The 63,308-nt window shown below is 40.1% G+C and overlaps 1 protein-coding gene and 1 pseudogene across 4 annotated transcripts; one reads left to right on the top strand and one right to left on the bottom strand.

The window, feature by feature from the left end:
* The first annotated feature begins 9,584 nt into the window (after positions 1-9,584).
* Positions 9,585-10,744, top strand: LOC125321855 (annotated as a pseudogene).
* Positions 10,745-24,526: 13,782 nt separating this feature from the next.
* Positions 24,527-59,563, bottom strand: GK (glycerol kinase). 4 transcript variants are annotated; one of them, XM_048288605.1, is made up of 22 exons: positions 59,416-59,437; positions 53,467-53,511; positions 51,766-51,839; positions 51,007-51,113; positions 50,375-50,452; positions 49,321-49,400; positions 48,190-48,327; positions 47,666-47,775; positions 46,890-46,956; positions 46,261-46,278; positions 44,356-44,391; positions 43,689-43,756; positions 42,299-42,341; positions 41,552-41,632; positions 39,577-39,655; positions 37,637-37,733; positions 36,046-36,130; positions 32,622-32,742; positions 32,287-32,430; positions 31,620-31,697; positions 30,049-30,135; positions 24,527-26,954 (listed from the first exon to the last, which is right to left on the bottom strand). In XM_048288605.1, the coding sequence occupies exons 4-22, from the start codon at positions 51,041-51,043 to the stop codon at positions 26,947-26,949; spliced, it is 1,455 nt and encodes a 484-aa protein (XP_048144562.1). In that variant the 5' UTR covers positions 51,044-51,113; positions 51,766-51,839; positions 53,467-53,511; positions 59,416-59,437; the 3' UTR covers positions 24,527-26,946. The 4 variants fall into 4 exon arrangements, with proteins under 4 accessions (XP_048144562.1, XP_048144537.1, XP_048144554.1 ...); XM_048288580.1 differs by lacking the exon at positions 53,467-53,511 and having other exon boundaries at positions 59,416-59,563; XM_048288597.1 differs by lacking the exons at positions 30,049-30,135; positions 53,467-53,511 and having other exon boundaries at positions 59,416-59,563.
* Positions 59,564-63,308: the final 3,745 nt, after the last annotated feature.

Below are 63,308 nucleotides of genomic sequence, written 5' to 3'. Positions count from 1 at the left end.
ATATCGTCAGTCCTTTGCTGGATGCAGTAGAATTACCAAGTACAAACATGGTCAGCATCCTTCTCTGGAGGTCAGTGCTGTGCTGCTGTGTCACTTGTTAAAGCTGAGATAAGCCATAAACCAAAGGAATGCCTGGAAGGCTTTTATTTCCCTCTCTCCCAACCAGACTCATCAAACAGTTCCATTAATCCCAGATGGGATAATGAAATAGTTGCTTTCCTAACAAAACAAGGGAAGGAAGCTATTTTTGAGCAGTTAAGCAGCTAACCTTCAGGCGGACAGCATTGACGCCAACGCATTCCCACAATATCCTCTGCCAGCAGCAGAGTGTTGCTGCTTCCCCACTGGAAGGGGTGAACCACAGGAACAAACATTGCACTGGCCCAGTGTCACACACCAGGGGCTGAACCCAAACCTGTCACACCCCGGTGTGACCTCAGCCATGGCATCGGGCCAGAAAACACCATCACTGCTTTCCGGATCAGTCCCATACAGCAAAATCAATACTATACAATCTTCATCTCAGAACAAGCTATTGGACAGCTGCTGAAGGAAATGGTTGTGAACAAGTCATGGTTCATGGTGTTAAAAACACCTGCATCAACTTCTAGGTGCTATTAGAAAAATCTACTTTCATGAAAGCCAATATAATGTGAATCAACTACTTCATAGAATTACAAAATCATAGAATATCCTGAGTTGGAAGGGGCCCACAAGGGTCATCACAGTCCAACTCCTTATGATTTACATGTGTTAACTAATTTTTAAAAAGATTCAATACAGGTAATAGGTAATACAAGCCTTGAAAATTAAGGAAAAGACTCTTTGCTACATCAAAATTAGAAACGAACAGAAATAGCCATTAATGTACTGAGGTAAAAGAAAACATAACCCCCTCTGTGGACAAATAAAATATGCCCAGCTGATCCTTACCAGTTTTCATGAAATTAAACTAGGTAAATGGAAAGTCTTAATACATAGAGAAGAGCAAAGTAAAAGATGTTTGCCTTCAGTCCATTCAAATTCAGTTATCCCCACATTGGAAATGCATCAGCTCAGCCACAAACAGCTGTGGGGCTGCTGGGACTGAGCCTGTGTAGAGCACCACCTGAACTATTACTTTATTAGTGCATGAGTTTATGCTCACAAGAAATCATGTCTTCAGTATCAAGCCTGCAAGGACATTTTTCACACTGAAAGAGAGCCTCCTGCACAAAATTGATTTCATTAAAGTTCTTAGTGTAAGGTACAAGGAGAAGGTTTCAAAACCAAGCTACAAAGGGAAATAAAAAATCTGCCTTCCTCCCAAACTTCAGCAAGAATCCAGTTGGTCACAGGTATGGCCTCTGTGTTACTGCCCCAAATTAGAGCCTCAGGGTAAATGAAACAGCTATCTCACAATCTCACAGGTTTTAATAGTATTTTGTTTCATATTATCTGAAGATATCTGACTTTAGGATATTCATATAATTCTGCCTGAAACAACTTAGATCCACATAACGCGAGCAAAACGTTTACTGAGAGTTGTCTAGTGCTGATTTGGATGTGTGACAACTCTTAACATGCTTTACAGCAATATTTATGAGAATGCAGTAAGCACAGTGTCCAGCAGTCAGTGTTCCATGTGCATTCCTGGAATATCTGAGCTGTAGCACTTACAGAGATTACACCACACAGTAAAAAGATATTACCCTGGAACACGCAGGTCTATTTATTTATAGAAGCTAATTTTATCTAACAGGAAAATATGGAATAAATCAGATCTAACATTAATGCAAGTTCTGATTTTCAGCACTAAAGCACCTTTGCAATCATGGAAATTCAGGGAAGAGTGTTAATGGAAAAAGTCTCATTGGTTCATGTGCTCAGTTCTCTTTTCAGTAAGAAAAAGAGGTTTTTGTCCAGGTCTTCTACAGATTTCAGTGCTTCCTTTTCAATCTATTTGTTACTTGTTTTGACAGCTTGGACTGTGCACATTAAGAAAGGCAGCAAAATTTGGTGCCAAAACACAGAGGTTACTTTATCTTGTAAACATAATGACAAGACATTTAGAGCAAGGCTGAATATTATCAAAGTAAACAGCAAATACCTACAAGTCCATTTATTCTCTCTTTCGTCCTGACAGGAATAATTACTGTTCAAAGCTCTCTACCTGAAGACCTATAATCTTCAGAAAAAAATCAACAGAAATAATCACATCTTTCAAAACTGAGAAGAAATAAAACTACAAATTAAATTTTCCCAGTTTGTCAGCAATACCTGTGCATAATACAAGATGCAGCAAACAGTTGTCTCATTAAAAGAGCAAAAGAAGCATTTTTTTCACAAATAGAAAAAAGTCTTGAGAGTAGATTCTATGTAAATTACAGACATTAGGCACTGGAAGAAAATAAAAGATGCTCGGGTTGAGCTTCAGGTTTACTGTAACTCTCTTTTACTACAGCTCACAGAATTATTAAAGTAGACACTCAGCACAAAGCCCTTGTCAAAAAATCCCTATCTGCAGGGAAAGTTTGAAATTATTTTTTTCAAAGAAACCCTGAACACCATGTCTATTAACTGGGGCACCAAAACCTAAAATAAAAACAACTGAATAAATTATAGACACCTTGCTATTTTTACCATCCTGATCATCTTTTACCTGCAAAAAAGAAGAACCAATGGGGGCAGGGGTTTTGGGACAGTCATGGGTTAGCAAGCATAGTCCCAGAAGTGATTTTCTTGCAAAGAGGTGCTTACAGCTTCCTCTGTGACTTGACAGAACCTATCAGCTGGCCAGTTTGAATATTGACAATTTTTTAAGCCACTTAGAATTTTGACCGCCTTACATGGTCCACATTTAAGAATGGACAAACCCTGGGAAGCTCTCCTTTGCTTCCGGCTTTGGGACAGGTAACTGGGCTGGGCCCGTACAGGGCCGGGCCACAGCCGTCCTGGAGCCGTGCAGCCCTGTTCCATCCGCGGCCCCCCACAGCCCCGTTACGTGCAGGCGGCGCAGCCCAGCTCCACACCCCCCATCCCTCCAGTGTGGCTGAAGATTCAGCCGAAGCTGCCCCGCTGCCCGGCAAAGCTCATGTGACCAACAGCGATAAGCGAACTCCAGCTGCGGGGCCCGGGTGAGATTAACCCTTTTAGTGCTGTAAGTTTCCTCCAGAGCAAATGAAGCCTGCAGACATTAAGTAAAGAAAGAAGAGCTGGGGTCCTGGGGGAGGAGAAAGAGGAGATGCTTGAAAGCTGGAATTCTGTTGTAAAGTTATGGTGGTGATAGACTATGATATATCAGAGTACCCGTTGTAATTTCATGAAAGCATGGGGGGGTGGAGCGTTCAGACTGCAGTAGTGAGCAAAAGCACCTGCTCTGAGATAAGCAGATGCTGACGCAGCTGTAATTTGGTAAGAAGTTTGAACAGGGAGAGATGGAAGCGATGAGGACTCTTGCACTGACTGGGAGGAGAAGACCTCTGTTCCTAGAGATGCTCCCAGAGATAGTCCTAGAGATGAAGATGATGAAGACCCTTTTTGCTCCCAGGGAAGGGGGAGGGCCTCTATTCCTAGAGATGAAGACACTCCCAGAGATGGGTGAGGAGAACCTTTGTTTTGAACAGCTCAACCTTAAAATGGTACCCCAGTAGCTCAAGATTGGACCCTTGAAAGCAGCTGTGGAGAAAGCTGTAAGTTGGGGGAAGGGACTCTCACACGTGAGCAGAGAACCAACCAACCTGGGCGGCTGTCTCGTGATACTGAAGCCATGAGTGAACTTCTTGTGGAGATGTCTCCATAGCATGAGCAAGAGAGACTCCTCTCCCTAAATGAACTGAACAGGTTATTGTGGAAGTGGTAAACTGACTGAACGTCTCAAAGGTTGTTTTTTTGCAGTGGGAAAAGGGGGAAAGGGAGGAGAGGTGTTCTGAAGGTGTGGTATGATTTTTTTTTTTTTCCCTTCCTTTTAGGTCTGTTAATAAACTTCTTTGTATTCTTTTAAGTTTTGTGCCTGCTTTGCTTTTTCCTAATTCTTATCTCACAGAAAGTAAATAACTAAGTGATAATTTGAACAGATCCACTACAGGGGCATTGGGTTTTTTTTTTTTCTTTTCTTTTTTCTGATCTTCACAACTCCCCAGTATAATACAGAATTAATTTAGCCAGTTTAGTCTTGCTTTATTCACAGGATCCAGGTGGAGCTATTTGCTGGTGCCTCACCAGGTACAGCTAAACACAGTTAGGGGTCTGGCCCACTGCAGTGCTGCCTAGCCCTTCATAGCACATTCCCCTTAATCTCATTCACCGAGTCATCTTTTCTAGGAAATTCCTTATGAACTATCAAGGTTTTAATTTTCATTCCCTAAACAATTCCTGGTTTTAACCCCAACACAGTAATTTAATCTCTGTTGACGGAAAGGGGTTATATGGAGCAGTTTATCATGATCTTGGTAGGCTATTAGGGGAAAAACTGAAATGGAGTTGTAAATCATAACAAGATAGAAAGCTTAATTTGGGGATTTCATTGTTCTTTATGTCCTACTGTATGTTAAATATTCAAAGATAATATTGTTTTCCTCATAAAGCAATAGAAGAAAAAAAGAAGGGCTAAGAAAATGTACTCATAAAGCAGAGAGGGCACTGAAATGAGATACTGAAAAAGGGATAGAGATTTTTTCTTTTTTTAAAGCATTTAAGTTTAAACTGTAATTAAACAGAAGGCTGGCTGGCAAGCTAATATAGAGAAGTTGTAAAATAAACATTGCACAATGGGAATTTTGGCTACTGCTACTACAATAGGGCTGCACATTGTCCTTTGGCTTGAGGGTCCGTGTGGGAAACCCAGGAATGAACAGTCCAAGCCCTGGAAACACTCACACAAATGCAGAGTTTGTCACGTTTCCTCAGGGGAGGGGGAAATTTTTAGCCATTCAGACGGTATTTGTTTTCTTTTACAGAGTCTCTGGTTAGTCCAGAGTTTATTTATAAAAAGTCCAACATGTAAATGCCAGGGGTTTTACATAAAATTGTAATAAAGAGGGTCACAAATCTGCTAATGGTGCAATGCTGGGTAATGATTAACTGAAAAGCCAAAGTAAATTAATAAACTATTTGTTAGGCTAGAATAATAATCTTCTTTTCAAACATAAAGGATGATGTATGAACCCTTCCAGACAGCAACAGAAACATCAGGCTTGTTGTCTGACAGCTGGGACTGTTCTCCCTTACATACTAGGTGGAACTAGTGGTTTTCCAAAAATAAACATTCCCTGTGATCTTGAGTGACAAATTTTGAGGGTGATAGAAGTCCTCAGCTTTTCAGGGCTCTTCTATCTAATTCAGTAATGACCTGCCAGTGCCTTTCAAAGGATAAATATAACATAAGAATCAATACTGAGGTACAGAAATTTTTGGTACCTTTCCCATTATTGATTAAACTCCTTTTAGAATTTAAGGCAATGAAACATTTATTACTCTTTCAAACTCTTTTTTTCCTGAAAAATTCTTACTCCAGTTTTGCCATCCTGTCTTTACATTTACTGTTCTCACTTTGCTTCAGGCACTCTGTATTTCAAAGAGCCAGTGATGTGAGATACACACTGAGATTTCCTCTACTTCTATTTGATCTGTCTGTTTCTACCAGGTCTCCTGAAAGGACTTAAGAGGCTGCTGTGCTGGATCTGCATATTCATTGTTCTCATTCAGCAAGGAATTCAGAGCTCCTGTCCCTCCTAGGGAGAAGGACTAAGCATGCAAATTGTTCAAAGCTGATTTTTTATTCTGGAAACACACACCTACGTCTTTCTCACTGAAGCTGATGATAATGTTAAAATACAGTTAAAATCCTTTTCTGAATGAAGATATTTCCCTGGATCAGAGTATTACATCCAGCTCTTCATCCTGGGTATTATTTTTTTTTTTCATTTGACTGTCCTTAAAGAAAAAATGCACTGTCAGGGGAAACTAAAATCCTTTGCTGTCCTTCACCTAAAAGATGGGAAAAGCACAAGAAGAAATACAACAAAAGTAATGACTAGACATCTTTTGATTTACAGATATTTATCTTAAATCATGATTAAATTATAAATAACAATAATCTATTCCTTTATAGTTTTTTAATGAGGTTCTTAAGCTATCAAATGGAATCAATAGTTTTGTTTAGCTGCAAAAATAGAGATGCAGTCGCAGATACCAACAAATAGATGCCCTTGATTTAAACTCCAGCTTCATTCCATAGAAAAGATGCAGCCATGTTTCAGTGCTGGGTGAAAGGAGCTGCCAGGAAAATTAATCCACAAACACCAGAGGTTTATGTTCAAGAAGGAGACAGAAGAATCCTGTTACTTTATTCGCATAAAGGGAGAGGCCATGGGGCATTTCCCCTGGGGTCTCTCAAATTTTTGAAGGGCACAGCCTCCTATTTATCCTAATTTCCGACCACATTTCCTTTTCTCTTTCCCCATTGGCTGAGGTACTTGAGAGGTACAGGCTTCCTGAAATGCCTCATACCTAAGACTCCCTTCTAATGTATAACTCCACCTTTATTTTAATTCTTATGGAATTTATGGTTCTTCCCATTGTTTCTTTCATCTCTCAATATCCAATTTCATTTATCAGCAGACCCATAGTTTATTTGTAAAGACAAATCTCTTTCTTTCCATTCATCAATCAGTGGAATCCTTCCCATTGTTTCTTTTATCTCCCAGTACTAGTTTTATCTTCCAGCAGTCCCACAGCTTGTTTGTAAAGACAAGTCCCTCATTCCTTTCAGAGCTTATAAATTGTCAGGAAAGTGTTGATGTGTCTTGTAGAATTTAAAGTAATGGAATCATAGAATGAATTAGGTTGGAAGGGACCTTAAAGGTCATCTGCTCCTAACGTCCCTGCCCTGGGCAGGGAGGTTACTCACTAGGATTAGGTTGCTCAGGGCCCCATCTAACCTGGCCTTGAACACATTCCAGGGATGGTGCACCCACAGCTTCCCTGGGCAACCTGTGCCAGGGCCTCACCACCCTCACAGTAAAGAATTTCTTGCTAAGATCTGATCTAAACCTGCCTTTTTTCACTTTAAAACCATTGCCCCTTGTCCTGTCACTCTGTCCCCATATAAGAAGTTCCTCCCTGTTGCAATCTGGTTTAGACCCAGGAAAGCAAAGCAAGCTAAGTCTCTGAGCATAAACCGGAAAGAACTTAGGAGGTTCAAAATATTCCCAGAAACAAGATTAAAACCAAACAACATTAGGTGTTGTTGCCAAAAAATGGATGTATTTTATTTAATAGTAGAGAGGCAAAGAGAAGGGAAGAGAAAAGAAAGAGAGAAAGAAATAGGAAAAAGAAGTGTGTGGGGAGGGTGGGGGAACAGGGAGAGGTGACAGGGGTTAGGTGGAAGCATAGCACCCATCCAAGGGTCCCAATGACATCTCGTTGCTCCCCTCCATCTGATCTGCTGGTGGTGAGGGTCCCCCATCGCTGCCGTGGCCACGCTGCCACACGCCAAAGAGAGCAGAATCCCATGGATTAATACACGCTGTGGGCCAGGTGGGAACGCCCACGTGTCTCCCTTGCAGGGGCTGGCTTGACACTGTCCCTTGCAACACTGAGGGTCTGTTGCACCATCTCTGGTGCTCTGGTGCAGGGTCTGGGGACCCCTTTGAGGGGGGCCCCTGTGATGGGCCATGTCACCCCTTTCTGCTGTGGATAAGCTTCCCCTCCCCGGTGAGGACCCCTCAGCTGGGCTCCTCTGCACAGGGGAGGATGGGCAGTCACTGCATCTCTGACCACAGGCTTTTCCCAGACACCCAGAGCCTCTCCTCCCTCCACCCTTTGGTTCAAGGGTCTGTGCAAGCCTGGCAGCTGATAGCCCTGGGGCTGTGGTCTCCACCTTGGAGGTGTTAAGCTTGTGCTTTGTGAATGTCCCCAGCCCTGAGTTTGTTACTTTATCTTATCTTCATCATCGAGCAGTGTCAGGCCTCAGGGCCCCATTCAGGGTGTGGGAGTCTTCTCTGCAGCTTTTGTAATACAGTTTTAAAAGTCCTTTAAGAAAATGTTTAAGTCATAAAATAAAATATTTCAGTCTCTGACACTCCCCCTCCTTTTCATAAACCACCTAAAGTTACTGGAATGCCACACTAACGTGTCCCGGCTCCTTCTCTTCTCCAGGCTGAAAAGCCAATAACTTTCCTCCTCTTAAAATCAAAATAAAACTCCTTCTGAGTTGCATTTACTAGGAACACAAGAAGCAAAAATTTTCCCTGTGCAAGTTAATATAAGAATAGAACTATTGTCCAATAAATGCAGAATTTGTAGCATTGTTTGAGGCTCGTGCCTGGGCAGGAGGAGGGTAAATCTTGTGTGCACTACTGTTGTGGGAGGTCCATGTCAGGCAGAAAGGGTGACTGGAGCGAGGGATTGACAGCTTCTTCATTTCAGTAACCAGACCATCATCATCCTCCCACCAGCAGCCCTCAGCTCTGCTTTGCCAACACACCTGAAGCAAATGGTGAAATGGGATATACACATATCCCCACAACCTGCTCTCCTCAGCCTGCTGAAGCCTGTAGGATGACTGGACACTGGTGCCAGGCAGGGGGAAGTGCCACCAGGGTCAGCCCTGCTCAGCAGCTCCCCAGGTCTCAGCAGCCAGGAGTGACCCCTGTGCTGTGCAAAAGCCACACAGCAAGTCTTGTGCCCGTGGCCACTGCACAGGATTTTCTGGCAACAGAGCTACTAAAACCTCTGGTGGGCAGTCTTGTCGCTTCTTTTTCCACTCTTTGCACTTAATCTATTGTTTAGTGTGCTGGGTTACAACGGTGGGATGTAACTAAACTCTGAATTCTAGCCCCACTGCATTATTCCTGATGAACACTTAATGGTGGGTGGCTTGCAATGGCTGCCCGGGGCACACCCGACCCCCCAGGCTGCAAGCCGGGTGTCAGATAAGGGAAAGATCAAACCCTGCGGCAGGGCAGTGTTTCTTTGTCTTCACAAATGTATTCAACTGTGACAGCTACACCCGGCCTAAGGGGCTTATCTCTGCCAATGGACCATAATGGCTCAAAGGCCCCAATGGGCAGCTGTAGCGACCTAGGCCATCAAGGAGTACCTAAAATATCCCATGACTCATAGGATTACATCATTACATTGTGAAATTCCTTGCCCCGGGGGAGATACTGAACCTTCCTGCCTGAATCTGACCATATATAATCTGGGCACTTTGGGCACTTGGAGCAACCACCACTGGACAGATCCAGAGGAGGGCCAGACCTTCCACAAGAGGACCACTGCTTTTGACAGGACTGCAATCATCGCTTCACTAGGACTGCAACCACCGCCCTGACCACCATTTCTCCCGCTGGTTTACCTTCAAACCAGCTGAGATATAGGGAAAAGAAAACGAAACAGGCACTGTGTCCACGCAAACCATCACTGAGCCAGGACAGCCTAAGCGGGTAGCAGTCACCCCTGTTCAGAAAAGGAAACCCAAGACCAAACTGGCCTGCACAGCAACTGACAAGGAGGAGGCAGAAGGTGGCACAGCTCTTCACGGAAGGGGAACTGAGGAGAGCTGAGTTTGGAGCTGCGAGCGGGGCTGTCCAGCACCTGTCATGGCCAACCACACGGTGAAGGACGCGCACAGCATCCACGGCACCAACCCGCAGTACCTGGTGGATCATCCGCACCCGCATCTACGAGTCCAAGTACTGGAAGGAAGAGTGTTTTGGCCTCACAGCTGAGCTGGTGGTGGACACGGCCATGGAGCTGAAATACGTGGGGGCCGTCTATGGAGGGAACATTAAACCCACGCCCTTGTGCCTGACACTGAAGCTGCTGCAGATCCAGCCTGAGAAGGACATCATCATGCAGTTCATAAAGAATGAGGACTTCAAGTACATTCGAATGCTTGGAGGGCTGTACATGAGATTGACAGGCACTGCCATCGACTGCTACAAGTACCTGGAACCACTGTACGATGACTATCGGAAAATGAAATGTCCGAACTGAAATGGGGAATTTGAGCTGATGCATGGGGACGAATTTATTGACGAGCTGCTCCATGAGGAACGTGTATGTGATATCATCCTGCCTCGACTGCAGAAATGGTACGTTCTGGAAGGAGCTGAGCAACTCGAGCCTCGTGTTAGTGCTCTGGAAGAAGACATGGATGATGTAGAATCTAGTGAGGAGGAGGAGGAAGAGGAAGATAAAAAGCTGAAACGAATCCCGTCTCCTGACCACCACAGAAGAGGGTACAGAGACCTGGACAAACTCTGCAGATCTCCAGTGGTGCAGTACAGGCAGAGCCGGAGCAGGTCTCCAAGAAGGCACAGCTGCTCTCGAAAGAGAAGAAGGCCCTCACTGTGCCAGGAGAGGCATCATAGCAAAAGCCCAAGATGGCACCAGAGCAGATCCCGGGACAGGTGCCAGAGATCAAGATCTAAATCTCCAGCGCATCACCGTAGTCACAGACACATTCCATTGTGACATTCCCTACCCTGGGGAAGGTACTGGACCTTCCTACCTGAATCTGACCATATATCATCTGGGTGCTTTGGAGACTTGGGACACCACCACCACTGGACAGACCCAAAGGAGGACCTGAACTTCCACAGGAGGATCACACCTTCCACAGGACCACTGCTTTCAACAAGACTGCAACCATCACTCCACCAGGACTGCAACCACTGTTTAATTGGACTGCCACCACCACCCTCACCCTGACCAGCAGGGTGCCAGGCTGTACTCTGACTCTGTGGGTTTAAACCAGTTTTTCTGTATCATTGCATTTATTGTAATTTGTGGTGTTGTATTTCCCACTGATTCACATTTTAAATCTATGCCTTTCACATTGTTCCCCACCCTTTCCCCTGCCTCTAGCCCTGGCCACTCCCTCTGGCTCTCCCTGTTGGTTCCTGTACCCCAACTCCGCCCACGTACCGCCCCTGGGCCCTGAGAAAACCCCCCTGCTCCCTGACCACCAGGTCTCTCTGCCTCTGGGAATCAGCTCGTCATCGTGCAATAAAGGTTCCTTTGAGGCCCACATGGAAGGACCCTTCTCACCTCCTTTCCTGTTACTGTGTTGTGGGGCCAACAGCTAGCGGGAGCAGGTATGTGGGGCCATCCGGAAGGACTACGGAAGAGCGGAACTGCCACTCTGTCCTAACCAGCCTCACAGCACTTCCCAAGAAGGCTGTGGCTTGCTAAACCAAACCAAGCACTGCAACAGTAATTCTATTATATTGTAACACCGACCTGAAATCTCTCACATCCACTGGTTTACTTTCAAACCAGCACGTTTAGTCATGGGAAGGAGAAAAAAGATGTCCTTGGGTGTAAGGATATGGAGCAGCAAGGAGTCCCCAGGCAAGGGCAAAGGAGGAACCTTATTTACAAAAACCTGGCCTTTTTATGCCATTCGTCAGTTGTTAGTTCACATAGTTTTAAGGCACAACAAACCCAATTTAACCAACCACCATACACCACAGTGCGGGCATGAGGCATTCACGCAGCATGCCTCACTTCCTCTATCCTAGCTGAGTCATTCTCCCACAGTCCATTTCTACTTAGGCTAAGTAACAGGCCGGAGTCATGATTTTACCAGGCCTTCCCTTTACAAAGCTCTACCTATCAGTCACACTTGGGCACTGCCATACTGCTCCAACAAGTGAGGAAAATAAGGAGAGAACATCCTGTCTTCTCCTGATCCCAGTTCATAGTCTTGGTAACTACTGGGGTAAACATTTCATCAGATTTAACCATGGCCCAGTCAACACCTAGGCATGTGCCCACATCCCCAAAACTTCCTCACTTATTCTCACTTTCTCCAATGAAGTTTCAGTGTTTGAAAATAAGCAAAGAAGTTGTTTAGAAGTAAATTTAGTTATTCATGAGCAAAGAAGACGTGAGCAAACCCCAAAGACATGTATAGACCCAATCAACTGCTCAGTACAAAATATTTATTGTGAAGCAGCTATGTGTGGCGGTGCAGGTGGCTCCAGCCACTCTTTCTCCTGAGCAGAACTCAGACAACCAGCTGTGGTGGTCAGCAACCCAAGTTTAGCATGTAACTACAGTCATGGTGAGAACCCATGAGTCCCTTGTTCTGTCTTTTGCATGTTTTCTCATGATTAGTTAATGTTTTCCCCTCCCTGTTTTATGTATGAAGTTATGTATATTCATTTCCCTTCTTTAATATGTATCAGTTCTAGAAAGTTCCTTGTTCCTCGACGCTCCATTGGATCCTTCCCTGAGTCCCTCCTATGTGTTGTTCCCATTGGTTCCCTTCCTGTCAATCCCACCTGCTTGTCTCTATCCATTGGCTGAGATCCCTCTCCCCAGCTATTCTGTACCCAGTATAAGGTCCCTGGACCCTCCTACCAATTGGGCTCTTCATCCCTGTCTTTTCACCAGAGTAAACTTGTGTGGAACACATACAGAGAGTCCCCTCTCTTTCTTCTTTGCCTGTGTGCCTGCTTAACAGCAACAGAAGGATGCAGCCCCTTTTGGGTGAGGAGCTCTACCCCGTTTTCATTGTGTGTTGGGCACTGAGTGCCGCCTTCCAGAGGGGTTTCAGCGTTGACCTCCGGGCTTTGTTGTGTCAGCATGCGAGGGATAAAACCCCCTTCTGCCAGCTCTCAGTGGCTGAAAACCCCTCCAGCTACATAAACATCATTTGGGTGATTTCAAATGACTGTTCAGGGCTTGGAATAGAAATGTTCTCAGAAAAAGTTTTTTCTAACCAGCAATTAAATTCGGGGGTTTTAACTGCCTTTGGGGTATTTTGTACAAGTGCCGCTCATTAGCCCCATCAGGAAAAGCAGGAAGAGAATGAAGGTTATTTTGAAACTAAAATGAACACTCAAAGAAAAGTACACTGGCTCAGAATTTAATCTAGAGCTGATCGCTCATCACAGTTAATAGGTAATAGATTTGTGACAGAATATAAATAATACAAGTCCCACCATGCAGTCTGGAAAGCACAATAATTGCAAGGATTTTACATATTCATCCACCTACTCACATTTTGATTTTAGAATAATTTTTTGACTTCTCGCATTCTAATAATGAACTGCTGTTTTCAATTTTCTGTGCCCCCAATAGAAAAAAAAAAAATCAAACTACAACTTTTCAATGATTCATTTTGTTACAGATCAAATCCTAAAAAGCAGAAAATACCATTTAATTTTAAAAGGGAATAAAAAATAAAAATCAGCTATTTGACATATTACAAGTGTATGAAACACTATAAGTGTAAGATTCTCTTTCAACACTTCACAAAGGGAGGCAATGGAAAAATAATTAACTTCAAGTAGAATAATCCTGACCTACTCACGCTACTCTACATCACAGAGAAAAAGAAAAGATACATAACGAGAAGATAATCCCTTGAAACCCAACAGACCTTCTATCTGAGAGCTGTCTTCCAAAGTCCAGTTAGAGGACATAAACATGCTGCCAAGTCCAACAACTCAAACACTACATGATTTGAAAAATAGAATTATTTTTATCTTCTTCTTGAAGCTTGAGAAGAGGTGAAAACTAGAAGCCTTAAATATATACATATATACATAAGCATACATGCAATTGATATTTTTAATCCACAAGAGATTTCCACTGAGAAACCTGTATTAAAATAATTAAAGTTAACAGTGGCAATCCCATTAGGTGGAAGAGCGATCCCTAAGGAGGGAGAAAGTGGAAAAGCAAAAAATCAATGGCTGAGAAACCAGCTGCAGTCCCCTGGAGGAAGGGAATAAACCCTTTATCCTGCCTGTGCTCCTTAGGATATGCACCTATCTCATTTGCTAAATGCACCATCCCTGGGGCAGTGCTGAGATTTCATGACTTTCCTCACCAATTAAAAGGTTGGCAGTGAAAAACACCCACCCCTATCCCTCTGGGATGATCAATATATTAATTAAGAGCTTTACCTTCCACCACAGAACCACAACTGTATCACTGAAACCTGTTTGGGGCACAGCTGTAAATAATTAAATGCCACAGGCTGTGACTCATTTATTGATCATCCAGGAGTGCCACCAGGGCTTTTCCTAATGCATAAAACAAAGAGCAGCAGGGTCTCCTGTTGCCAGAGGAATGAGCAGTAATCAGGAGAAAAGCATGTATCAGGTGAAGGAATATGGAAGAACAGGAAAGTTCATCTTTAATATAATGTGGGGTACAGTAATACCCAGATAACACTGGATCCTGACCATCAGAGGGAACAAATAGAGACAGGCTGGCAATTCCTCTGCTTTGTGACCTTTTCCAGATGTATGCTCAATGATGGCACTTTGTGTCTGACTGGAGCTAATCCTGCAAAATCTGGTCTTCAGCTACCGCCCCAAAGAAATTCCTCTTTGCTTGGCAACAGCTCCTTCCTGGGGAGAGCAACAAGCAGCAGCTGCTGCAAAAGGCTGAGCCTTTCCCCTTCTTATTTCTCAGAAACCATAAAAATTTCTCTATCTGCAAAGACAAGCACAAAAAAGCAGTAGAGAGAAAGACTAGGCCACATAAAAACCATTTCTATTTGTCCTTCCTCCTGCCAGTGGATCACAGAAAGGAAGAAAAAGAGATTGGGGTAAGAGGAGGAAAATTTCTCCTTGGATTTGCTGGGGTTTTTTTCTGATGATTCTTTAGTTTGCATGATTGCCTGCAAGGAAGAAGGGCTCTGGGCTGGAGGGCAGCTCTCAGAGTGCCCTGGTCCCTGCAGAAGCTGCATATGGTGACCACCCACCCTGTCACAGCTGCCCTCTCCTCCCACAGCTCCAGGGGAGAGACGGATGGGAGGTTACCTCAATGCAGAGCTACTTGCATTAAGTCAGGCTCTTTGCCTAGAAATAAATGATGCAGGTCTTGTATGAAGTATGCAGTAAATAGGAAGTATTAAAGATGGATTGTTAAACTCAGCGTGTTAAATGTGGAGCTGCTTCTTCCCTTTCCCTGCAGTGTCTGTAAATAAACCCAATGCAACACTCCAGCTGCTATCCCCCTGAGCATCAGAGGGAAACAGCCAGGGCACCACTATCCCCTCATCCCCAGCTCCTGCCTGCCTCATCAGGGACATACCACACACCAGGAGTGTTTAAGCCTAATAAATATGTATGTCAGACCCTTGCTCAGGTGGCAGCCTTTGTGCTTCCTGGGGCAGTGCCAGACCACTTCTGCCACCTTAGGCCAAGGGGTGACACCTGCACAGTGACCACTGGTATTTAGTCCAGGTCAAGGCCAGAGTGCACCTGCAGAAAAACAAGTATTTAGTGAAATTGTAATGTGTGTGGCCACCACCTTCTTGTAGGTACCTCAAAAATCAGGTTATTTTGCAAGTTGTGCAGCTTTGACAGCTTGGATGTGTCAGAGCCAGGCCAGCACACAGCCTGCCTTCTGCTCCAGCTGTGACTTTGGGGCAGGGCAAGGGGAGAACAAGGGCTCTCCAGAGCAGGATGCTGCAGCCACCATTGTGGAGACAAGAGTGGTGTTTGGAAAAAGAGGGAACATAATAAACGTTGTCTGTCCTTTTGATATCAAAGTTACAGCTCCACTTGTGGAGGAGTTAGGCGTGAGGGGATTTGAGCACACGTGATGTAGGAGAGCTCCTCTCACATTTTTTGTGAGGTGGTTCAGACAACAGAAAGAAACGTAACCCAGAGGAAAAGAAAATCTGTTGAACATTAAGCATCAGTGCATTGCTTGACAAGATATAGAAGGAAACCTCCAAAAATTCAGCTTCATTTTGCCAGAAAGCTGTAATTGGGAGTCAGTTAAGTGAGAACAGGGAAAATAAAGCTATGGCTCTGAAAAGGAGGCAGAAGGGAGGAGGAAGTGAAATGGAAGTGATGAAAGCACCACCTCCACTTTGAAGCCATTAATGATACCCAGCTGTTTTTCACCACTGAGAATATTACTTTCCTCCCTCTGAAAGTTAAGCTAATGCATTCTATTAAACAGGAAAGAATTTGAATTGACTAATATCCACTCTTGTGCAGAGAGGTTTTGGCATGGTGTGTTCATCCTTCTCCTTTCTACTCTATCAGCAAAGCAGCAGAGAAAGCCACGTTGAGTAGCTTTACACAATTAATGCAATTTACGCACTGGCATTTTCATTAAATTCCTTTTGCCAAGATTTAATTATAAAAGTTCATGGTTTCCTTTTACATACTGAAATAAATTTTAATTAAAACTTTTGTAGTGCTTTAAGTCCACTTCCTTTACACAATTTATTTGATAAATTTGATAAACCTGAGAAATTGCAGTACTCTGGATTTTTAAATTAGTTTTATTTTTGTTGAAGATCCTGGCAGGTCTCTAAATGTCACCTGGGCAAAGCTGACATGGTGTGAGTGGCTGAGTGGGAGCTGCCTGTGGCTGCCATCCTGGTTAAGGACTTGGTCTTTGATCAGACTATACGTATCTGTTTAGGTCCTGCTGTTTGAGAGTCACAGCCCTGAACAAAAGAATCCTAGTGTGACCCCAGGTGGATTATTCAGTCCTACTGCAAACACAGAGCTTTGCTGCCTTTGAAGGCCCAAAATAATTCCTCAAAGTCCCTGAAGTGCCCCCCAAAGTACCAGCTTGTGCTGCCCACTGGGCACAAGTTTAGGGCCAGCTGCCCTGCTGTTAGTCTTATTTTGAGTCACTTAAACAGGGTGTGCCCATATCAAAACAGTCAGTGAATGAAGAGAAGTGAATGAAGGAAGGTGACTGAATGGGATCCAGAATGATGCCAGGTTGTTGCCTGACTGATCCAGCCACAGGGTGCTGACAGAAAGCCAGTGGTGTTTGCCCACCTGCTGATGATGGTGTTAAACACTCCTCCGTATCCATCCAACAAGGACGTACGCAGGGACAAAGTGTAATCTCACTCCACATCCTCATGCCCAAAAAGATGGCCCAGATTTAATTGGCAGCAAGAATCTGCTTGGGTATGTGATGCACGAGGGTAAGAGAGCAAGACTTAGTGTGCTGCCTGCACATGGCTTCTTTTGTGAATAAACAAAGGGCTTCTGTTTGTCAAACTGCCAAGTGAGTGCCTTTAATTATAAATGAATTGAGCTTTTTTGAGAAATTAACACAGTCAACAAGTGTCTTTTCTTAAATTATAAACAGATGGTACTTTTCAGCAAAGGCAAAATGTGATTAAGAAAGCTCCTCTGTTCAGAAAATGCAATTTCTGCTTTAAACTTTCAATCAGTCAAAAGCTCCAGATTCAAAGCAGAACTTACCATAACCATGTGGATATTTTTTGTTCTGTTTTGTTTATATTATGATTGTTTATAAATTGCACAATAATTTACTATTTCAAGTCACTTGTGGCATTAACTTAATGTTAACCCAGGTGGCCCTAGCAAAGGATGAAAATGTCAAAGGAGCCAAACAAATATAGGCTTGTTGAAAATGAACATAGTAACATAGTAACTATCTATGCTAATGACTTCTGTGTATGAAATATGCATTGCTAAATGACAAGCCCCACACATGGGGCCAGGGATGTAGTTACTTGACTGATCAAACAGTATTTTCATATTTACCAGGACCACATTTCCTTAACATCTGCTCTGGTAAGAAAATGGCAGTGGTGACAAATCTATTTTTTGTTCTTTGGAAAATTTCCAAAGATGTGGGACGCTACTCAAGCTCAGTGTAAGGACAAGGGGGACTGAGGAGTCAATCAATCTTACCTGTGCATAGACCCAAAATGAAGGGATTCTGCCACTGGGGGCTTTTGTAAACTATCACCATTAATTCTTTTCCTGCATTATTTGGAAGTTTGTCTTCACAGAAGAAAGATTAGTTTTAATAGACTGTATTTGTTCTAATTTGTTTAAATTAGAAGCGTTATGTGACTTGCCCTGAAAAATGAGCTCTTGAAATTGCTCTGGTAACAGCCTGGTCTAGTTCAGGCCTAAGATGCCAAGGTGAGCTCTGCAAAAGCCTTTCTAAATGCAGAGAAACAGGTAACAGTAGAGCAGTTTTGTGGTGCTAGTACAGAGGTTTTAGACCAGTCCCCACCCCAGTGCCCATGAAGCCAGTGAGAGCAGAGCGGTGCCATTATGTGTAGTGTGTGCAGGCACCACATCATCAACCATGCCCAGAGCATCCTTCTGGCCATGGGCAGCACAGCTCTGCTGGCCAGGGGCTGCAGTGTGGGCCTGGCTTCAGCACTGAGCCTGGGAGTGAGCAGAAGTGTTTGAATTCATATAAATGCAGTGCATCAAACACTTATATTTTCTCTCCCAAATGCTGTTTTCCAGAAGCAGTACTCTGTTCTTGACATGATGTAAACCAGACCTGTCAAAACCCCTACAAGATGCTACCCTGAAACCCAACAACCACTCAATGTGTGGACTTTGGCAGAACTCTTGTTTAGCTCATCCCTCCATATAGTGTTTCTTTTGGGCTGGAGTTACATATCTGACCATCAAGAGAAGGGACACACTATAAAGGTGAATAAAGGAGTACATGGTCTGAAACCGTGCTTTGAAAGTAGGATGTTGCCTGGCATCTGTGTGTGATTCCATATGCCCTAAGACTGCCACACATCATCTCACTACAGTAACAAGGTGAGAGGACAGATGGAGAAACCCCAGCTCCTTGTTCCTGTTCTGAAACAGGAATGCTTTTACTGACACCAAGTCCAGACAGAGTGATGGAGTAGATAAGCAGACCCAAAATAATAATCCAGCAACTGTTAGCAGCCTTCTGAACATGTCTGTGTTGTTTACAGTGCCAGAAGAGAGCGAGAGAGAGGTACCTTGGAGGTGTGTATGCAAAGGTTGTAGCTCAGTGTAATTTCAGTCCCATGTCTTATGCTCTACAAAACCTCTATCTTCAAAATAAAAGAGAAACAAGAGATCCACGGATCTTATATACGCCCATTTTCTTCACTATGGAACATCAGTCATTTCAAAGTCTAGGCAGTGTCCAAAATGAAATACCCACTGAGAGAAAGAAATTATTAATTATACTTTAATGGGTATGGACTATTAAGTGTGTGTGTAACCTTAGCGCTGGTACTTCCTGACTTTTAGGTGAAAATTCATAATATTAACAATCTTAAGGGAATATCTGTAAATAGGAATTACCACACCACTTAGTTTTTAAAATTTTATTATGAAAGACCTCACCATCTTTCCTCATAAGTATTTAGTACCACACATTTAGTGCAAACTAGTTTGGCAGTGCTGATCTACAGTGTGTAAGTGAGCTGCCTGCATGCTGATGTTATCTTTGTTTCTATTGTAAGGTAGTACAGCTGTGACTCATGTTTCTGCATAAATATTTAAATTATGATTTCAACATTTTCATTTTGACAATACCGTGCCAAATGCTGCTGTGACGGTTTCAACAGATTTTGAAAAGCAAGTGGGAATAACTGATTGGCTTTCTTTAATGAAGCTATAATGAACTCTTCCAACAATTTTGGATATATCAAGGATATTCTGTAAACCAGTGTCATCCTACAGTTATGCCCTTTAATGATCCTGTTGCCTGTTATATGGATCTACTATTGTGTTACACTGTGTTCTGAACTGCTACAGTTCAGGTATGGTTTTTTCTACCTTTTCTAAGTGCTTACCACACACACAAAATAATAAAACCTGTCTTGGGGTGACTTTATGATGTGTATCCCATATCGCTGCCCCATGCCCAGAAATTAATTTTGTGCCTTTCTATGCCTTTAAACTGAGCCTGAGAGGGGAGAGAGAGACAAAACCGAGGGAACTTTCTAAGCAGTTTGCAGTTTGTTTTCATGTTTTCAAGGACACAGAGATAGAGACAGCTCTCTGTGTTCAGCTGCGGCAGCAGAGCGAGAGTGGGGAAGGCACCCTGCTTGCTTTCAGCCAGTTTTTCAGCTCCTTTTTTTCTCCGGAGAGACATGGAGAGTTGAACTTTTGTTTTCCTGGGACTTTGTTTTTTTCTCTTTTCCTCTGCTGGACGGTTTCAACATCAGAATACATCGGGAGGAATTTCCACCGAGGCCTTGGCCCTGGAGGTGGGCTCACCACCCCATCCCAAGTCCAAGGAGGGGAGAGAGAGATCTACGGAAGGACTCTGAAATTTTCCCAGGTTTTCTCTCTACAGTGAGAGGTTTCATTATTTAGCATTAGTATCCTTTTCCTGTGTATTTGTTAAATAAATAGTTTTATCTCTTTCCCTTTCCTTCGAGGAAAATTAATTTTTTCCTGAACCTGGTGGGGGAGGGGTGGTTGTAACCTGCCTTCTCTCAGAGGATGTATTTCCAAATTTGCCCAAACTGGCACAAAACCCTGTCTGCATATTCCAATATACAGCGTAGCTCATTTGCACATCAATTGTGACTCAGTATTTCACATCCTCATGAATAAGCAAATAACCTATTTCAAGATTAGCAAATAAAATCTTTCAGCACAATTACATTTCATTTAATTTAATCATTAATTATATTAATATGAACTGTGCTTAGCATTGCTTAACATTACTTAACATTTTGAAGTTTGAGAAACCCTGCCTTGTGTGCACTTGTTTGTTGGTATGGTATCTGCAGTCAAACGAAAAGCCTGGTAAGAGTCAAAGTAATGATGGCATGGTCCAAAATGTGTTGCTGGGTATTGCAGCCCCTAACTTGAGCTGGAAGTTCAACAGTGAGCTGAAATCCAAAGCAAGACAAGGTGCTGTTTGTTTTCTTTAAGGTTTATGTGTTAGAGTCACAGGGTAGAGGCATCAGATTCCACTTGAAGTGGTCTGCACCTCTTAGAAGACTAGAGTCCACATAAGAATAGCTTGTGTTGGGGATACAAACTTATTTCCGGGTGGAGAGACTTAAAAATATGTGTCTTGAACTTTAGCTGAGAACAATATTATAGTTATCATCTTGTATTTTGCTTCACAGTGACATGATTCTTGCACATTCCAGATTCCCCCCTTTTCCTCTTTTTCCTTAAAAAATACCCCATAAACTTGGAGAATATCTGATGCCTCTAGTATTTGTACTGTGAGATCTCTAAAAGCATTTTATTTTGTTGAAGCAGTTTCTTCTGCTGAAGAGTCAGTTCTTCACAATTGTACAACTGAAGAATCAATTGCCCTTGAGGGCAACAAGGTTGACAAGCTGCACTGGTACATTCATTTCCTAAAAATGCTGTCCACAGATGACTTGGAGTTAGATTCTAGTTATAAGCTGATAGAGATTGAAGCAGTTTACATAGTTTTTCAAGTAACCTTCCTTCTTATTAGGGCAGCACTCAGCTTCAGCATTTGTGGAAGAAAGTGATGTTAATACTGAAACATCATGCAGGAAAGGGCATTAATATTTGTGTTATGTATCCTCTCAACTGACTCCTGGTGTTGGAGTAGTAATAATGAGGGGATTTCTGTGCTCATAAAAGCTGAAGGCAAAGAGTTCATGAATCTGTATCTAACGATAAGCTCTGTGGCAATTTTTTAGCAATGGGTCCACCTGCAAGACAACTTATGCAAGAAGGAGGGATAGGACTGAAAGCTTAGAAAAAATGAGTGGCTGAAGTGATATATCCCAAATTCCTGAAGCTGTTTATGAAGCAGCAAAGGAAATGTGGGTGCTGTTGAGCATGCTGACTAACTCATCCTGTTGCCAAAACAAACAGAATACAACTGCAACTGGCTTTAGTGGTGGGAGGGAATATGCTTGTTCTAGACAGTGACAGCTGAGGGCCAGTGCCATCCTGTCTGTTTTCTAGTTGCACAAGACCTAGGACGTGTGTCAGGCGATCAGGAAGCCAGAGCTGCTGTATCCTCGGCTATCCGAGTGCCCCATCCCTGCAGAACTGAAAAGGAACAGTCCAGGAGATCCTTCCAGCTCAAGTGGATGTACTTTGAAGTCAGAGAAGGAACCCCCAGACCAGCAGCCCATAGATCTGAAGGAAAAAAACACTACAGAAAAACAAAATTAATTACTCCCAAACTGATGTCCTCAAAATTTTAAGGAACCCATACTTTCAGGTTTTTCTAACTGCAATTTAACTGTTACATCTTTGGAAATGTGTTATCCCATGCTTGCCTTTTAGGCTCCTTTGAACCACCTGGTGGTGTGATTCCCTATGAAAAATAGGGTGTTTATTAAAGTAATCATGAATCTGAAAAAGAGTCATTTTACTTAAACTCCCAGTGCAACTGCTTAAGAGAATGTCTCTCAGGATTAAACCAAGCAAGATAAGCAGCCCACACAGTTGGGCTGACTCTTCCGAAGCAAATACATACACAGGGTAGCACAGTAATACTGCCAGCTGAAGAATGTTGAAATACAACAGTGAGTGACAGCTGGTTCATACAAACTGAACTGGTTTTGTCCAAATAAACCAGCATGGACTTTCCCTCAGCCTTTGTTCTGAGCTTGCTCAAGCCTTCAGCCTGAGCTGGGGATGAGCGGTGACTGATCTAACCAGCCCCACAGATGGACCAAGGCAGAAGGGCACCTCTGTCTGGGCCAGCCCTCTGCTCAGAGCATGGTCAGTGAGATCAGGGCTGTGTCCCATCAGGTTTTGAGTATCTTGGAGGATGGAGATCCCATCTTTCTGAGCAACCTGCTCCCTTGTGTGACCACCCTCAGAGTAAAAGATTGTTTTCTTTTGTTTGAATTGAGATTTTTTGTGCTCATTTGTGCCCTTTGTCTCTTGTTCTGTCACTGGACACCACTGAGAAGGGTCTGGCCTTTAGTCCCTGTGTAAGGAATTTATATCTGAGCTATCTCCAAGTTGAATATGCCCAGGTATCTCAACTTCTGACACATGACAAATGCTCCAACACTTCATCCACCTTTGTGGCCTGTCTGGTGTGTCTGCATCTCTCTCATCCTGGCAATCCCAGAGCAGGATGTAGCACTCCAGGTATCACAGAATCATGGAATGCTTTGGGCTGGAAGGGACCTTATGATGATGTAGTTCTAACCGCTCTGCCATGGGCGGGGACACCTTCCACTAGACCAGGTTGCTCAAAGCTCCATCCAACCTGACACTGAACATTTGCAGGGGTGGGGCATCCACGGATTCTGTGGGCAACAGGTGTGTCTGAGGAGGGCTGAGTGAAGGATCACCTCTCCTGTCCTGCTGTGGACACTCGGCATGACCCAGCCCAAGATGCTGTTTGCCTTCTTTGTTGCAATTGCTGCAAACAAGGGTTCAACTTGGTGCCCACCAGAACCCCCCTGGACCTGTCCTGCAGAGCTGCTTCCCAGCAGGTTGGTCCCTGGCCTGTCCCAGTGCAGGGGTTTGCCCCTCCCAGGGGTGGGACTTGGCACTTCCCCTTGCAGAGCTCCGTCAGGTCCCTGTCAGCCCATTTCTCCAGCCTGTTGAGATCCCTCAGGACAGCACTGGGACCTCTGGACAAACCATTCCAGCAATGCTCCTGTGCCACTTCCCAGCTTTAAAGGGCTGCAACTCATTTGCCCATCCTTATCTCCATAATTGATGAGTACTACTTCCATAAATTCCAGTAATTTTTAATATATATAGTAATTAGAAAAACATATATGTACATATAGCAATCATACTGGGCCCAGGCTCCAGCTCATAATGGGACAGCATTCCAATAGCTGATATAGATCTAGGGCTCTTTAGATGGAAAGATTAGAGCTTGGATGCTGACACAGATATTAAGAAGCTTGCTTATACTGCATAGAGTTCCAGTAACAAACATTGTATTAGCTTTCACTGAAAAAAATTATAAACTTTAGAAACTAATTAAATTAATAAAATTCTAATAATAATATTCCAGCTTGATGAGTCATGAAATTTGAGTACACTCTTGTGCAGGGCAGCTCAGGGCAAGGTTGCAATTTTGCTGTGTGAAAAGAAGACACTGGAGTCTCATGAGCAGAGAGAGAAGCCTGATATTGAGTTATAAAGTGCTGCCTCAGGCTTGTGTGCTGATGTGAAATTTAAACGTATTTTTGTTTCCAGGGTGCATGTCTGTGTGTGTTTTGTTTCTGACTCTCACAACTAATTTCCATATAGGAGACTAACAATTTGTAAAGACTATGGATGAAGGCCATATCCTTCGATAATCATGGAGCACTGGATGTGTAGAAGGCAGCTGGAAGCCACAAGGAGACACAATCACATGCTCCTTTCTTAAAGTAACACAAACACCTTCTGCTCCCAGCTACCACCCCCAGCAATGTTTGCTATTTCATGAACTTCTCCCCCCAGCTCACAAAGGCTTTTGAACCTGTAGCAATCACCAGACTATGGTATAAAACCAAAACCTGTTCAGTGTATTGGCCCCACCCCACTTTTGCATCAAACCTGTACTATGACCGTGTTCCTTCCTGTCATTTTACTTGTATTTTCCTGCTTTTTCCTGAACATGGAGGGACTTGAGGAAATGTGATTTTTAATCCAGTCCTTGAGTCCTTGTATCACTGAAGCAGAATGCAGTACTGCATGTATTTCACCTGTACATCTGAGCAACTTAAAGCACGTCTCAGAGAGGCTGCTCTAATGCTTTATTTGCATCAGTGTATACTCATGCCTCAGGTAAAAACATTAATGACAATGTGTCTGAAAGATGATGTGCAAGAATAAACCGACAACTTGCATCAATTCATTTATGGTACTTTAATACCAAGTTAATGCATTTCTCAATTAGAATTTATAAACTGGTAATTCATAGAAAAAAAATAAATCACAGCTTCACAAAAAGCTAACTTGAACAGTTTGTCCCCTCCCCGCCAACAAGCAGTTTACAATATATTTCAACTATGTTGGTAGAAAGTTAACAGTGATGTGAAACTCTTAAAAAACATTTGCAACAGCAATTGAAAATAAAATAATGATTTTTACTCAGTGAAAAATTAATAGGAATTGTGTTTCCCACTAAAAGATAAGTCAGAAAAGCAGCAAAAAATCCCTCTCTTACTTGTTAGGTATGAGCTTTACCCCGCCACATTTATCATAGGCAAAGGCAGCACTTCAGCATTATTCGTTCCCAGGTTCAGCACTTCAGTGGTTTTGGCAAGACTCAAAAGTCATACTCAGAGGTCCAGAGTTTGAGGTGTGTGCTGCCCCTCCTCCCTGTGCTCCACAGGCTGGTCTACTCCTCTTCCTCAGGGTACAGTGGGATCAGAAACAGCTCAGAGTAAAGGTAAGGAGTATGAAAATTTTTCTATTGGATCATATTCTTTCTTCACTCTTCACCTCTCCAATACAAACTGGAAACACCAGAAATTTTGGCTGTCACACTTCACATGTGAGTATTTACAGGAGAGACAGGATTTGGATGATGCTGTTATATTTTCACCTGTGTACAAAATCCCTTCTCTCTGCTGAGGTTATACATGCAACCACAGAACAAAAAATGTTCCTTCTCTAAGTCACATTTTCAAAAGTCATTGCACTTGACAATAAAAAGGCAATTAATATGCATTTGATATTAAATATATTGTACAGACCTGAACTTCTGTGCAACTCATTGCTTCGGACATATATAACATCCTTTTAAAAACTAAGCCTCTAATCATAGCTTAACAAAGAAAATCTTTGTTAAAGACAAAAATCTTTAAGAACAAACACACAAAAACCCGCTCCCTTTAACTCCTAGTGCATTTAAATAAATCTTTGAAATTCTCTATGTTGTTCCCACATTTAACCTCACTGCCATTCCATAATGATCTAATGACATTATACAAGAACACCTTTTCCTTGACCTAACCAATAAGGCTGGCATTTCGGATGCTGTTGGTACAAACAGGAAAGCTGAAGTTAAGATTATTATCTCACTCCTTTCATGTAGAAAACGAAAGGTTTCAATCAAGGTGGATGTAACTCAGTTGTCACCACTGTCTGTAAATTCCAGCGGTCCATTTCAGGTGCCAAGTATTTACTCTACTGAGCCAGGGTTTTGGATTGTCCCAGCATATTTTGCAACAACTTGCAGTTAAACCTACGGACACGGAAACTGAAAGGGAGATTTTGGTCCCTGAGATATACTAAATGAAACCAAGACTAAAGTACTGATATTTAGTATGGAGTGGACCCTTTTTAATGAAAACTAAGTTATCTTCAACTTTCTAAAGTTTAACAAATAGTCACTTAAGCAAGATGACAGAATATATGCAGTATTGGTCAAGAAAAGTGCACTGTACAGAGTAGTTTGAAGAGTTACCAGTTACTGAGGACCAAACAGCTGTCCTGTCAATAGCATGCTGTGTCAAACTTGTCTTTCCAAGCTAGCACAAAACCACAAGATGAAACATGGCCTTAACCAAAACTCTATCTTCTCTCATCTCTTTAAAGGTACAACTACAGGACTTGGTGTCATAAATACTTATGATGGGCCAAGTGACTACATGTGCCAGAGCCAAACCCAACTTTTTAACCTTGCAGCTGAACATTTCAGCAATACTCTGTGGACAATAGCAGCAAACTCCTCATTGCCAAACCAGTGGCAATGTGTGCGACTGGTAATCCCTCTTGGGCTAGTGTTTAAAAGGTTTGTACCATGGAAGGTGTTACAGACCAGTGGCAACTACAATAAAACATCTTTGGCAACCATTGACATATGAAAAGTAATTCACAGCAGCTGGAAGAATCGTAAGATGTTTATAAAGTTCCATAGTGCATCATGAACTTTCTGAAGTGTGTTGCATGAAGTACCAAACTCCTGAAAAGGACAGCTAAACATCTGCCATCATTACCTCAGAGATTGCAGGTTTTTTAATACCACTTTCTCAGACAAAGCTGGGCCTTGTGAAATTTTAGAGGATGATGTGAGATAGTTCACACAAAGGCTTCCAGTGCATTTGGAGTTGATTTGGGCAAGGGAACAGCATAATGAAGGGCTGAAGACTGAATTTTCAGTGCACCACCCGGAAATTACTCAGGGAGTAGTGACAGATGGATTCATGAATAGATTGAACCACAAAAGTAGCATAATCACGTTGGTGGTGGAATCTCTTCAGACAACAAAACAAACTGAAACAAAAAAATCAGCTGCATCCAGTGAGTCCACTAAGTAGCCTCATTTACCTTAAAGAAGAAAATGTGTGCATTAGGAACACAAAGCTTATTCTAAAACATTAGTAACACTCTATAACACAGCTGAGATATAAGAGGAATTCAGTAAAACCAACTTTTGTTTTTAACTACTGCAGTTATAAATTTGGTATGTCATGACACCAGATAAGCCAGCTCTTAAGTGCGTGGGATGTGCACACAGTAGGAGAGCAGAGACCACACTATTAAGATGGGTAAATTTTTAACAAGTAGAAGAATTGAAAGAAGATAATCTAAGCTTATTTTCTTCTAAATATGAGCTCAGCTTTCAGAACTTTGGAAAATATTATTGCAAGTATCTTGCAGAACTGCACAGTGATCCCTATATATAAATTAGGATGCAATTTGGCAGTAACTATCACAACACAAGAAACTAAAAAGGAAAAACAGAATCTTAAAAAAGCCCCCACAGGGTATTTAAGCAGACAGAATATAGTTTTGCTATCAGCACTGATGTCTCCTTCTGTGGGAATCAAGTCAAAGAACTTTATATCCCAGATGTCACATCAGACCCCATAGCCAATCCCCACTATACCTCCCTTGAAAGATGCCAATTTATGCCCACAAAGTAATTTATTTAAATTTGAGTCTAATAAAATATATGATCATTTTCAGTTAACTCCTAACCACCCCCTGAAAAAAAAAAAAAAAAAAGGTACAGCTATGGAATATATTGAAATCTTTCAGATATCCACTTCTAAAATGAGTGTGGAAAACATAAAAAATCTCAGCATGAGGACTGCAGTTATTATACACAGCTTGCTTCATTAGTGAAATAATACCATTCATTTCTCTCCAGGAAAGAAGAATGAAGACCATAAAATAAGGTACAAGTAATTGACCTGATTTTGATGAAATTATGAAATGCTATAATTAAATAGAGTATTGTTCAGTCATCAGGTGCCACATGAAAAGGCAGCTTAGCAGTTCTGTAAATGGGGTTTTGCTACGTTAGTGTTCTCTATTCGGGCACAGCAGATTTTTCCTTCACATTTCAGTAGCTGTAAAATCATGGTCCTGCCCTAGAGACGTGTTCAACATCAGCACTGTTGCTATGCGAGACTTACTGCTGTTTCAGCATGTGAAGGATGAATTCAATCCTCCCTAAATTCAATCCTCCAACCTACTACTCTGATGACTGCATTGGAGTTACAGTGTTTCACTAAAAGATAAAATGTAACAAAGTAATTAAATGGAGTTTCTGTACTGAATTAAAAGGAAAGTCTGGTCAGCAAGTTCTGGCTTTTAAATGCAAAAGGATATTTCCCAGAGCAAGTGTTTCAGGGGAAGCAGCCCTGCTCCACTTGACAATGCAAATTCTGTATTTCATGTTCTACACTAATGCACAGCTGGGCAAAACTGCAGCCTGTATGTACCATCACTGTTGCTGTTCCTTTTGAGACTTCATCATTTTTAAAACAAAGAACAGGAAATTTCTTACAACTTCTCCTGTCCCCAAGCTTACCATGTAAATAATAATGCAATATATTCACATATAAAGTAATTATATTGGTATGTATAATTATATACACATAGTATATTGATAGCTAGTGTTATCTGAAAACAAGGTCAAAAATGGGTTCTAAAGGCCATGGTGAGTTGAGATGAATATGTTTCCCACTTGTGAGTCAGCAAGGCACTGACAAGCTTAAGGTAGGGAGAAAAAGAAATCTTTTCTTATGAGTTCCAGCAGTGCAAGTTTAATATGCAAGTTACTGATTAGTTGTTTTTAAAAAGGAATTCCCAGAATTAAAGTTGCTTATCTGCTAATTTATCATTGATTTTCCATATTATTTTAGGTACCCTCTATGTGGTGAAGAACCTGACCTGGAATTTATATTCATGTTACTTTGTTCAGCATGTTAAAAATTTACCCACTTATTCACAGCTGGTTTTATTTTATTCTTCATAACATAGATCTTTCTCACTCACAGAGACATTCCAGAGTTAGTAAATGACTGTCAATCCATTTGTTCAGTTTGATTTTGGCTAGCACTTGTTTAGTTTGATTTTAGTTCTCCTACAAGCTGCAACCGTCTCTTCCATGCAAGGAAAATTACAATTGAAAATTCAGGCTGAATGAGTAGAAATAAAATACAAACACATCATCACAGGAGCATGCTAGAGTCCTCAACTGTCTAATTAACACCCTCTGCCTATCCCTCCAAAACCAAAACAAAAAAAGAAAACTAAACAACCCCCAAACAGCTTACTAAGCAGCAACAATGCCTATACTGTAAAATACTTCATTTGGAATGAAATTCTGCAACAAAAAGGAATAAATGACACCATCAAATAAACATCCTTTTCTTACTGTAAGAATATCTTAATGAAATGTCTTGCTTCTGGCATAAGTAACTAACACTGTCTTCTATATTAAGAATTTTCTTTTAAAATAAATTGTATATTAACAGGTGGAAGATGCATCTTCATTGCATATGCACACAATCCCTTCCCAGTTTTGCAGCTAAGCCTTTTAGGGTCTCTTCTTTTTAGACTAATTTAATTCACTTCTCCATCAAGAGAAAAATACAAGAAGAATGTTTTATAGATTTAGTAGATGAAAATTTCTAACAATACAATAGTTTCAAGGAGTCTAGAAAAATCAAACAGGTGCATGAAGCCTTTCAGGGACAGAAGAAAAAGTTTTCACTTAATTTAAATGAGATCCTCAAAATAATTAAAAACTGTGTAGGAAGAAACACAGGATAAAGAATGGAACCTTACTCTAACTGCAATGCACACTGTGAAGCAGGCAACACATAACTCTGCTAGGCTGCTCCAACCCAAACCCCTTTTATAAACTGTGTACAGTCTGCACAGAGAGACAAAGGGAGGGGAGAGTCCAAGGTTTCATGTACATCCAACAACTGCAAATTAAATGGCACGTGAGAATGGAGACAGCATTCCCTTGGTTCTCTTAGGTAGATTATGCCTGAATGTTTGTGTGCATGAACAACAAAAAGCATCAGTCATTTTTGCTCCAAACAGATAGAATACAAAACCCCCCAAAACTTAAAATAGTGCAGATAGTTTTTAAAGTGATCTAGTTCAAATAATAACTAACCTGAGATGTACTTTGCTCCAATTAACATTACCATGCTACTCATAATAAAAATACCCAAAGGCAGACTAGAGAAGATACTAGTGTCACCTGATGGCATCCAGGGGACGGTGTTTCCAGTCAAGCAAATCAAAAGAGAAATATATATAAATTGCAATATAGGTGTTAAATACACAAAAAGTAACAAATGTAGTGACATTTGCAGAAGAACGAAAAAAATATTATGCATGAACCCCATAATAATTCAAAACAGGTTCTCCCTGTAAGAGTTCAAATCCAAATTCCCCTGTCAGCACCATCTAGGTTGAGCCCATTTCTAGTATTCTCCAATCCTACCCCTAAAGTATCAAAGAACTAAGGAAAAGAACAGGTGTTCTTTATTCTGAACCAGGTTTTCTGGTTTCCCCCCAGGTGTTAGTCCAGATAATCACTGAAGTAAGTTTTGATAAACATATGTCTTCACATTAATTGAAGAAAAAACCCCTAGTTTTATTTTCTGCAAGGCAGATTTTCCTTCAAAAGGAAATAAAGATATCTAAGTAAGATAAGCATCAGGTTAGATGTAAGGGTACTAAATCATAAAGGTCAATACTGAAGTGAATCATATTGCTCATGTTAAGTCACCTCTTCCCCTTCCCAATAGCCTTGGCAGAATTGTTTGTAAACCACAGTGTTAAATAAAATACTTAAACCAACATATAGGATGGCAAAAGGAAAATTTTAGCTTTCAAGAACAAAGTGACCACATGCAGCTTGAGGGCTCCAACTGTGGATTTTGGATTGTGGGGGGAGTTTACATTTTGAGGATTCTTTACTTAATACTTTTCATTCTAATAGTTTTCCAGCAAAAGGGAAATTAAATGAAGATAAAGCCTATAAATGATGTGTTACAGGATTACTCAGGACTGAAAACTTATCCCAAAATAGTACTAAAATAAAAATTCAAATTATAGATCACAGAAGACTGCAGGTTTAATTTAATTAAAACATGGCAAATGAGAAAGCCCTCTACTTCAGAGGAAAGATCTTGTTCAGTCCCTCAAAAGTGTTTTCATATTTTCTCTATGTGAACAATAGGTCTGTGTAACTCTTGACTTCATTGATAACTTCCTGCTCTTACCCCCTACGGGTCAAATAGATTTTGATGTGGATATCAATCCCTCCTTCCTACATAGCAAATAACAAAGGCAAGATACAGCAAGAAAAATCACAGGATGAAACTTTTCTCCTTTGTAGTGTGAGGTTATGGTATAAGAAATTTTAAAAAATCCCTGCGTTCTTTGAATTGTGCTGTATCTAGTCTTGTAGGTGAGATTATTTTTCTTTTGTAAACCAGTACCATTCTGCAAAACCTGCAGCTGTTCTGTAAGATATTGCTTGTGCTCTCCTTTCAGGAGGAAGACCCAGCTTTCTATTTTCCTGCTCTGTTTCCACAGTGGATTTAAGTAATGATCTTTAAATCACTATAATAGTCCAGGGATGGTATGAACAGAAAAGGTCAACAAAAGCAAGATGAGCCACCTAGGCTAACTGGCTAATTAATAATACTTGACCTGCATTAAATTTTGGTTTACCATTTGGACTGTCAGATGTCTCCCATCCCATAGATTTCATCACAGCTTTCTTCCATCTGGCATAGCGATATTCGCTTTCTGAAATTAAGAAATCAGCAAACATCTCAATGCATAGGAATACAACTACAAGTATTTAAGAACCAGACACGGCAATATGAGTTTTTTACTCTTTTGCACAGTATCATTTGTTTGCACAGAGAAATTAATATAAAATCCTTTCTTGAATACAAAAAAACTCCACCCCAAACCCAGCAGTTATTCATAGTAACAAGAAATAAAAGACATTTTCTTCATGTTCACCAATAAGAAGATTTACAAGCAGAACAAAATGAAGCAATTGATATTTATGTAGAAACCCTTCAAATTCTGTCTTGAAGTAGGGATTTTAGACGTAATTATAATCAAAATGGTAAGACAAAATTATGCACCAAAAATTAAGAAACAACTGAAAAGACAAAAAAGCATTTATTTTGCACAGAGATTAATTATGTCAAGTAGATACTTTCTATCTCTACAAGCACTTAAAAATTGATGAGAAAGATAGCTAGCTAAAAAGCAATAATTAATGTAGGCTTTTTAAAGCCGAAAGAAGAGTATCCAAAACCAGTCCTTTCAATATCTGTGAAAAAAATAAGTTTGCAAGTCAGAAAACATGAAAAGGTTTTACCCTCTGGGTTGATCTGTGGTTCAAATCGTTCACATGTCACTGCTGTCAAATCTCCAGGATTCAGACTCCAAACTCCAACTCCTTCTGCAGCTCCTGCTGCCATAGCAGCTCCTAAAGCTGTTGTTTCAGGCATTGATGGTTTTACTGAAGCAAACCACAGAGAAGACCATAATGATTTTTAATGGAAGTCACCTTGATGACACCAGAACTAAAGATTTACATATCTATCAAGATACAACAACAAAGCAAGCCATCCAATTTGCTCTCAACAGCCATTACAAACCAATGTTGTTTTCAGCATTAAAAAGAAAACAGGAGCTGTAAATTCATCTTACCTACTGGAATACAGAGGATGTCTGATTGGAGTTGCATGAGGATTTTGTTATTGGTCATTCCTCCATCTACTTGTAACTGACTTAGTGGAATCCCACAGTCCTTGTTCATGGCATCTAGAATCTAAAATATGAGTAACAGATGTTACAATTTAATTGCACAGAAGTGCTCTGATACCCTCCATGATACCCTCTGAGTGTAAAACACTGACAGTTCACCATTTGCTGAAGAGGGTTAAGTAGATCATTCCTCTCTCCTATAAAAAGCAAAGCAGATGTAATGACAACACAGTTTTGTTTAATATACAGCACATGCATTCTGTTCATTACAGAAATCCTAGTGTAGAGATCTTTCTCCTCAGGTGCTCTAGATGTAGCCTATGTGCTGCTTATGTGGCCTAAGAAGAATTTTAAGAAAAGCTGATGTGAAAATTTATCAGAGCTAACAAGGGAAACAGCAGTAATAAATGGAGTCCTTCAGCTGATCACCCTTTGTCTAAATACTTTCTCTAATTTGATGGATTAAAGAATTGAAGAATTAAAACATTTGAACTGGCAATCTGGAAGACACTTCAGTAAGAACTGAGGAATATTCAAATGTTTTGAAAGAGCGACCTCTTCAAATGTTTTCAGTTAGTTGTTGAAAACTGAGAATTTTATATCAAACAATATAGACAGCAAAAATAAGCTGTTAGTATAATTTTTTGTAAAATTATGTTTCCTTTTGGGCACAGTCTGTAGCTGAAAAGTGTTGAAGTGTTTGCAAGGGATAATTAACTAAGACGGAGTATTTAATTCACTGATACCTCTCAATATGCTTTTTAGAGGATTTCCTAAAAACATCAGACCTGCCGCAAACCTTAGTTACTGGTAACACCATGGCATTACCCTACAAGCACCATTAAATACAGAATAGTGTTTTTTGTAGGGTTTTGTAAAAGCAATCAGTTAAATATCTCATTTACATTTTGTAAGGTTAGTGCATAATTTTTGTTGACAAGTTAGGCATTAACAAGTGCAGAATGATTTTCTCTCTGTAATTTTTCAGTGTATTTAAATAAAAAAAGAGGTGTGCTTTTCTCAGCTTTAAATGACAAAACAACACAGACCACAAAAAAAGACCAAAACTACAACACATTCTGCCCTGTTCCGTAGCTACAAAGTACCCAGTAATACAATCCTTACCAGGAAAAGTCAACATGCTATTTAAAAATGAACAAAAAATTGTAGGCTTGCAAGACAGTGAAAACTACATGGAGATGAACTGTCCAGTAAATTTTCTCCCCATTTCCAGAAATTAAGCCAGCAAGGTCCGTAACCAGAAAAATCTTTAAAGGGGTGAAAGGAACTGCCCAGGATAAATAAAGGTTAAAAATCACAAGGTAAGGAGAGTAAGGCCAGTTTTCATGGTGGCAGCTTCTGCCCACGGCCCTGCACTGTTCAATGCACAAGACATAAATTAGAAAACAGGATTCACAGCACAGCAGCAAAGTTTGCTGGCAATACTATACTAGTACTTATTTCCTTCACACATACCATTTTCCATTTGTCTAAGGCAATATTATCTGCCTTTTTTTACCATTCAGAACTTCAGCACCATTGGAGGCTCTGGGTTTGTTTAACACTGTGTAAGGGCATGTGTAAGAGCACGCACTGTGTAAGAGCACGCACTCAGCAGAGATTAAAAAAATGAAAAGAATGCTAGAAGCCAGGAAGGGATGAAGGAACAAAACAAATCATGATCATGCTGCTGCTATCTATTGTACGGAGGTTGGATGAAGAGCAAGGATCCAAGTATGCAAATTTTGCCTAATGACAGCATTGTACAGCTCTTAGAACTGAAAAATTGCTTATTTTTCCAAAATGCCTTCTGGAAGAAAAAATGTAACAAGTGTCATCTGCATAAGGAAGAAGCTTTTGGATAACAATGTACTCAGGAGCACTGAATGTCATGATAAAACAGGCAAGAATTCCAATGAATGTGACATGGACAGGTTTTCCTGAAGACTTCCATTTTCACTGGAATTAAAAGAACTTTATTTTTGACAAGGCAGAACTAATGATGTATCTTTAGAAAGCATACATATATTTTACCTGTGTTGCTATGACTTAATCTGTTCATTTAAGAGTGTCCAGTGCCTGATCAGGCACTCCTGTCATTGTGGTAAAAGCACACTGAGTAAAGTATGGGGAAGTGTTAGATCTGTTCAAACAGTGAACTTCACCCTCACTCACTCTGACAGCTTTATTCCCCTCTCTCCTACTCCCAGCCACATGCCCAGCCTTGCATTCTGACATTTGCTGCATGCCTCTGTGAGGCAGCTGAGGTCATTAATCCAGCAGAAAAATAGCCCAGAAAAAAGGGATAATTTTCTGCTGAAAAGTTCACTGAGCTGTCACACGAGAGGGAATGGATGGGAGGATGGACAAGGAAAGAGGAGTAGACAACAAATCAGTTCACTTGCCTGTAACTTTACCCTTACTTCTAGTACAAGAATTAGAGAATTAGAATGCTACTTCCAATTTCCTTCACAACCTTCTGAGGACTCAGAGGCTGTCAGCACAGCTTCAAAAGCAAAAGCCTGGGTGAAATTTCTGTCAGTCTTTTTCCATGAGTACTTTATTCTCTGTCACTAAAGAAACAGCACACTGGTCTCCTCATCTTACATGGTTTGAGCTGGGTGTTATTTTAAAAATCAGTATGTTTAAATAACAGCAGTTTAATTCATGCAATCAAATTAAGGTTTGATGGTTATCCTGCAGGGTCTAAGGATTTAATTTCCTCCTGTATTTGCACAGAACCCATGGACTGCAAACACAGGGAGGAGTAGATGGTGATATAAAGATTCAATGCTCATACTGATATCAATCCCTTTGATTTGGTTGGGGGATTCATTTCCTCTGTGAGAATTTCGGTTGGCTGTTGCAGAATGCCAGCTGAGGCAGTGAAGGATGGAACAGGCAGGAAGTGAATCCAGATTTCCCTTGGTATGTTTGCTGCTGTCTTATTTTAACTAGTTTTTGTTCTTGTGTACCAAAAGCAACATAAGTCATCTCTGTCACAGCAGAGAGTATAAAGTGTAGTCTCCTACACTAATGATACTCTGTAGTTATGTCACTGCCCTGTCATTTAAATGATTCTATGTTCTGCCCCTCAAAACATTCACAAAATATGTTCACCTTATTTTACGTGCTGATAAAAAGCAGCATTACCACTCCAAAAAAATGTACCACTCAATTTTAGCTAAGTCCACAGGAGCAATTTTTCAACATTAGCAACAAGTAAAGACAAGAACAGCATCCAAGTACAATATAAAGCATATGATTAATCTTCATTAAATCTTTTAGATCTCCTCTTTTCCTGGAGAGCTGCAGTTCCCGTTATCACACTAATTTACAATGAATTTAGGACCCAATTTGCCTTTACCTCTCGTGTTTGAAAGCAGACTGCTTCTAGTGCAGCGAACGCGATATGGCTTTTATTTGTAAACTGAGTAAGGCCACAGATGATACTGTTGAAGAGAGAAAAAAACCCAATTAGGACACTCTTCTTTATCAGACATGAACCTATACTTCACACCTAGGTCTTATAATTCAAATCTCATTCAATTCCATTGTATGAAGATTACTTTTTAATATTAAAAAGCTTGTTTTTCTTTAATCTAAACAGTCTCATTTTCCTGACAAGGTGCTTTCAGGGTCCAATCAATACAGTTACCATAAATTATATTTTTTCCCAATCTGCATGCAGATGGATGTAGATTCATCCATACACACATACAAACACCCCCATAAATTCTAGTCTGTCTTCAAGAAAAAAAAAGATATGATTGAGGTTGATTTATCTTTAAAAAAATAATATACATTATCACTAAAATCTTAATAAATTCTCTAATGCTTTCGGTTCTTAAGGAAAAGCCCATATACATTGGTGCTGTGCTCTAAATGTTTGAAATTGTTTTCAGATCTAGTCTGATGATTAGTTGCTTCTGAACCTTCAAAGAGATTTTTGGATATGAGAAGTATGCTACATCTAACCATGAGTAAGCTGAATTCTGCCAATGTACTCTGAAGTGCAGAGCAAATAACCATCCTTTATTCTATTTCAACATCTGAGGAGCAGCATGGTACTGCACAGAAATACTGCTGCATACATGCAAGTTCAAAGATATTAAAGGATATTTTTAATTGTTACCACTCCAAAGATCAGTTTTTAACCATTAAAAAGTTAGCCACTGTGATACGAAAAGCTGTAAAAACATCAAACTCTGAGATTTTTCTTTTTCCTTACATACAAGAAGCATCTGAATTCTAAAGATGCAACTACTTGAAACTTTGGGAACAAGATATCCTTTAAGACTTCTTTTTCCACTCTAGGAAAGTTATTCTATGTTTATATTTGTTATGCTTCCATGACTGGCATGTTGTGATTCCAACAACAGTAGCAAGCTCACAAGAGCAGAAAAGACAAATGAAAACATAGTTTGAAGTATTACCAGGTGGCTGAGTCTGAACTACCAGAAAAGGGACTGGAAAAAAGGAGTAGAAAAGAATTTTCAATAGACTGGAAAGAAAACTGTATATAAGGGGAAGGAGGCAAAGTGGGAAGGAGTTAAGTACTGAAACCGAACTCAAAACCACTAATCAGCACTAAATTCTTCCTTTAGTACTTTTGTTGCCTGACACAGTTCACAGGACTACAAACCTCTTCTTTTACTTGAGTGAGATGAAAATCCTTTCAAAACCAAAAATTGTTTTCCCTGCCCTAATCCCCCACACTGTTTTTTGGGGTTTTTTTTTGAGGAGTGGGACAAGGAGGGGAGATGAGGATGAGTAGCTGGGGTAGCTAATCCTTCCTTTCCTCCCAGTAGCAGTTGCCGTTTTGAACAGTTTAAATACAAAACAGAAACAGTAGCCCATGAAGATACTACAAAGGACCATTTCACATACCTGGAAGGAATGGTATTTGTAAAATGATTAAATCCCCCTGCAAAAGCAGCGTTCAGTCAGATCCTTACCCCCTTGCACTGGGTTCCCAGTATGGTGCATACAGTCCTGAAAACGCTGGTACAAAGTAGCAGCCGTAAGAAGTTCCCACATCTGCAGCCAGTTTTTCTAATGCACACACAAAGCACTTACTTAGCTTTTCACAACTGTACCAACACTTAATTACAGCACTTAATTATTATTTAAATAAGAAAAATATTCAGGATATCTTAGGTAGCTACAAATATAATCCAGACATGTATACAACTAGAAAATACAACCAATGCTGGCACTCTGTTCCTTGTTAACCAGTTTTCCTTTTGCAACAATATGAAAGGAAGAGATGGAGCATAGGGAGTTGTGGGAAATGTAAAATGCAAAATGCAAAATGAAAACTGAAACCCAATACTGTGTACTCAATATTCTGTCCTAGATTTTATGAGGTTTTCAAAGGTTATCTATCCTGTGGGTAAAGAATGCTACCTTCAAAGCAGTCCAAAAGGTCACACTTTACTTCCATTTAAGTCAAGGCAAGCAAGTGAAACTGGATCAAGACCAAAGGGAGTTAAGACCTAAATTCCCATCAATTTCAAATGGATTTAGAGCTCCAAATTGTCAGCTTAAGTATATAATCACAAGGCCAGCTACAAGGAAATCTGAAGTTTCCTGATATGAGAATGGTAACTGTGGATGTATGAACTCCTCAATACTGAAATATTTGTAATTTAAAAAATTATATTAAGACATTTAGAATTACAGAAGAGATAATGCTAATGAACAGCTCTTTCCTAAAACAAGAAAGAAGAGCATTTTCTTTCTGCTTCTGCAGATTTCTTCTGTTTGCATTGATAATTGATCATCGATCATCTTTAAAAAGTCTTTCTAAAAGGATACTTTCATACAGACTCCACTTCAAAAAAGAGTGAAGGCAGAAGGATGGACAAGTTCAGTGACACAGAAAGAGATGATGAATCCCTACATGACTTTAACAACACTGGCAAGGTTAAAGGTCTTGAAACTTAGACCTTTCAAAGGTCTTGTCAAACTTGTGAAGAGGTACTATAGTGTCTCAACAACTGGCTAATTTATGTGACAGCAGTTTATATTCTTCTGTATGATCTTCAAAGCTTTCTTTCAAAAAAACAGCCTGATGCTCTAAGTTTTTGCTAAATCTTTGAAGTTTTACTTAAAATTTTAATTCTAAATTTTCCCACCTTTGAATATGATATCAATTTATTAAAAATATGTAATGAATGTCTTTTTAATCCTAGATCTCATTAAATCAGTCACTTTCAAACTTTTGCCCTTGCATGCTTCTGACATTTTTTGTTTTCCAAATTTTGGTATGTTCCTAGTTTTTATGTTACAAACCAGCTTGTTTCAGTTAATTTGAATCAGGAAACATCAGCTACACATATGCTAAAGGATTACTGCATTATTAGCCAAAACAGATTACCCTCCTCCACATCTTCTTAAAGAGACAACTTTGCAAACTGAGATCCCTACTTCAATGGATATGAAGCCTTCTACATAAATATTTGCACATGCAGGGCCTCAGGTTCTCACGTTTATGACAAGAATATGTAGGTTTAGGAACAAATATAGGCTGGTTTCTGTAATACAGACTTAAATACTCTTGGCTCTGTAAACTTCAACACTGTATAAAACCAGGAGATACTCAGTAAGTATAGTATCCTCCTGAGTATGTGCTTACCGAGGAAACTACTAAAAAGTACAGATTGCAACAGAGCAAAGCTGACAAAGCATTTCCAAGGCTGAGTTGATAGGCTCTATGAAATACATGTATCAATCAGTGAGCTCATGGATGCAAAGTAAATTTTTGTTGTGTTTAAACACAGCAAAATATATGCACCTTCCAGCTTTTCTTTACTTAAATATTTTGAGCTTTCATTCACCAATAGAGACATCATAACACTGGAAAATTTAAAAAACTGAACAACTCCATACTCACCAACTTCCTGTGAAGTCTTAGCAATACCCAGATTGTCCCTCAGCCAACGAACAACAGCACCAGCTATTGCAACAGATCCCTGAAAGAAACAAAGTCACTCCATTAGGAGACAACAACTGGTAGCTTTGCGCTGCTTTTTAAAAGACTGGGGAGGAGGGGTCGCTGTGGCCTCCAGCTGCAGGCTTACAGTCACAACTTGAAGCACTCCCAGGAATGCTCACAACCAAACCACAAAGTTTCTTGGCATCTGGAGACTGCCATGTAAAAAGGGCAGCCTGTTACACAGACTCCATGTAGAGAAGGTGTATATTGTATGCTTTTTTTTGTATGGGGGAAAATTACAATGACATTTCCTAAGCAGTCTTCTTGTCTTTCTAATTTATGGCTTCCGAATATACAGTTATGAGGTTCAGTAGCCTCAGACTTCCTTTCCTGACACATTAATATTTTTATGCTTTGATTTAAAAAACAAGACTAATTATGTCTAATCTAAATACAAACATCCAGAAAGACAGAAAATTTAGGCGCTCATGCATTTGCCAGCAAATTTCTCTATTGCCTCAGCAAATGGCCCTGAAAGGCTTCATCACATCACAGATGAATGGCATCTAACCCCAAAGCCAAGTCCAGCAGACTAAGCTTCAAGTAAATCAGGAGCAGCATTATATTTTCATTCAAAGCCACTGCTAGAAGGGGCAGGGGTGTTTTCTATGCAGCTGGCTATTACAGTTACAAGATACCAGTTTGATTAAAGGAAAAGGCTGAATCCACATTTTTTGCCTCTCTGCAAAGTGTCTCAACCAGCAGATTGTATATGATTCTAGCATGGATACAGAACAAAGCACACTTAACAGCTTCTGTTGAAGCCATGTTTTCAGACAATATCATTAAAGACTTGGAGGTGAAGAAGCAGCAAAGTGCAGGTGTTTCAGCATGCAGGAATACAAATCACTCTCAAGACAGTTTCAGTTCTCGTTTTAAGAACACGGGTTAAAAATAAAACAAACCTCTCACACACCCACACACAACAAAAATCCCAGAGTTTGCTAGGTCATGGCAAATACAGGATTCACTTTCCTCAGGGAAGGAAAAGGAACTGAATGCAGCCTCCCACATCCTAATAAAGTACCATAAACCACAAACTATTCTCACAATGAAAAAAATCCTGTGTTGTCTTTGTTTCACATGGAAAACACAGTCTGTCTACAAAAGCTCAATATCAGCATTCAGCGTATGTGTTTTGAGAATAATTATTATATTACAATACTTAGCACAGTAAGCAGCACAGATGGAAGAATAATCATTTTGCTGTTCCCATCAAAGCTTTGGTGCCAAATAGGTGCTCAGCTGATCTGTGCTTCAGAAGCAGAGCTATAGAACAATGAGCCCTGAAGTTTAAAGATAAATACAATTTTCTATAGAATTTGGATGCCCTCAGACTTTCTCAGTTTGGAGAACTGAGAAACTGAATTCTGTAAGTAGGCACCTGAATCAGAGAGGTAAAAAAGCCAAATTGTTAGAGGATTTTTTCCCAGAAATTTGATTAAGATTTTTGAAAGTTAGAAGTAAAATCCATTAGAACAAAATAAAAAACATTTAGCTATGACTTTTTTAATGAGGTAATAACTGAAACACTAGTACTTCTCCCCCTTTTTTAAACCCAATTTAGTATTTAAAAAATCATGTCTTTTAATTAATATTATTTATTAAAGATTTGAGAGACTGAGTAGCAGAAAAAATGTTTTAGCCATCTAGCTCTGAAAGTATAAATGATGCAATGAAGAAACAGTTTTTATTAGATTACATGATATAGATTGGAGACAGGGATAACCAAAACCACACAGAAGCCTTCAGGCACACAAGCATAATACAGAGCTATTTTCATTTCCACACAGCTGAAGATACCATAAAAATACCAGATAACAGAAGTAAACTAGATGTATCATTACAAAAAGGAAGAAACTACTGAACTTACCTCTAGTGCATAAAAAGCAGGTTTGTCTCTGCCCATTTTGTAAGCTATTGTGGTTATAAGACCATGCTCAGAAAACACAGACTAAATGGGGAAAGGGGAAAGAAAAGGTAAAGCATGAACAGAGGCTGAAAATATTGAAATAAAACCACTCAAATTATAATAAACAATGGACCAAACCTTCAAGCAAAATTTAAACAAAGTAATTTTCAGTCACTCTAAATAAACACCTAAGATAGAACACTCAGATTGCTGGTGCTAATTCTTGTTTCCACAAGCTGCTGCAGATCTTTCCATCCTCCTTATAGAAAAGAGTTGAGGGTCCTTAAGGGAAGATGTAAAGGAAAAGGAAGTCACAGTTTTGCGCTATTTATTCAACTCCAACTACAAAGAAATAATGAGAGAAAATGAAGGGAAGAAATAAAAGAGCAAAGACAAGGAAAAAAGCACATGGTTAAATAACATAACACTTAATCCCGTCTGGGTGACGAGAAACATATAAAAGGGAAGAGCAAGAAACTTGTTAAGAAAAGTTCTGTTTGGAACCTTAAGGAGGTAGGAAATGGAGTCTTACAGAAATACGTTGAAAAAATTACTACTTTTATTCTTTCAGTTTTCAGTATGTGCTTTTCCCTATGTCTGGCAATATAATTGTTGTAAATAAGTCCAAGAATGGCTAACATACAGTTGTATTTCAGAACTTAAATAGAGATTGTGAAAAACAAAAAAGCAAACAAAAATGCAACTGACCTTCTGACCTGTATTGCACAGCAAGAAACAACCTGTTCCGTACCTAGCATGAAAGCAAAGCAAAGTTAAAACCACAATGTTTAAAGAATAACCTGTTACTGCAATCCATGAGTCCCCTGTGAGGAATCAACACACCACTTCCTGACCCTTGAAGGTTTTGCTACCATTAACTAATGATAAAACTATCCTCAAAAAGTTGATTTTAATGCAGCCTGAAGCTGAAAAATCTAGTCACATGTCTCTCTCTTTCTCTCTGGCTATTTTTTGTCTAACATTTGATCAAGGAGCAGATATGGCTGAAAACTAAGTGTAAATGCCTCTTTGGTGGCAGTGTTTACCTACTTCAATTTAAGCTGATTATGAGAGTGACTTTATAAAATAAATATTTCACAATATTAAAGGGGAAATTTTAAGAAACTTTGTTCCTGTCACAAAGAAGAGGGTTTTCTTTAAACATATTCCATTAAAAAACTTCTAAAAATGCCATGTTTCCCATTTGAAGACCAAATCATAAATGTGTGTGCATAGACACTCATACAAGAACACAGTTTAATATAAGGAGTACAAAACCGCTCCAACTTACTCTAAGAAATTATTGTAGAGAAAAATGTTCCTTACCTTTTTAAAACCCTCAAAATTAGTATCTTAAACCAGTACTGAGATAGCCTTCAGTTATATTTGGAAAAAGAAATAGTAAAGAAATAACAGAAACAAATTAAAAAAAGATAGACTAATATGTAATCATACCTGTGAAACTCCCATACTGTGTATGTCCCTACATGCTTAGTTAAGCACCTGGTTGTAAATGGAGCAGTAAGTCATTTCAGCAGAGAGCTTTTCCTCCAATGATTGTTTGATTATACCAGTTGCCTGATTTAACTGATCAGCTATTTTAAACAAGGGACACTAGGAGGCTGAGAAACAGGAAAAAGCAAATTTAAAATTCTCCACTCTGAGCTAGACATAGAAGCAAAACTAAGCACTGCAACTGAAATGGACCTTTCCCATCTAGCAAATCTGTGTCATTCAAGTCTATGCAATCTAACTCACAGGCCTGTATTTGTTTAACCTTAGGTCACAATTTAAATGACACTGCAGCTGTTTTAATCTGTGTTTTGAAGAATGTTAAAATGAAACGCCCCCTGTCACATAGAGATTTTCTTCACAGTGACTGTAACTAAATATACCTCAAAAGCCATGTAACTTTAATATCTTCATTACTTTATATAAGAGTCAAGACATGGTTTACTTTGCGGGTCAACACAGTCAAAAGGTAGATCTGCAATTACACGTTAACTAAGAAAGCATTTGGCAGTTGCTTGAAAGAGAACATAATACTTAATTCAAAACAGAGCAGTATGTTTATCATACAACTTTCCTACTAACTTACGTGTTTTTTGCTTGTCCATCTCGAAAACACATTTGCCCAACAAGAGCAGCAGACTGGTCACCCAAGCACTGAAAGTGAAAGATTTTTTCATTTAGCAAATGTCCTCACATGAATTACATATTTGACTATAACTCTAATCTATGAGTAGCACACAGGTAATTGAAAGTGAGGAAAAACCTACAGAGAAAAGCTATGCTTTTTATTACTCTTCCCTCTGTAACAACTGCAAATGAAATGTGTTTTGATACTTACGGTGAACAATTTAAAGAAATAAAAACTAAAATTTACTACCTTTATACATGTTATTGGAAAAAGCTGAGAATTTGCCCTCCATTTCTGGATTATGTATATACTTCTTTTATATATATGAAGTAGAGCTTGCTTCCATTTTGTAATGTTACTCATTTACTTAGAGATGCAATATAAGTTTCCAGCAGCATTACACATATGCATTAAAGCTCTCATTTGTATTTCCAGAGCCAGACCTTAATAATAATGGATCAAGCCAATTAGTAATTCAAGAGTCTACTTCCTGTTTAACCTGAAGTAAGAACCCAAAATCTTAAATCATAGGAGGATTCACTCATCTTTAAAGCTTTTTCCTGTGAAGCTATGTTCATGCAGTCCCAGGTTGTCATGCCAGAATCTAAGTTGAAGTAGGACTTACCCCAGAAATTGGTACACCTGTCAAAGCTCCAGATTTCTGTTTTGCAAAAACAGAAGGCAAAACTCTGAGTTAGCTTTCCATGACTAGAATTGAAGGCAATGAAAAATAAGCTAAACTTCTAATGCTCAAAGGAAAACAAAGAAGGGTCATGTAAGCAACATGGTTCAATTCAGGTGTACACTTTGTTTCAGCTTAACGCAGCTCATGTCTCAACCACTAAGGAATGGAGAGCACGCAATTTAACAAATATACTTTATGTGACCTCAAAAGTTCATAGCATAAATTTTCTTAAAATATTACTATACAGCAAATCCAGTTCAGTGTAATCTGAGCAGTAAGTGCCAAGTGTAAAATGCAGAAGTGCAAAATGGCAAAGTGACTAAGAAAAAAACCATGACTGTGGTGACATCCTAAGCAAAGACAGATGCCTGATTTTAAGCTACAGTGTTTTAAATCTCATATAGAGTTTCTTCCAAACACTACCAGAGTTACTCAGTTACATTACTGTTACAGAATCATAAAATCATTTAAATTGGATAAGACCTCTAAGATCATCAAGTCCAACTGTTAAGTCAGCACTGCCATGTCCACCGCTAACCCATGTCCCTAAGCGCCACATCTATACATCTTTTAAGCACCTCCAGGGATGGTGACTCCACCACTTCTCTGGGCAGCCTGTTTCAATTCTTGACCACCTGTGAAGGCTCTTTTTTTATCACTTGTTACCTGGGAGAAGAGACCAACCCCCACCTGGCCACAACCTTCTTTCAGGGAGTTGTAGAGAGTGGTAAGGTCCCCTCTGAGCCTCTTTTTCTCCAGGCTGAACACCCCCATCTCCCTCAGCTGCTCCTCATCAAACTTGTGTTCCAGACCCTTCCCCAGCTCTGCTGCCCTTCTCTGGACTTGCTCCAGCTTCTCAATGCTTTTTTTGTAGTGAGGGGCCCAACACTCAGGTTCAAATCCTGAACACAGGATATGAGGTGTGGCCTCACCAGTGCCGAGCACAGGGTGGCAATCACTGCCCTGGTCCTGCTGCCACACTACTGCTGATCCAGGCCAGGTGCCTTTGGCCTTCCTGGCCCTCTGGGCACAGCTGGCTCATGTTCAGCTGCTGTTGACCAGCACCCACAGGCCCTTTTCCTCCAGGCACCTTTCCAGCCACTCTTCCCCAGCCTGCAGCTCTGCCTGGGGTTGTTGTGACCCAAGTGCGGGACCCAGCACTTGGCCTTGTTGAACCTCATACAATTGGTCTCAGCCCATTGCTCCAGCCTGTCCGTCTGCAGAGCCTTCCTGCCCTCCAGCAGATCAACATTTCTGCCCAACTCAGTGTCATGTGCAAACTTAGTGAGGGTATCCTGAAAATTTTATTTAATTATTTAACTATTTCCTGACAATTTCTACTTGTTTCTTTAAATTGTTTCTTTGTGCAATTGTGAAAATGCATTTTCAGTAAAGCCATGCAAGTGTATTTCCAATCTGAATTTCTTTTTCTTTAATGCTCATTTCAATTAACTGGATTTAAGATAACTGTGTTTATAAATGCACTAAAAAAATCTACATGAATTTCATGTTTCGGTACCACAGAATTAGTATTTTTAAACAGAATGGACAGGTTTTCTCATTTATAAGATGTTATAGCTAACATTTATTAGCCAGTAACTGTATTTTTAGCTCACTATAAAAAGAAATATTCAAGTGTGGAAATTAAGACACATACATTGAGATAACATTTTAGAAATAATTTGGCATGAACTCTAATTGTATTATCTCAGATTTGGAAACACACAGCAAATTTATTGGTCTAGGAAGTGCACTTTTACTAATCCTTAAACCAATGAAAATGCACAGCATCTGAGCAGAATGGGCAAGATATACGTGGTCAGCCTAATGGAAGCCTCTACTCACCCGGCTAGGACAGATTTTCTACAGCCAGCAAAAGGAAGAAAAAGAAAAAAAAAATGGAAAGAAAGGGGAAGAGAAACAGAAGTTCACATTTAAAGTGATGAGCAATTCTGTTCTGGTGGTCAGGCAGTATCTTTTTCCATTTACCTTGCTCATTCAGCTTAATACAATTCACTCTTATCTGACCTTCACATAAATTAACATCAGCGATGACTTCTAGTGGCATTTCCATTAACACACTAGCAAAATATTTACATTTCAGGGAATTTAGAGTTCTATTTAAAAAAAAAAATCTTGTAACTTTTCTTCATTACAAAATGCGTGTATTTTTATTTAACAATAGCTCAAATTACCAGGAAAAAGAAGGCAAAAATCACAACATCCAGTTTATCCAATCTTGAAGATCATTAATTAGATGCAACTGTGTCAGAAGAGTTGGTGCTGCATTAAAGTAATCAAATACTCAACTTCCTATAATATTATATAACAGTAGGTAACAGCATATCAATCATAAATCAAACAATACTGGTCTAGAAAAAGCCATTAGTCCTAATCTATAGAATCTGTCAAATCCAAATGGATACAGTTATATTTTTACAAGATTAATTTCACACAAATACCGGAAAACATACCATCAGGCCATAAACCTCAGAGGAGCTTCGTACGTTTGGAAGTATTTCCATAGGAATATCAAAGAACCTGAGCACAACAAAAAATTATGTATATTATATGTTCAGTGCTAAACCAGAAAGCATTTTGCATTTATTTCCTTAAATAAGTCTAAGCTATAAAGAAAAAAAAAACTATAAAAGGAACTTTTTTCTAGGTTTTAATCTATAGCTATGTGTTTTTCCACTTGTTACAGTGGACACTGAATTTTGGAGTAAAACAGCATATATTTCAATTTTTGAGGAATATCCAACTCTTTTACACAGAAATTTCATTCTTCTTCGAACAATATCGTAATAATACACTTGTTAATAAATTCAAATTTAAAATACAGACACTATCATTCTAGCTGCCTTACAAATTTGATTAAGTAATAAAGAAACTATTAAATCACAATATTCTGAGTTAGAAGGGACCCACAAGGTTCACTGAGTCAAACTCTCAAGTGAATGGCCTGTACATGGATTGAACCCACAACCTGGGCATTATCAGTATCATGCCCTAACCAACTGAGCTAAATTGTTTCCATAAACCAGGCCTCCACCTACAGAAAGATTCTGCTACTTTTAGTTAATCCAGACCGTTATAAATTGGACATCTGGAGAACAATGAATCTTAGTCATTAATTTCAACTGTAAATAGAACAGTACCTGCTGATCTTAGTTCAGATAAGTGATTCTTACTTTTAAATGAGTTAGAAACTATTTAAATAACAGTATTACTGAAAAACTGAGCTTACTTGCAGAGCTCAGGATCCCATTCCAAGGAATGAATGTTGAACAACATCGTTCTACTGGCATTGGTGACATCTGTACAGTGAATGCCTCCATTCTTTCCACCTGTCAAACTCTGAACAAAAAAATAATGGCATTTGTCAAGGAGAGATATAGGTTTACTTCAACAAACTACAAAAAAAATTTCAAAATCACAAAGTTTTCAGCTTGGGACTGGGAACTCTGGTATTTCTGCAACAACCAAGAGGCAGGCCGAATACACCTTTCTAAAGTCCAAGGTTTTTCTGAAAGTGTGAGCAAAATTTTACAGCAACCTTTAATGGTAAACTACACATAAGCATCTAGACAAAATTATACTGGTACAGAGACAGTAAAAGTTCATCTTACAAGGAACTTTAATGGAATTTCTTTAGTGGCTTGTATTGGCATCATTGTGTCATCAGTGGGCATCGTGTACAACATGCACGGAGACTTGCATGATATGGAAATTGATTGTAAAAAGAGTGATAATAAACTCAAAAATACACACCCATATAAGCCATGAATCAATAGTCCCAAACATAGCTCTTCGATCCTCAACAGCTTTCCTAATCTCTTCCACATTATCCAAAAGCCACCGAAGTTTCACTGCACTAAAATAAGTGCTAAGTGGAAGACCAGTCTTAAACTGTAAAATTAAAAAAAAATCATTTAAACACCATGCAAGTATCTTTCCCCTAAATACTGTAGTTACATATAAAAATGGTGATAGTAAGGGGAAAAAAAAAGACACAAAACTCAGAGAAATTACACAAACTTGTTATTTAAATAAGTACTAAGCACACAACACACAAGTCTGAAAAAATCAAATGACCAGTGGAATAATGGACAAAGATCAAAGCTGATCTAAATGCAGTTCAAAGATCATTTATGTGGAAAAAGTTGTTTGCAGAAGGCCTGTCTTATCTAGGATATCTCTGTATCATTAAACAATAAGTAACAACAACAAAAATAAGCAGGACAACACAGGAAAGATGAAATTTGTATTCTACTAGAACCTGAAAATCTAGTTTATATACTAGTTTATATAAGTAAGTTTATATACTTTTTGACATCTGTTTCCTGCCTATAGGAAAACGTATAAAAAATACATAATACTTATACAATCAGTAAGAACAATATTAATCAAACAATTGCAACACCTTTTTGCAAGCAATTAGTTTCCAAATTGTTATATATTTGCTCACAAAAAAAGAATGAATTTGCTCTTTATGAATGATCTTCCTAGTTCTCAGATTGGATGCAATAATTTCAATATTAAGGCATGAGAATGCATAATACATTTCATACCAGTAAGTTATTTCCCAGTTTTTTTCTACTTGATCTCAATTTTTATGTGTAATGTTTCCTTAATATTGGCTAGATACCACAGGATTAGGTCTCACTATTACTGATTTAACTTCTCTAGTGAGAAATTAAAGGACTGTTAACCATTTATTTTAAGGAAATAAAAAATTTTCTAGTCTCAGATTGGTGTCTTAGGCCCATTTTTTATTATTTGACAAGCTAAGAAGAGACTAGAAACTACAGATGACTTTGTTTTGGGGATTTTTTAACACATAAAACCAAAAAAATACAAATTGCAGCAGCTAGCATTTAAATGTTCTGGAATATCTCTTACCTTAGAAAAAGTTTTGTTTTTTCCTGGAATTCTTTTAAGAAGACGTTCAACTGTTGACTGGGTTCTCAGGTCAAGCCACACTAAAACATGAATAAAATTAACTGATCAAGTGATTTAATACACAAAAAAATGACATGTTCAGCTTGCTTCTATGAAACCACAGCTCTTGCCAGTAAATTCCTGTCTCTTTTTATCTTTTCACGTAGTTGAAAGAATATTGTATTGCCATTGTATTTTAAAGTTACTGTTGTAAAAATTAAAAATGGTTAGATAAATTCATTTGATTTAGAAGAACAAACAATTTGAGAAACAAACAGGATTTACCACAAACAGGACATATACTTTATCAGAATATAAGCAAGTGACTAATGCTACTTTGCAGCAGATGAGTGTGACTAAAGCACATAGCAGGTTGATTATTTACTATTTCTATGTAAAATCTCAGCTAAAAGACTACATTGGAGTTATCAAGGCATAGCTGGTTTTAAGACAAAGCTGTTAACTACATATATTTGACTACAGAAGAGTCCTGGTTTTACAGTCATACTATGCCAAACTACACCTGGCACTTGACATGACCTAAAAAACCAATTCTAGACAATTAGCATTTTTCAGCTGACAAGATCTGAAAAGCTAAGGTAAGTCAAAAATAAAACTGAGTATTAATAAGTATTCATTAAGTCATCAATAAGTATTCATTAAGCCTACTTAGCATGATTTTCCTTTAAAGTTAAATCAACAGCATACTGAAAATTTCCAAGGAAGTCTTTGGGTGCAAGTCACAGCATTTTGTGCCAGGACCCCCTCAGGAACATTGGGGTGGTTTTTTTTGAAAACCAATAAAGTGATTCATTAAGTAGTAATTTTTATGGAATATGCATTTTTAAACTGCACTGCTGTGTATACCAACACACATCTTACAACACAGATACCAAAAAATCCAAGAAATTACTAGGCTAGGCCACAACCAGATCTGCACAGGAAAATACAAAAGCATTTTTTCCACAACATGTTCATATTATGATATTACATATTTAGAAAGTAGCATAGTTACCAATAGCATTATAAAGAGGTTCTCCAGTTGTCTTGTCCCAAACCACTGTTGTTTCTCTCTGATTGGTGACTCCAATGGCTTCAGGACAAAATAGAAAGTATCCTTTTCAGAAGGTTTGTTTTCCCCTTTTGGGGGGGGGTGAGGGAGGGAATGGAGAGGTGGAGAGGAGGGAGGAACAGGTAAGGAGAAGAGGAAAGTAAATGGGAAATAAAAAGCTTCCAACTTTTTCAAGGTGTAATCTAGAAATATTACTTCTAAGAACTCATCTTTGCTGATTAACCTATATGCTATAAACCTCTCTCTTTTTCGGCCACAAACTGAGACAACAACAACACTGACAGGGAAAACAGCTTTCCTGAATTAAAATCCTAAATTAAATTTCAGAATTTCTTCATCACCTGTCTCTGCGATTTTACAAGCTTAGGCTAAGTCTACTTTGTCGATTCTGCATTGCGAATATACACAAGGAACTTATTTTCTTACTATTCCTCCCCCAAAAAATGCTTTCAAATACAATTTAACGTTTTGTTTGAGGCTGGCACATGCTGCCACCTTTCTATTTATTAACTTAAAAACTATGGTATCTGAATTGCTCAACCATGAGCATGTTAAAGCCCTCTACCCATAAGTACCTCTTATGTTACCGATGTTTATGTTCAGTTGCTTCATTTTCTCACAGGTCTTTTCCACACATTCATAGACAGAGTTTAATATTTCCTTTGGATCTTGTTCCACCCATCTTTAACAAACAGTAAACACCAGTTAATAAAAAATAACATTAAAAAAAGAATACTAGTCTGAAAAACAAGCTGAGCATTTTAACACAATTATAGCTACAAAACATGTTTTACATACCTACAAAAAGTAAAAAGAATTTCAAACCCTTTTTAAACTGTAAGCTGTATTTTCACAAAAAAACCCCCCAAAACCATCTGCAGAAAACAATGAATTTTGTTTTGTTTTATTCTATACAGAGGGCATTGGCAGCAAATGGTAGGTCAGTTAGGAACAAACAAACAAAACCTCAGAGAACAAACTAAGATATTTCTATGGACCAAGCTGAAAACTGTGGTTCAACTGTAAAAATTACCAGCTTTATCACCTCAAATGAGATGTTAAGTCTTATTTAAACTTTAGTTTTAAACTTCAAAGTTTAGATGTTATGTATGTAAATGAGTGATCAGAGCAAAACACTAAGTACTTTTAGCTTCTGTAACTCAGGGCACATTCTGGACGCCAAGTGGGAGCTATTTTATGACATTTTTTCTGCCCAGTCTTTTATAGCAGATACTGTGCTACTAAAAATTATTAAGCAGCTTCAGTTTTGATGACTCAGATAAAAATATATAAGCTCGACCAAAATGTACACAAATGAAAAAAAAAAATCATACCCTTCTCTAGGGAATTCTTGCTTTATTTCAACTTGATGGTGACTCAAGAGCTCTGCTGTTTTTGCATTAAAAACCTGCAAATAAATTACATAATGGAATTTTGTATGAACACAGAAGTTTAAACAACAATAATTAACATTTATTCTTTTGAACAAATGCAGTGCTGTGACAATGGACAGTAATTTTCTATCATCAACACCAATATCTATATAACCAGGATTCAGATATATGCATTTTTAAAACTAAGGTAGGCAAAGATTATTTTGGTAAACTTTGCTGTCAATCTGTCAATTTAAACTGCTTTTTTTTTTTTTCCTTGGTGGGTTGGAAAAGAACCAAATTTTTTCTTGTGGTGGTTATAGAAGTTAAATTCCTGATTCATTTTAGAATAGCTCTCAGTAAAATACCCACTGTTGTTGAAAATAACACCTCTTTAGCTCCTGTTGTGCCACTCTATTGCTGGAGCTATCTGTGTGTTTTCTTGGGTTAGCTCACTTTTAGGAAGAGTGAAAATCTGTGACAAATTATAGAAGGGACTAAACTGAAGAACAAGAAAGTACCTAGGCAAAACCCATTTTGTTTAAAAAAAACCTACAAGTACAGAGCTCATGAACAATCTGACAAGAAAAGAATGCCACTGCAGCAACACAACACATTAAAAAGAGAAGAACATGTAGAAAAGTAACTTAAATTTGGATATACTACAATAAAAACCAGCAGAGTAGAGAATCACGAGGACTCTATCAATGGGTATTCTTAAGGAATCACAAGTTAAGAGGTTCTGCCTTGCAGTAGAAGCTCATCGAGAATGCAGAACAACCCTCATTAAGCACCAGCAGCCTGTTCCCAAAAGGAAGCTCTGCTGAGGCCAAGCTCAGGGACACCCAGTGAAACATTCAACTGAAGTGCACACTGAGTAAGCCAGAGTGCCTGGCTGGGGTGGTGGCATTCCTGTGGGAATGGCTTTCTCCCCAGGACCACGCAGAATCTTTTGTGGGAAGAACATTCTGGGACCTAGAAAGTAAAATCTAACAGCAGGTTCAGGTGAACTGCAGAACATGTCAGTGGCACACCATCCTACCTTTTTATGGCAAGCAGAGGTAAGCCAGATTTAGAAACCACTCTCATGCTAAAGAAACAAAATTCAGTTATAGCCATCCACCCTATAGGATACAACTGAATATTTTCTATACTTCCTTCTTAATGCTCTCTTCTCGTTCCACAAATTTTAGGAATTTCTCTTAAAGCTTTTAATCCACAAACTCTTGGTATCGTTTAGACAGTACACTTTACTCTGAAACTATCAGAACAATTCTGACAAAAAGGAGATGAAGTTCTGATTCTCCAGTTTCTTTGGAACCTTAAAGTGTATCTTTAGAGTGAAACTTTGAAGTTTAGAAACATTCTACTTATATATTAGAATTGCAGAATAATTCAGGCTGAGAGGGACCTTGAGACATCTCTAGTACAACCTCCTGCTCAAAGCAGGACCAGCAATGACATTAGATCATGTTGCTCAAGAACTTTTCTAGGCAGGTCTTGAAAACCTCCAAGGATGAAAACAGCACAAACGCTGGAAAACACTGAAAGCTCCACTGCCCAGAAAAGAAGCCTTAAAAAGGTACATGATCATTCTTTTCTGCTATCAGTTGGAAAGGTTGCATAGAAAGAGCACCACTGAATTCTTTTTACTATATTTACTTATCTGTGTTTCATCCACCAGCTCAGGCTTGACATGAATCTATCCTAATAAAAGAGAAAGCTCTGTCAGTACTACACATTTGGAAGGAACTTGCATAATGGGATATAGGTCTTAAAATGCTACACAACACAGTTAATAGGACAGGCTGTTTTGCATGTATGCAGCAAGATTTTTTTACCTGAAATTGCCTTTCTGCCAAAAGCATATTCACATTTACTAGGTTTTTAGAATAAAGACAGAAAGACAGAAGATTTTTTATTTAACATGTATGTATATTTCTGACATACTAACAATGTTAATTATCATGTGGTAATCATTCATCATTAATCATTCAGTATTTCTTGAAACAGAAGACAATGCAAAGGATTCCTACTGGAAGCAGGAAGTCAGATTCAATTAGACAAAGTCATCAAGTGAAGGTGGATTGTGTGACTTGCAGACACAGCAATAAACTGTGACAGCAATACATTTTAAACAGAAGCAATAACACAATAAATGCACAGATATTTTCATGTCCATAGAGTAGAACTAGGCAAACACACTTCGCTAATGCATCACAAACAAACCTGCAAGCTTCTGACATTCTCAACAAAAGCAGTAGACAGTCCCTGTTATTCAGGGCAAGGGATTAAAAACTATCACTGGGAGCAATCCCTGTTTGAGGCCAGGTTGGACGGGGCCCTGTGCACCCTGGTCTAGTAGAAGCTGTCCCTGCCCATGGTGGGGGGTGAAACTAGGGAATCTTTAAGGTCCCTTCTGACCCAAATTATTCTATGACTGTGATTCTACACTCATAAACAGAATTCTGATATGTGAAAAGATGCCAAATATGAAAGAGTCACTAAATTTAAACCTACAAAATGATAAATAATGTAGGGAATAAATAGAACAAATGGGACCTCAAAGCCTTCCTTTCCCACTCCTTCCAAAAAACCACTACTGTTGTAAAAAAAAATTCCCTATACAGTCTCTGTTTGACAGTGGAGAGATAGAAAAATAAGTGAGAGTAAGTCTGAATAATTCAGATAAGGTCAATACATCCCTGTTGAAACAGGTTTGAAGTGTATTTTTTGTAATTTGTTGGGACTAGAGGCTTTCAATCCTCCATTAAGAACTGATCCAGTTTATGCTACTGATCTCTCAGTTGTTGTGTGTGGCAGGGGGAAAGCCAAAGTCAGTTTTGCCCTAATTTTATCAGCAGTAGTCATGAAGAATTGTCTAGGCTATTTGGACATGTACAGTTGTCTTGAACAGAGATGAAAGTGAAAGCCACCAGATACGTACTGAATTCTCTAGTGAGAGATTAAAGAAAAGGAATAAATAACATCCTTCCTCTACTCCCAACAAAGAATTAGACCTTGAGCCTTGAGTCTCAGGACTGTAGAGAAGGAAGACCTACATAGGTGTGCTATATGTGAGCAAGCAGAGAGGCACAAGGGCTGATCACTTAATTCAAGCTTTTTATAGGGTCTTTAATAGAATACATCACACCATATGAAGGGGTGTAGTTACATATTGTTACATATTATTGTGTATTACATTCATGTTTTGTTATCTTAATGGAAAAGAATTCATATCAATCAGTTGTAGCAATTTTCAAGGAATGGCCATTAATATGAGGTTCATGGAAGCGATGCAAGAAGCTGCACAGCTGAAAAGACAATAATGAAAACAGATTTTAGAAGTAACTCTTCATATGTCTCAAGCTTTGTCATGTAACTCTGCAGAAAAGCTATTTCTGTTGTTCTATGGTGTATCTTCATGAGTTTCTGTCAAGCTGGAACAGCCACGGCTCTGCAGCCAAACAAGCTCAGAGCTGGAGTTCTGAAATTTCATTGAAATCAACCCAGCTGGAAAAAGGATAACAAAAAAAAAGAAAAACAATAATTCCCTCTTTAGTACTTAACTACGAGTAGCAGGCAGTCAGAATTTATGAATAAGTACAGTTTAACAAGTCTCCTAGAAATTATCTTTGTTGGAAGGCTCATGATGAACAGATCTCCCTCCATCATCTAGAAGGTGCTTACAATTATGGGCTTTACAGTAAAACTACACTGTATTTTAAGTGATAAGAGTGAGGGGAAAAACTGTATTTACAATATTTTTAACCCTTCTTGCTAGTTATACAATCAAGTTTTTTTCTTTCCCAAAAGGTCATGTTACTTCAGTAGAGGGGTAAAATGGTTTCCCCTCTGAAGAGAAAGCTCAGTGGGTATGAATGTCTTCCTTACCTAAAAATCAGTTTTTGTTTATTGAAAAGAATGCTTGCAGTGTGATATAGCTTTATTTGAATGTTTCTTCTAGAGAAAAGTAAAGGAAGAAAGAAATATTTCACAGAGGTGGAAAAAAATGTTCTGTGGCTGACTGACAAAACTAGAACGTAAAGTACTGTATAGGTACTTCACTGTGTATTTCAATTCTTGCTATTCCTGGATAAAATGACAGAAAGACTATCCAGAAAATATCTTTCAAGAAATCAAACAATGGTTCACTTGGCCATTAGCTTCTGATCCTAAGACTTTTCACAAAAGAAGCTATAGGGTATTTTTTTATGATTCTTGAATAATATGAAATGGAACATGAGAGATGAAAGTATTAGGTGAAAATATTCAATGAAACATCTTGGCCAGAATTCAGTCATCTGGGTACACTTGTTTAGCCTACCCAATTTATTTTCCTGCTATAAGAAAATGAGCCTTAAACAATTGCACTGGTACTCGAAGCACTGTGCTCTCCCTGGTAACTCTGAATCTGGTTCCCGGTTCAACCCAACTTAACAGAAAAGTTGCAATCTCAAAAATAATTACAGCTTATTTTACAAAAGTAGCTAATAAAAGTAAAGATCCAAAATAGGGTTTGTGGAGGGTAAAGCTACAGCATAAACTACCACTGTATGTGTGCTGTGTGAGAGGCAAGGCTAAATAAGGAGTGACAGTAACAGAAATGCACCTGAGTTCTGGTGCTTCTTTAGCCTCTGTGTTCATAGAGAGGAAGCAGGAGACTCAAAACTTGTGTCTGCGCACAGGATAATTTCTCTGAATCTCAGGAGTTCGCCTAGCCTAAATCGCTGCTCAGGTAAGCCTAAATTTAAGACCAAGCTGTTCAGGGTCTTTTCTAGTCAGGAACTAAGCATCTGCAAGGATGGAAGTTTGGAAGTTCCACACATTTTCTCGGCCCCTGATCCAATGTCCTCATAGTGAAACATTGTTTTGTTACATCTATTTGAAATTTCACTTGCAACTTGTGTTCACTGCCCGCTGTCTTTTTCTGTGCCCATCTGAGAAAAGGCTGGTTCTGTGTTCTCCACAAACTGTGGTTAGATAGCTGAGGACACCCCTTAGCCTTTCTTGGGAAGAAAGAACCCCCGATCTCCTAAACCCTCCTTCCACAGCTTTGTGCTGCAGTGCAGGGATCTTTCAGGGACCCCTTGCCTGGGTGAAATCCAGTTCTTCAAACTCTCTCATCTTCTGCAGGGTCCAACAGCAGACACAGTGTTCCAGATGCCACCTCCTAAGTGCTACACAGATGGTAAGAATTACTTTTTGAACTTTTCTTATGTGCACCACCACAAGGATGTCTTGCTCACATATATCTGACTTGCTGTCCAGCAGGAGTGTGTCTTTTTTCACTAAGCAGCTTCTTAGCATTCTGTCCCAAGTGCTAAACTTTGTTTAACTTTATTAATATTCTGGAAGCCCCCTTCTCCAACTGGAATTTCAGTCAACTGGTCACTCCCATCTGAGAGAACATTCCAACCCATCCCCATGGCTGTAGATGAAAGTACTATGGGGTATCAGCCCTTGCTACTGACTGCTAAGGAACACCATTGGTAAATCTGCCACCTGTAATAGTAAATTTACACTCTGAACTGCTGACACTACTCTTTGGCTCCATTGGACCAGACAGTTTTTCACCCAGAACTCTTTAACCCAGTCAAAAATCATATGTCTTCCGCTTAAAAAATTAGGTAACAGTTGCACTGAACTACTGAATACACAAGTGCAAAGTAAGCAGCAAGTTGATTTTGACTTGTGACTTGGTGAAGACAAAAACTTTTGGAAACATTACATTTAAATTAACAAAAAGTAGATCAGTGAGAAGTGTAACCAAAACAACTAAAAGCAAAAGACCAAGAGGTAATAAGAAAGCCAAGGAAACAATTTGGGCACAAACAACAATACATTACATTCTGACTTAAAATATTTCAAGGCAAAATCTCTTCTAACTGCAGCAATCCCCTTCCAGCACAGAATTCTCCAGATACATGTGTTGTTATCTGAATGACTGATGTGAGCTGTAGCAGATCTCTGCACATTTTGCCCTCTTCTTCCCCTCTCCCCCATGTTCTGATTTAATTCAGTGATCATGTATCTTATTTCCTCAAACCCGTGTAACTGTATTATCATAACGACATGATCACACTGCCAAGTTTAATACAATGCTGTATTTTGACATGAATTGAGAGAAACTGAGATGAATACAAGAAGAGACTTGAAGAGTGACAGACCCAATACACTTCTTGGAAAAATTAGGAATCATCTGAATCCTCATGTAGACAGGCAAAATCTCCCTGACTGCATAAATGCCATTGATGGATGTGTCTAGTGTAAGAAATTCCTTCTAAGAGGAACTTGTAAAAATATTTGTATAAAGAGCTTAAGTTTTACTTCTACTACTATTATCCTTTTAGGATAAGAAAAAAGTTAACTTGGCTTATACGTGAAAGCAGATAGAATTTATCTTCAGGTGTTACAGGGATCTTCTTCAAGTTTGTTCCCAAAAAGGACTCCTGACTGGCATCCAAGACAGCCCACTGGTGTCATTTGTCAGTTTGGAGTTTCTCTCCACCCCCAGATCTGTGTTTTGTCATTTGACAATCGCATGAAGGTCATGATATTGAGTAATAGTGGTAACATAGGTCAAGAAGATATTCTAGTCTCCTGCTTCATGAAGGAATGTTCCATGTGAGGGAAGCATTAAAAAAAAAAGCAAGGACAAACCAAAACATTCACCTTCCCAATTAACACTTTGCTCATTTGACAACATTTTTATCTAGATCTCTCCTTCCATGGAGGAAATTGTCACTGAGATTTAATTAAGTCAATCTACCATGACCTAACTGACTAGGGGACATATATTTGTAGACATTTGCAAGCAAAAAGTACCTATAGTAATTTTCATACATAACAACATTAGTTACAGTCTATTGCATAATATAGAAATAACTAGATCCTTCAACTAAAGGGTCATATATAGATGATTAATATATTAATCCTCCCATCCTTATATCTTCCTCTAGTGTTTAAACAAATCAGTGTTTCACAAGGTATGCAGGTTCAGCCACCTGAACACCGACAGTGCACAGGATGCACTGGCATTAGGGCTGGAACCGCAGCAGTCATTCCAGCAGGCCCCGGGTAGGTTTTAGCGGGGAACACAGCGGAGTCATCGCATTGTTTGAACACCAGCTAATCGCAGTCACCGAACTCGCACGGATCTATTTCCCCAGTGCCCGAGGACCTTGTCCACTTGATTCCACTCGGGGCGAGACACCCGACAGACTGAAAACCCGGCAGATGGCAAACGCAGCCTGCTCGAAACAGCGGGACCTCGCAGTCCCCTGGAGCAGCAGCAAGAGCCGCCGGTGCCCCAGACCGCTCCCCGCGGGACGGGCGCTGCTCCCCGCGCCGCGGCGGGAACGCGGCGGAGGGACAGCGGCGGATCCGGCACCCCCGGCCCGAGCAGCGCCGCTTCTCCGGGAGACAGGAGGCAGCAGCCGGGACCGCGCAGCCCGGCCCTGCGGGCCCGTTCCCCTGCCCTTCCCCAAGGGCACGGCAGAGGCCCCCGCCGGGATGTAGGGGAATAAAGGCGCGGAAGCCGCGGCTCCACTCAGGCCGCGGGGGCGCCGCCTGCCCCCGGTGCCGCCCCGATCGCCGCGCTGTGCTCACCAGGAAGCGGGTGGAGCTGGTGCCCTGATCGATGGCTCCCACCAGCGGCCCCAGCGCCGTGCGCTCGGACGCGGCCATGGGACCCCTCAGCGCCCGCTCCGCTCCCCGTAACGGCCGCGCCGGCACCGCGCGGGCAGCTCGCGGCCGGCGGCGCGGGGCGGCCGGGGTGAAGCCGGCGGGGGCGGGGCGGGGGCGCTGGCTCGCGCATTGTCAGCCCGCGGCCAATCGGCGCCCGGGGCGCGGCGGGGGCGGGGCGGGGGCGGGGCCGGGCTCGCGGGAGGGGACGCAGGGGGTGTGTCACGTGACGCGCGGCGCGCGGCACGGCCCCCTGCCCCGCCCCGCCCCAGCGGCCCGGCGGAGGGAGGGGGAGGCGGGAAAACTGCGGGGGCTCCTGAGGACAGCTCCGGCCGCTCCCGGGAGAGCAGCGGGACCAGGTCCCGGGAATGCTTTTCGGGTAGCTTGTGCTGCCTTGAGGAGGTGTTCTACGGAGCGAAACGTGTCTCGCTCGTTATCGGGGAGAGTGGAAAGAAACCCCACGGAGGCGGTACCCCGCTGGGGAGGTGTCAAGCCCACTTATCCGCTGGAAATCTTACTAGAGCGAATACTGCCGAGAAGCCGTGCAAGGCTGAGCGATCATGGATGACCGAGATATACATATTTATGATACAGCCCCAAAGCGGCTTCTTCTATATTTTAAAGCTTTATCCTGCGTCATGCAGATATTCATTGGCTTTAAAAAAATGGAATCTCGGTCTTCCTTCCTTACTGCGTGTTGGTAACTCGTGGTTCAAGAAAAACCGCTGGTGTTGTAAGAGCCGGGATGGAATTGCAAAAGCCGACAACGCTGACTGAACGGCCTGAAAAGTTACCAGTGACACGCGGTGCCAGTAAATCAGACCCCACAGACAACATTAAAATAGATATGCCTTCGCCATTACTCCACATTACTGGTGCTTGGCCAAACTCGGGGTGTTTTGCCGCAATTGCTCCGTGATAAGCAAAGTCTGATTGCTGCCACTTGGGAATGCTTTGCAAGATACCTTACCCAGCTCTCCCGACGTTTCCCTTCTTTGTTAGTGCTTCAGCTGGCATCGAGGAGCCTTGGATGGGGCGGGAACAGCACTTGCTGCTCGTGTGTAATAGCAGGAATTTCATTGCAGCCTGTAACTGCAACATCTGAAATGAGACAAATACAGTCTTGTGGTAAGATCCACATCCACATTGTCAAGACTGACAGTAAGGAAACAATTGGGCCACTTGCCAAATATTATCAAAGATTTTCTATTATTCTCAAATTTTATAGCAAGACTGGTATTTTTTTGCTTGGAACTTAACTATAGCTAAGAGATTATCTTGCTCAGGAACATGCTGCAACCCTTAGAGAAGGTTCCACAGAGTTTGTACTAGAAGGTCATAATATCCTTTCTGGCTTTGCCAGAGATCCACCCTCTACTTCCCTCACTTGTCACAGGGAGCTTCTACTCTAAAGCCATGGACAACAACTGCAGTTTGTTAGGAAAATTTATGCAAGGCTACAGCATCTCCATGTAGATTAGTAATTCAAGGAATTAATCCCATGGGATTTTAGTTAAATCTGAATTAATTAGTATAATTCCTAGAAAAAGTGTGGGGTTTGTGTTATTTCATTTGTCTCTTTTAAAAGCTGCAGTATTGTGTTCTGAGTGTATTCTAAGATGTGGCTGTTTTCAACAAAGGTTGAGGTCTCTCTAGATCCAAGAAAGGAGAAAGCAATATCATGACACACATTTATGTAAGACATGAAATACTACTGCCTTGGTAAGGATTACTGAGTTACAGAAATTCTCTAGGAGGTGCAGATCTGCCATTTCCTTATGTGTTTAGCAACGCCTATGAATGTTGATAGACCAGGAACAGGAGGGGTGACAGTAAATAACCTATGATATTTCCTTAACCCTCAACAGGCATGCAAGACAGGCAGAAGGGGGAAATATTTTAGTTCAAAACTAGAAAATACTGAGTCAGGGAGAATAGTTTATTCTTCCTAGCTCATTCAACGGTGTGTTCTCTCTTCCTTCACGTTCCTATTCAGTGTTTGAACAGAAGATTTTTCTCCTGTGGTATTTATTGTGCAACACTCTTTGCAGAGTGGGGATAGAGGGTACTGTCCCAGGGAAGCCTGCAGGGGAAGGAAGGACGGAGCTCTGGCCGTACCTTTACAGTAAGATGGGGTGAGGCCATGCTCGGGTGAGACACTTTTAAAGGAATTAGCTTCCTTTAAAGGAAGGAACGTGGGTACCCACGTGGACTGACTTCTTCTGCTTCTGGCTCAGATCTCACTGAGGCAAGTTTACACAATGCAGCTGAAGTTGTTAGCTGTTCTGTCTTCCTGATGAAGAACTTGCAAAATTGAAAAAAAAAAAAAAGAAAATAAAGCTCAAGTGCTAGTTGAGAGCCTTGTATATATTTTTTCCATGACAGAAGGAGAGATTTTGGAATTTAGATATACTTGCTGTAAGAATTTCCAGCCTGGTAGAAAATAATGGAGGCTCCCATTGATTTTGGGGGACTTAATTATAAGAAAGTTGAATTCAGTTCCTAAAAATGTAACATTTATAAAGTTGCTGATTATTTTCAACTGCCCACACAATGCAGATTCTTGTAAATGATGGTCTTTTTCCACATGCAGCTTTTTGACCTCTTGTTCTGTATACTGAACTAAAGTGGAAGGTTTTTCCATCTCTGAATACAGCCCCACTGCTTTTTTTTTTATGTGTATTTTTTAAGGTAGTGGCCACATTGGAAGACATTCATTAAGCACATAAATATTTGCAGTGCATTTTTCAGAGCCAACAATTTAGTTCCTAAAGAACTAGTTTCAGTAGCATATAAACCCAGTCGTTTGCTTCGGTTTGGGTTTTTTAGTTTCAGTTTGATTTTTGTCTTTTATCTCAGCAGAGTGAAGGGAAGTTGTCAATTACATTCTGCTCTTTCTGGCCAATTCTTCTTTACTGACCTCAAGTTAAGGACAAAATGTGACTCTGTCAGGCTACTCCAAGCATGTGATACAGTGTGAATTAAAGAGAGGATGCCAGAGGTCCATGTCTTTCCCTTCTGCCTCTTAGTGACAGAGAAGGCTTGGCCATCAAATCCTGCACTTCCTTACAGATATCGGATCCTTGGGTTCCCTCAGGAGGGACAGAAGGCACATATTTGGAGCTAGGCTGGAACAGGTGTAGCTGTAAAGTGTCCAGTGCACCAGGGCAACGAGTCACGCTGTCACATGCACCCTTTTGCCTGCTGGGAAGATGAGTGGTATGTGTAGGGGTGCCTGTGCCCGCACAAGTGGATAAACCCGTCTCTCTGGCGCAGGGAGCCAGCACAAACAGGTCGTGACCTTGGCTGCCAGTGCCTTCACATTTCTGTAGATCATCTGCAGCACCCATGTGCAGGGAACCTTTCCGTAGATCCCCAGGAGGGCAGGGCGATTGCAACGAACCACTCTGTGTTCCGTCTGCTACGTTTGTTTTGGAAGGTGTCCACATGCAGTACTCTGTCACCATTTGGCAAGAACTGTTCTATTATGAAGCCATGACTGTAGCGATGCAATGAATAGCAGGATATGTTTTACTTCTGACCTGGTATTAGACAATAGTTTTCCCTGAATGACATTTTATATTTAGAATCACTCTCACAGTGTTCAAATCCTGAGTAATCGTTGTTGCAACTTCTGTCTTTCTCATGTATAATAAAATAAATAAATAATAAAAGTAAATTCACATTTTGAAGACAGCTAATGCTAAGTCCTTTGCAAAGCCATTATTAAGCCAGTAAGTCTTTACAAGAGTCATAGAATCACACAATGGCTTAGGTTGGAAGGGATGTAAAGATCATCTAGTGATAATTTCCCTGTC

This window comes from Corvus hawaiiensis, chromosome 2 (genome assembly GCF_020740725.1).
Source record: "Corvus hawaiiensis isolate bCorHaw1 chromosome 2, bCorHaw1.pri.cur, whole genome shotgun sequence".
Taxonomy (NCBI): domain Eukaryota; kingdom Metazoa; phylum Chordata; class Aves; order Passeriformes; family Corvidae; genus Corvus; species Corvus hawaiiensis.
This window is presented reverse-complemented; position numbering and strand designations above follow the sequence as displayed.

What these genes read in the sequence shown, in the direction of transcription:
- GK (XM_048288580.1), bottom strand. Translation starts at nt 59,493, where the DNA reads ATGGCCGCGTCCGAGCGCACGGCGCTGGGGCCGCTGGTGGGAGCCATC. An exon ending in CCAGCTCCACCCGCTTCCTG is followed by an intron (nt 51,840 to 59,415) that starts GTGAGCACAGCG and finishes ATTTATTTGCAG; the next exon opens with GTTTTTAATGCAAAAACAGC. An exon ending in GATGGACAAGCAAAAAACAC is followed by an intron (nt 42,342 to 43,688) that starts GTAAGTTAGTAG and finishes CTTTCATGCTAG; the next exon opens with GTACGGAACAGGTTGTTTCT.